Source organism: Talpa occidentalis, unplaced genomic scaffold (assembly GCF_014898055.3).
Source record: "Talpa occidentalis isolate TD23 unplaced genomic scaffold, MPIMG_talOcc4v2.1 talOcc4.15, whole genome shotgun sequence".
In the NCBI taxonomy this organism is placed as follows: Eukaryota; Metazoa; Chordata; class Mammalia; order Eulipotyphla; family Talpidae; genus Talpa; species Talpa occidentalis.
This window is the reverse complement of record NW_023601543.1, coordinates 11,771,406-11,833,875: the sequence shown is the minus strand read 5'-3', so window position 1 is coordinate 11,833,875 and position 62,470 is coordinate 11,771,406. Positions and strand designations below refer to the sequence as shown.

Here is a 62,470-nt window from a genome sequence, read left to right as displayed (position 1 = left end):
TAATATCTGTGAAAACCAGTTCCATTTCATAAGCTCTATTTTCTTAACTGTGCTCCCTGTTTATTCTGACATATGAACTTCAGAATAATAGTGAAGTTTGGAAACCATCCCTTCAAAATATTGGTCAGAATTGTATTAAAATTATTTATGTCTTTGTAGGAGAAAGCTGCCTCTACCTCTGTCTTGCTTCAATTCTTCATCTCTCACCTGTAAAGTAGCCTCCTAGAAGGCTTCAGGGCCAGCACTTACCAAGCCAGCCTCAACATTGCTGTGGGAGTAACCTTATCAAATGGGCCAATTTGGGTTATATCAGTTCTCTGTTTAAAACTCTGAAGTGGGCCTCCCTAGTGGCGCAGGGGGTTCCGTCGCAGCACTATGAAGCTATCTGCAGCCACTGCAGCACTGAGTGTAGCCCCTGTAGCACTGAGTTCGATCCCAGGCCAGGGAGGTGACCCACATGGCACAGCAGACCTCTCCTGACTCTCCCGCTGCTCCCTTCAGAAGTGTATCTCTGCCTGTTCTGCCCCCTCCACTCTGTCTCTGGTGAATCCTCTCACCGCCCTTCCCCCGCACCTGTACCCCAGTTCTTGTATGTAAAAATAAAGAAATATTTAAACAAAATAAAACTCTGAAGGGCCTTCCCTTTCCATTGGGGACAAGGTTCCCTGACTGGCCCTAACAACTTAGCCCCTCTCACACATCAGACACTTTTGAACACCAGACATTTTTGAACAGTGCAGTGCTTTGCAAAAACCTTGATCTTATTTTCTTCCTACCCTCACTTTTTGCACAAACAGCTCTCTGCCTAAAAAGACCCTTCATTGGTCAGCTTTGCCTGCCTTGACTCCCTCAGGGATCCCCCCCCTGAACCCAGCAACACCCCATTCCCAGTCTGGGTCACTGTCCTCTTCTCTGCCTGCAAACTGCTATGACTTACAGTCATCCTATTGGCCCCTAAATGTTTATTTGCCAAAATTTCTAGCAAGTCACTGCTTCTTCCTGGACTTCAGTTTCCACAGCTTCTGGACTAGAATCTACAGGATTCTTCCAGCTGATACTATACATAGGTAGCTTCACTCATTTTGCTATTTGCCCGTTGTTCCAAAGCTAATATAACTGAAGACTGTCAAAAAAGCAACTTCCAAGTCAACATCTGCTTGGTCTAATTAACACCTATGCCACATTGACTGCTCTGTCTAGGGAAGATTAATGCCCATCCGGATGGCCTTGAAAACCCATGTGCTGTTAAACTACCTTCTGAATTGAAGGCAGAAAATAGACCTGGTTGTGCTTCTACTGAACTTACTGTAATTCTTCAGAAGTGAGTAAGCTAGGGGCCTCCCTGGTGGTACAAGGAGCTAAGACTCAGCACTATGAAGCTATCTACAGCCACTGCAGCACGAGTTTGATCCCTGGCCAGGGAGGTGACCCACATGGGTAGCAGACCTCTCCTATCTCACTCACTGCTCCCCTCAGCAGTGTATTTCAGTAGATCTGCCTGTTCTGCTCCCCACTCTGTCTGGTGAATCTTCTCACCCCTGCCCCCCACACCTCCCACCTCTGGCCTGCACCCCAGCTCTTATATGCATAAATCTTTAAAAAAAAAAAAGAGTAAGCTATGCATGGTGTACATATGTATTACTAATGTTGCCCATAAGTAATGATTTAACTTACACGCTCCCCCATCCAAATTCTAAACAAATGACTTAACTGCAAAGCACTTTTAGAATTATGATACATCTAACCTTAACCAGGAAAGATGAGAATTTCTGAAGCTAGAAGAGGCCCTAGGATCATGTAGGTCAGCCCTGATTTTAGATAAATTGAGACTCTCAGGGGCAGAGTGGCCTGCCTTCGGGAACACAGCCCCTCCACACATGCCCATTAAAAGTGGAAACTGCAATAACTGTCTGCATACTAGCCACCTTGAGTAAAGCACTAGTGAACCACTAGAGACAATAAACTTGTATTATTAAAGCGGAGGTTTGGTGGTGTTAAGGATTATAACAAATAAGCTTTAATCCCCTTTTACTGAGCTACTTTATTAGAGGGGAGGGAGACCTTTGCTTTGCTGCCACATCAAACTTAACTATGATTAGGCACCAACAAAGTAGTAAGCATTAGACAGCACAGGAAATATCTGTAGAGTTCTTTATGCTTGTATAATTGCCTCAAGCAATAGTCACTTTAAAAAAATCACACACACATACTTAATTCTGGAAGACAGAATTTACTACCGAAAGTCTCTTTTCATTAAGATTTCACTTCATCACTAAGAATTAAAATCCATCCCCCAACCACTACCACCAAAGAGAAAGTACTTAACCCACATATCCTTGAGGTAGACCAACATCATCACAGTTCCCCCTAATGAGGAAACACAAGCTTTAGGCAACCAGCTCAAGGCTAAAGTGCAATTCACTAAGCGTTCCTCTGATTAAATTGGACTGATGTTAGAAGGGAAAATTAAAAGGGCTTGAAAATTGAAAAGTCCATGGCAGCGGGAAATAAGGGTGGCACATGTGTGTAACATCTTGTTTGCCAGCATCGTGTTTTGCTGAGAACCGAATGGTCATGTTGGCAGACAGTTAACACTACCACACACCCAGTCTTCTTATTTGCCAAAGACCAATCAAGTTAGTCTTCAAGAATAACCTGAAAACATGAACCATCAAACTGGAAAGCAAACCAGTTGTGCCTAGTCTTTTCAATTTTACAAATTTGAATATTTAACTAACTTCTTTTGTGACCCTCCTTTGTCCCAGACACCAAGGTCTTTCTGAGCAGTGGTCAGTGTGGCCTGGGGACCAGCAACTTGAGCATCACTTAGGAACAGGGGATATAGGCAAATCTTCAGTGCCCACCCCTCTGCTGAATCACTCTCTAGAGGCTGGGTTGCCTGTTTTTAACAAGAAAACAACCCCGCCGTCTGGGTGGTAGCTGGCTGAAAAACCCACTTTTATTGAGTTATTGGCCAATATTCAACTTTTCTACCTTGTGATGGCTCAAACATTAATTTCTGCTCAAGGTTAGTCAACCTACCAAGTCCCCAAGGTCCAAATCCTAACAATAAACCCCCATCCAGGTTTCCAAAACTTATTACCTTCCCATGCAAAGCAGTAACTCTCCATCTCGGTGACCCTGATCCTAGAACTCCCAAATCAAGTGTGATGGACAGGGTTACTCTTTCTTCATGTCTAATCTCAAGTGTGCCCAGTTCCTCAAGGGCAAGCATCCCTTTGGTTTACAACTTGGCATCCATCCATAGGGATGAGCACATGTACTTAAAACCAAATGAGTAGTCTGCCCCGCAACTAGGCATTATGCTGTTTCAAGTACTTGAGAACCTGAAAAGCGGCTATGCCCAATTTTTTCTTTAGGATGCCCCCCTCCTTGAGACTTTCCAAACACCCTCTAATATTGGTAATCTTTCAAGAAAGAAAAAGCAGTCCATCTTTTTCAGATCTATACAGTTCATTTATTTTGTAAATTTGAGGTCCATTTACATTCAACAGCAATCTGGCCATTCACCAAACTGCCAAAACACATTTTATCATTTCAAATATTTTATTCTGAAGATCTTTAACATTAAAAAAATCCAAATACATTTCAAAACTTTTTTAATAGTTACTAGAGAAAGGATTCTACCATCCTACTTTAGTACTGACAAAGACTGTCGTCCACAAAGGTCCTGCGGTTTACAGATGGATACCGTGCAATTTTTCTCCTATTATACTAATCAAAATTGCATCGTGATCCACCCGACAACAGCAAAACAGGTCATTTTTACAATTACCAAACAGCAAAAGTTACAATTTCTAAATCACTAAAATAAGCAGACGGTAAAATCCTCTTTTCTTCCACAGGCCGGGACAAGTGCAATACTTTTATATGAAACAAGTAATGCAACCAATCCCCACCCACGGATGAATGGGTCTGAAGGCTGGATATGGGCATGAAGAGATACACAGCTGTAGACAGCACACTTTATCACAATCAGTTTTGCATGGATTTGCACAGCCATATACACATACATACGCTGAAATGCAAACCTGCAAAACTAACCGTGAGTAGCAGTGTCTTGGAACATTCTTTCCATCAACAAGAGATTTGTTATCCAAGAGTACTGGAAGTGCCCACACTACAGTAGAGTAATGCCAGAACTACCTGCACTATGAGCACTTTGGTACTACCAGGACCGGCTCTTGTCCTTGGTACACAACTGTCCCCTGCACCATCCCCACCAGTTGCTCCCAACACACAATAAAAACAAAATAAACCTTCAGAACTTGTCCTGTTCAGAGCATTACTCCAGGCAGACTGTTTAATGCTGTCTATTAGGCAACCTGTGCCAGAAGGGGCATTTAGGGCAGTAGATTCTAAGCTGCTTCACTAACTGCACTAGATGCACCTTAACACAAGAGACACATTATAGGGAACAGCTCAAAAGCATCAACAACTTCATTACACAACTCCAGTCCTCAGTCGCCATTGATTAAATCACCATGGTAATGTAAGAAGTGCTTGCATTGCAGTAGATCGCAAAAAACTACCTGCACTGTAAGCACTTTTACATGGCCAAGGCCTGTTCCTTGTAGCAAAGTAGCTTCCACCAGCTCTTCTTTTCCATCCTCACAGATCTATTCAGACTCACCTGCTTAAATAAAAAAAAAAAAAAAAAAACACTGAGCAAGAAACTGCTAGTTAATATTCATGAAAGAAGTTTTGCTATGGCTGCAAGAGTCCAAGTTCAGTTATGGCTTTTCCAACAAAATCCTGAGAAATAGTAATGATCTGAAATATTTAGAGTTAAACACAAAATAACACTGGCAATTTCAGAAGTCCAATTCTTAAGTATAAGGGGATTTTGGATTCCACCTCTCTATGTAGGAAAATGTGATAGCTGCATCCTTATAAGTTTTCAAGGCTGTTGCATGCATGGTGATTTTATGAGGCTTATTCAGAAAAATATGCTGTGCAGAAATCCGGGTGAGTTGGGGGTCCTATACAAAGTGTTGGGTTACTGTCTGTCTGATGGTGCACGAGTTAAAGTCTCAGTGCTGTCAGGCTATAATCAACCTTGCAGCATGAGGTTGCATCCCAGGTCAGGGAGGCAGGCCACATGGTGCAGCAGACCTCTCCTGTCTGAGGTGTTGCTCACCTCAGTAGTGTATCACAGTAGATCTGCCTGTTCTGCTGCCTGTTCTGTGTCTGGTGAATCCTTTCACTGCCACCCCTGTGGCCTAGATCCCAATTCTTGTATGTATAAACAAATAAATATTTAAAAAAAAAAAACAAGTGTTGGATTAAATGAGTAGTCCCTGCCCCCACCCCATTAATAGAAAATGAGAGAAATTTTAGAGCTCGTTTAAAAAACACAGCCTCTCTGCACTCTTCCCATAATGCACAGATGGCCTAGAGATGTCACATTTTGATCTATTTCAAAGGGCTCTTATTCTGTTTAAACATTTATGGACCCATTTTCTCCATTAAACCCAAAGAAGGCAGATTAGCTCTTCTTTCCTTCATGACATTATGGTACATAAGAGAACCTTCTCCCATTTTCAAGTCTTATTTTACTTAAGAACATGCAGCTGGGGAGTGAGCCGCTATTTGCAAAGGGCTCAAAAGGTTCCTTCACATCTTTCCATGATGGGCTACATTTTGTCAAAGAGAAAGAAAAAGAAAAGGAAAGAAAAGGAAAAAGGAAGATCCTGAGACAGAATTTGCATTCCGTTTAGCCAATGGGAATTTTGAATGCTAGGCTTCCTCCGTGGTACCCCATACTAGTAATCCAGTGTTCAAAGGAAAACACTTGAAACTGATCCCTAAAAGTTACGCTAATATGTGAAATCAATTTGCAATAGAGGAAGAGTAGCGTTCGTCTAGAAGAGTAGATTTTTCCTCTCGGGTTTCTATGCCTGGAAAGGTTTTTTTTTTGCCCCCTCTACTGGAAAAAAAGGACAGTCGAAAGTTCAGGGCAAATGCATTGTACCTGCGGATTCCACCTGGCAAAAGCGAGCCCTGCGGCAGCCGGCGAGCGCGTCTCCAGTTATTACCTTTCTTTAATGACGCGTGCATCTGGGACACCCTGCGAGCTGGGCAGCCACTGGAAAACCCTTGAAATTGTAAAAAGAAAACAATCAAAGCTTGTGCTTGCGCCAGGGCGAACGCCCTTGGCCCCTTCCCGCGCCGCGCGCAGCCTTACCTGGGCTGGCGGAGCGCCGGGGAGCGGCGCGCGGGGTGTGCTCCAGCTGCTGCACCAGGCGCTCCGGTCCTCGTGCCGCCGCCGCCGCCGCCGCGATTAAAGAGAAAGAAACAAAGCATCATGGGAAACAGAGTTCTCCATTCAAAGCGCCAAAAACGCGCCAAGCCCACGCCTCCCTCCCCCTCCATTCCCCGGTTGGTGGGAGAAAAGCCAAGAGGGAGGAGAGTCCTTTTCTCCCCTCCACGTGCACCCCGTCACTGCGCACCCCACCCTCGCCGAAGGGCTCCGGGAACCTAAAGGTCAGCGCTGGAACAGAAAAGGGGCCCGTGGCCCGCGCGCCTCCCGCTCCCCTTCAACTGCACTCGGGTCCTGGGCTTTTCCCAAGTCCCGCCCGCTCCGTCCCCTCCCACCCGGCCAGTCAACTGTCTCCATCGCTGCTGCCCCAACCCGGGTCCCCGCTCCTGTCGCGGAGCACGCGCGGGACCTGGCCGGGGGCCCGCGCCCACCCTTCGCAGGTGTCGCGCGCGGTGAGCCCGCACCGGCCAGCCCTCGGCCCCGACCCCCTTGCCACAGACACCCCCGGTCGCGCAGCCCTAGCGCTCGGGGACCAGGCGCGGGCGCAGCCTCCCACGGAGCGCAAGGAGGAAGAGACACCACAGAAAGCGTCCAGGAAATTAATCGGGGCCGCGAGAGCACGCCTACCCCCAGGCGCCCCGGTCCAGAAGACGCGGGGGCGGGCCACCAGCCTTGCAGCCTCCACTTGAGGAGCGCTCGCTCCCCTCGCCCTCGGTCCGCAGCTATATCCCTGGGAAAAGCCCGCCCCTCCGCCTTTAATAGCCCAGGGAAAAAGCCCGCCCCCGCCCACCCGGCCGGCGCAGGAATTAGGAAACGGAACCCCCACCCGGCCCAACCGCAAAGCCCACCAACCCCAGTTACCCACGGGCGAGCGCAGTTGGCATTTCTCCGGGCCCCAGGCTGGACTCCGTGAAAGCGCGCCGGGACGCTGGCCCGCGCGGCGGCGGGGCCGGAGCCGCTGGCCCTGGCACCCAGCCCGGGACGGCGCGCTCGCTCCCACCCTGTCCGGTCCGGCTCCCGCGGCGCTCGCCCCATCCCCCCCGCCGGAGAGAGACCAGGCCCACGGAGCCGCGGACCCGGGTGGCCCCGCCGGCGCGCGCATGCGCGCCCCCTCGCCGCTCCAGGGAAAGTGTCCCTGAGGCCGGAGGACGAAAGAAACACACACACAGCACGTTCACTGCGCACATGTGAAAGTTTTCACCTCTGCCACCTTGTGCTACTGTTATGAGGCTTTCTCCTTTGCCAGGCGCCTCCCTCACCCACTAAATCAGTTTCTTGGCAGGCGTGCTGAACGGTAGCAGCCACCGAAGACACGCACACAAATGCAAGGAAGCTCTGGTGCAATTATCTTGCTTTCTCTTCTCCTTCTGCAGCTAATGAGACCCAATTGAAGGCAGGCGGCTTAAGGGCCAAAGCCCAAGTACTCTGTGTGAAGACATGACGTCTTGGGCTTAAGATACAAGTTCAAAATGCAAATAAGGATACCAGACTGTGAACACTGGGCAAAAGGCGATCATCGGACACATCTGCTCCACGTCCCTGCGGACACGGTCACCGGAGGGAGTCGGGGGGCGGCGGTGGGGGGCGACGACGGGAGGAAGGGAGGTGCGAGAGAGGAGGTTACTAATCAGAAGGCACTGAGCACGCAGACTCCGGGGAAGGAAAGAACGGGAAGACAAACGGAGGTAATGAGGGAGAGATGGGGTCGCACAATGCAGTCAGACTCCCCCATATTGTTCCCGCGGGTGATTGTGCCAGCCCAAAGCCCAGAAGAGGACAGGAGCGCCATGTGATTCTCAACCTAGTGCATAAGTAGTAGCTCACGCAAGCCGATGACAAAAGACTGGCCTGCGATGGAGTCCAACCTGAACCGCCAGCGCCCCTCAGGAGTCAGCGGTGCGCGCCGCGAAAGCCGCTCGCCTTTCTTCCACGGCAGTCGCTCCTACAGGTGGGCTCTCCCCCCTTTTCATAAAAAAGCGCAAACGGACCTTACAGCCCACCCAGGTGCATCTGCCTGATACTTTCTGGAAACTAGGCAGCCAAAGTTTTAGTACCCAACCAGATCCCTCCTGGAGATTGCACCGACTGCAATGCAACTGTCCACCTTTCATGGTAACCACTAGCCTTGGAAAGAAGAGGAGGTGGAGGGAAGGGATATTAAACCCCACTTGGGAAACATGGTTTTAAAGCCAGATAAGAACAGTACCTTTGAGCTTGAGCAAAACCTGGAGTAAAAAAAGGGTTTTTGCGAAAGTGGCGCGAAGATAATATCATGTGATTCGACCCCAGGGCGTCTCCTTCCCCTTTTGCCAAACTCCCCTCCCCCCTCCCGAAAAAAGGGGGGTAGGGGAGTTACATCCGCTCCTCACAAACTATTAGCATAATTAATTGTGTCCTGCAGCTGCAGCGAGAGCTCCCAGTCAATGAGTAAACATTCTCATCCTCTTCATTATCTGAACAAAAAGACCCATTACCCTGATTTTGGAAAATGTTCCCCAATATCGCTCATTATCATCCAAACTCTTAATTTGGCATTCCGACTCTATGTGTCTGCCTTTGAGAGAAAAGAGTTGGGAAAGATGAAATCATCCTATCAAAACGGAGCCAGCAGAAGTAGCTCCCCAAAAGTGAAATACTGAAGTAGAGACTTGCACATGGAAATGCCATGTTGAGAGACTTCACTAACTTTAAATTTTCCAAAAGTCTTAGACAGTTCATTAAACAAGATATCCTTCCAGAGTCTTCCTACTACCCCCCCCCACTCCCACCCCTCCTCCCTCTCCTCCTTCCCTTTAAGGACAGAACAATACCCGGAATAAGGTATTTTGAGATTACTTTACCAGGATATTTTCTTGTCTTAATTTTTTTAAGGCTTGCAACATATAGAATGTCTAGATCAAGTTCCCAACTGGCGAAAAGAATTTATTCCATCTCAGTACTTGTCCAGTACAAGGCAAAACTAAGTATAAGATATACGTTCTAGGAAACTAGGACATTTCGATACACCGAAGTAATTTATTTTTGTCTTTTTCTTTTGCAAAAATGTAATCATCAGCCAAAATACCTAGAGACACACACACAAAAAGCTAAAGAACAAAGCATTTCACACACACACTCCCCAAAAGTCAGAATAACTAACAGCTCAAAGAAAAGCACGTGATCCCTTCATGCTTTAAAACTTGTGGTCATGCTGAGGCTAAAAGCTAAGAGCTTGTGACCCCGCAACCCCGTCCCCTCCCCCAGACCACAGCCCAGGGCTTAAGGCTCCAGGCTCCCACCAGGCTCCAGCCTGCTCCCAGTATTGTGAGACAAACAATACTTAGGCCTACAGCAAAATAAAGGAGCCCCAATTCCTCGTCCCCTGTCCCATCATTTACGCCCAGATTGGCCTGTGTATGTGTGTGTGTGTATGTGTGTGTGTGATATGTATATTATATACACATATCACACACACACACACACACATACATATCCTACAGAGGCCAGATGTTCTATGAGCATGTGTAGTGAGGCATGGAAACTGGCCAAGGGGAGGAAGAACTTATCTTTGTGAACCCAAGAATTTTCATCACCCTTTAAAATCTGGCCCCTCTTTTGAGTTTCCAGTGAACTGAAAAGGCAGACATCCTGCCAAGTATTCCCCCCCAAATAGAGATTCTCTGAGCTTTTATCTGCCTGAAAGGGGCGAGGAGGGGTTCCTCTATATTGACCTCTAGATTTAATTGTGCCACATAAAAGCTGCGATCTCAAGTAGTTTGGATTTTAGCACCTTTAAAAATACCAGTAATTGACATTTTACCCAGTTGAGAAATCATTTCATTTGATTTAGAAATAATATTAAGTGGCTCTGTTAAACCTAATGATTGGTATCTTAGAACAAAAAGGTCCCCATGGAAACCAGAAAGTAATTTAAGAGTATTATGTTCCTCACACAACTAGAATAGAGCTTTTGTTCTATCTGTATTTACTACTTTAATTTTTTTGGACTACACTTGCAGTTAAGGTCTCTCAAACTCTAGTTTTGCCTAGAAAATTCAATGTACTGCTTCAGCGTAAATTCAGTGCACTGCTGCAATATGGATTTTGCTACATTTTGGTGCTTGTGTGCTGGGGGTGGGTATGATGACCCTCAGGCCTAAAACAAAGCCTTCAGATCATAGCTCACTGAAAATGGGAGGGGGGACAGGAGGAAGGTCCCAAGGAGAAAATATTTCAAATGCTATTTTGCTATTTGATCTTATGGCAGAAACTGTGACTTCATTATAATCAGATGAAACTGGTCTCCACTAACATTTTTTAAAATAAGTATTCTTTTATTTATAAAACATTTCATACTTCAAAAAAGGAATTCATCTTGGTTGAATGGCAAAAATATCCAGATAAATCATCCTAAAGAAAAAGAAATTTGAATTGTTTTTTGCTCCCAAGCTTTAATGTGTTTATGTCAGCAAAACAAAGGAAATAATTAAAATTAATACTGAGCTTCTGAATGTTTTTGTAGTTTCAATAGCCTATACCAACATAAATCATGTAAACAGGATAAACAATACATCTTCAACTAAGCAGTGTCAATGTGAATTAAATATCAATTCCAAAAGATTTACCCCTTGGTAAAAAGCAGAAAATTTTACTGATTGAGCACACACCCAATGTAATATAATTTGTTTTTAAAATGTTGAAAGTAAAAATATATACATCCCGAAGGGTTCTGCAAAGATGAACTGGCAGCAAGAGGTAGACTGACTTTCAGAAATGGCAAAGAGTTTAAAATACACATTTTATTCAGTTCCCTCTGTTAGTAAACTTTATTTTTATAAACTTGTCTTTGCTCACTTTGCTTTTTTTAAATGTGTATCATGATTTACAAACATTCCTTATCTTTATTAATGAGTTCATCTTGGCTTGAATGGCAAGAATAATTAAATTACAATAGAATGAAATTACATCTTGCGTCATTTGGATGAAGTGTGTCGGTACCAGCACTTCCAACATGGAACTAATTTCATTACTATGTGATGCTTTCAAACGACAGTGTTTTCTGGATCTTTGCTTCTCTCAGTTGTATGTTAAAACAGTTTCCTCTCACTAACAACTACAATTTTTACTGGTCCAATATTTTAATTCAAAATATTGATGCAAATATTGAAAACGTATCAGAATAATCTGTCTTCCATCAGTAGAAAAATTGTTCCTTTAATTAATTCTTCTACCTTAAAAATAGACTCAGTAGACATTAAAGTGATTCAGTATTAAGATTAAATAGTGTTAAAGGTATTTTTACACTCTGCTTGAAACACTTTGATTTTCCTGTTTATGTGATCTGAGAAGTGGAACTTCTGGTATTACCAACCATAAAATTGCTAGCAGACTGTAATACTATAATCAAAGAAAAAGCTATAAAACAGAAATGTTTTACCCACATCCCTTTTTTCAATCTTTTCTGATTAAATGTGTCCATCTTTGCGCCATAATAATTGTTTTAAGTGAAAAATAGTCGTGGTATGGAACACAATCGCCAAAAACCAATCACCATAACATTTTCTCCCTAAGCAAGCAGATCAAGGGGTTAAAGATTATCCAATTATAGGCTAATTTTCACTAGTGAGTCTATTATTTGAAAATGCCATGATTAAGAAGTAAAAGCCCTAGATCACAAATATTCCTTTAAAGTGAACAAAAATTGTGGTTATTTAGCAGACTCTCTGCTATAACTGAAATAAAGCATATTCTGCCACCTGGGTGGAGGAGAACACAGAAGTATTTTCAGAGCTTCTCTCTCTTTTCTCTTTTCTCCTCAAAGATAACGTTTATCCTCCACTTAGTAGTTCTCTGCTAAGCTTAGAGATTCTCTTTAACTGTCTCCTGACTTGTGATTGCTGAAGGAAGTAGAACTATTGTCTGGCCTTTTTCATGCTGAGGAGGAAGGCGCAGTGAAATGTGTTGAATTATCCAGATGCCTGAAAGGACTGCAATGAAAGCTCCGAACAACCTAAATAACAGGGCTAACACTCACTGTAAAAGGGAATCTTTCAACAGATACAGCCTGCAGAGGACACGTACTTTGAAAATAAAAGAGAGATTTTTATTTTCTCAAAACAAATGTCGTCTAACTCACTTTTGAAATTTTTGAAAAGATGTCTAAATCAACAGGAAGACTGATGATTTAAAAATCAAACATGGAAGGACATAGTTTTGGTTCTTTTAATCACGTAATTTATAACCCTCCTTGGAGAGTTGCTTGTCTTTATTCTTACAGAAAAGAGGGAACTGTCCATCCCATCCCATACTTTTTCAAGTCCTAATGAATTTAACTGCTTGAAACTTTACTCCCTAAATTTTAAAATTATGAACATCACTAAGACAAACGACTGCTTTATAGTTGTTTGGGATCCCATTTCTACTGCTGCTACTTATTAAAACATCTTTAAGAATGTAAATGGTTTATGTGAGAGAAGATTAAAGCGATAAGAAAATGTGGAGGTTATGATTCAAGTATGGTTTGCATATTTGTGAAAATGTTTAGTTATCAAATTGATAAACTTGCTGAACTAAACATTATTATAGGATGTTTTAAGTATCCAAGAACTCAAGGTTAAAGGAGCAAACATGAGATGTTGGTATGTATTACCAAAAAATACTGCACTACAGCATGTTCAACCTTTTTATGTTTTTTATAATTAATTAACTGGACCAAAGTTCAGTGTTTCCTTGGAGGATATCAAGGCTAATAAACAAAGCCATTTCAAATATAGAGTCTGCTTGTTGATCTTGGAGAAACAGCAAGACAAATAATCCTAGTGAATATCTAGGGTTAAATTATATTTTTAGAATGGAATACTTGTCCAGTCTGTAAATCCTTTCATATTTATTTCATTCGTAATTTTGCTTGCAAGACCATTTAAACAAAAGCAGGGAAACCACTAGATGTTGATGCACAGCAGGTAAATAATTTCTTGCGAGTAAGAAATACACCTTGCACATGATCATGGTCTTCAGATTCAATCATACTGCTTAAGGCTTTCTTTAATTTGATCAGAAGGAAAATTTGTTGTCTTCCTTTGCGTATTTTTATCTTGCTTATTCAGTTGTTTCAAATATAATTCTTCTTAGTGTATCTGGATGTTATATCTATTAGTTACTGCATATAATTATAGCCTTATATTTATTACTCAGTCCAAATTATTTTCAAAAATGTAATGAGTCGAAGGATAATCAGCACACTAGAAGTTGAACGGACCCCATCGGTTTGGTTAATCACCTAACAAAAGTAAGACCAATTTTTATTTGCTGTATTAATCCCAGTCAACTGATTACCCCTTTTCATTAAGCTTCAAAAGGCTCGTCGTCTCTAAATAGTAGTTTAGAACATCTTTAAAATCTTCTGGGGGCTGGGGGGGGGCCGGGGAGGGATTAGGTATTTACTTGATTTTTACTTTTGTGTCAGAAATTTAAATATAAAAGTTAAGATAATTTGTTTTCTATTTTGGTTCCTAAGCAAAGTGCCCTGTTTATGCATGCCTTGGTCTCTAGTTCCATGGTTTTCTGCAATGCCAATTATTTCATTTACAATTCAAACCCACCATTCTTAAACTAATCTCTATACTTGAGATGAATCCTTCTACTCCCACTGCTTCTTTCTTAAACTCCTATAGCAAAGTTAGGAAGTCTACATAAAAGTCTTGATAGTTAAAACTCTAAAGCTCTTAGCAAAGTCATTCTAAAATTGTTTTGCTGGCTTTTAACCCTACCACATATTTGCAGCTATAGAAAGTAACCCTAGTATTTGACAGATTAGCACAATTTGTGGGGGAAACATTTCCCATTTCTTTCATTTTGCCTGTCTCCTAGTCAAGGTCTTAAGTTCTTTTAGCACTAAGTTTATGATGAAAACTTGTACATAACAACATTAAATCTTGAAATGACAAAGCAGGGTGTCATTTAAAGGATAGTTGGAGCCAATATTCTAGGTCGGCAAGGTCCTTAGTGGGTGTGTAACCTAATCGTTTAACAGATAAGGAAGCTGAGCTGCACACGTCCCCCCCCCCAAACAACTTGCCTGAGATGCCTGCACTAATTGTCACTTAGCCAGAACAAAGGAAACTACTATTTGGGCCAATTTTGAAAGAAACTACCTAGTCCTTGACTCGTTTCCAAGCTCAGTTTTCCTGTAAGGCTGTTGTAAAGATTAAATGAGATATGATGAGCCCTAAGTGATCACAATGGGTGGCCATCAGAGTGCTCAGGAAGTGTTCCCTTTCCACCTCTCCTCTTTCTGCTGCTGCCCTTACCTATTGGCAAGATTTTGGCAAGATTATGGCAAGATTATGGCTTCTGACTGCCCAGATTTTGGGAGCCAGATTTGCACAGAAGTAACTGAAAAGTTTTGGGGAGATGCATGCTCTCAAGAATGTAACCATCTCCTCATCCTTGAAATGTAACTACAATCTGATTACACCAGCTAAAAAGACCCATACACTGACATCCGCCTGCTCCAGTGCTCCACGGAACCTGGTTTCTCGCAGGGAAATGGGGGCATGCTTTCTTTCTCACCCCTCACACGCTTACTCCAGATTGGGATCCCAAATAACCAATATTTGACTATCAAAATGCAACTTTATGTTCAACTCTGTAATCTCGAAATTGAAATTTTCTTCATACGTCAATTGCTATATAGTTAAAAAGGAGAAACACAGTTCACTCTCTAATGTCTTGATATGCACTGAGTTGACATTAAAAGAGCTGCTAATATTGTATAAACTGTTATATCATCTGTGTTACAATTCTGCCTCATCAGGTTTTATGGAATGCCCCCTTCCATTTCCTTCATTCCACCAGACATGTCATCAAAGGAGAATAAATTAAGTATTGTGCCAGAAAATGTGGTCTACTTTCTAAAAGGCATCTATCTCTAGCTTTCACAAATGCCTTTTGGAATGAGCAATGTGGAAACAGTGTCCCCATTGTTGTTTAGGAATGTCATGAATTGGATCCCCACCCCAGCCTTTTATAGAGAAAAAGAATAAAAAGCGTTCATCGGAGTTTAAAATTATCATATTTTATAGCATATGCTAACATGTTAATGAGATGAAGCATTATCACATCTTTGCCGAGGCCCTTATGGATAATTGAGCTTTGTCCGTCTGCCCAAGTAGATTGTAAACTCTGTGACGGTGGAGAAAACTTCAACTTTGTAGTTTTATGAGACCCCTTTCAGAGCGTGTTGACACTTCCATTGTTGGTCTAGTGACTAGGTTGAATATTTGTATTGGGGGATATCAGAAATCCCAGCTCCTTTTCCACTTTGTAAATTCTATTTCAACATGAAGTGTTTACTAGTGACCCCAAACTGAATGTGAAGTACCAGATAACATGAGCCATTCTTTAACTCTGTCTAAAAATATATAACTGAGAGATCAAGCAGTGTTCTCCTAGTAAATAAAGATAACTCTGGGGAATTTCTCTGTAAAGATTTAGACAGCTCACAGAGAAGTTCCTTTTGGTGGTTGGAATAGAAAGGGCAGGAGAGGATGAAGGAAAGCCAGTTCAAAGTGTGTGTGTGTGTGTGTGTGAGAGAGAGAGAGAGAGAGAGAGAGAGAGAGAGAGAGAGAGAAAGAGAGAGAGAGAGAGAGAGGCTTTTGCATCTCAAAGAGGGGGAGGGTTTGGGACTCTAAGAAGACTAGACGGGGAATTTGGGTCTTTCTCTTCCCACTCTTTGCTTTAACCTCCCTCTCCCAAAACCATGTGGTGATAAGGGGCTTGGACTGAGAATCAGAAGATCTCTGCTTTAGTCTGGGCTCTGTCACTTAGTAGCTGAATGACATTTAAGCAAATCACTTACTAGATTACCTCTGAGGTCTCTTCCCACTCCATAAATCTTCACTCTTTATCTCATCCCCCCTCCTTTTGTTCTTCCCTTCCCCCACCCCCCGCCCCTTCTTCCAGGTCTTCCTTTTAACTGCAGTAATAATAATAATGAATTAGTTACCTCTGGAGAGAAAGCTGAGATGGTATGTGGTGAATTAATGGAGAGTTTGGCTTTTTGTCTCTGCCATGAACTCTTTTCTTTGTTTCTGTGTGTTTTCTTTATCGATTAAATCACAATTTTCCATAAACTTAAGCTGCTTATTGCATTTAAGTATTCAATAATTTCCCCCAAATATTCCTCTTTTGTGGATATAAATGTTAACACAAAACTTTTCGTCACAAGTTATGCAGTAAATCAGGGGATTCACATGGAGTTAGTCCACATAGACATACCACAAAGTAAAACACTCCCCCAAAGTGAGCATTGTTTAGGTTGCCTTTTACCTCATCTTTTAAGCTATAAACACCCATGCTCCCATTCTTATAAGTTGGTAGAAAGATTCTAGGAACCCCTTTGACCATGTCTATGTTCAAAGTGGATTACTATTTCATCTCTCGTGACAAGAACAAGTAATTGGCAGAGATGTGGGCAGATAAGTTGTCTGTAGTTCTCTGCCCTATTCTTTAAGAGCCATTTCTTTTTTGTTTTGTTTAATATTTTTGTCTCTCTTTAATTGTATTATTTTTAACTGCGGTAGCATGGATTGATATACAACACTATATATAGCATGGGAGTCTAGGTTCACACCTCGTCAGTTGTGTGTTCCTATACCACATCATCAAAAAACACCCACAATCCTCCGCCATACTCCATTGGGCCCTCCTTCGGCCTTTGCTCTCCACCCCCACTTTAGGGACATTGTGAGCAACACCTGCTGTAGGAGGAAGCTTTCCTTATTAAAGCTAGCACACAGTGATTTCTGCCATCTGAACAACCAGGACATTGGAGCTCTGTTTTGTTAAAGTCATGTACTGGGTATCTAGAAAGAGAAGAATGCTTTGTGACCCCAGTTTAAGAGCTCAATAATTTTCAAAGCACATAAATCGATATATTGTTTTGTTTTATAAATTTTCAAAGCAGGGCCTCCCTGGTGGTGCAGCGGTTGAGCGCTGCGCTGCGAAGCTGCCCGCAGCCTCTGCAGTGCCAGTTCGATCCCCGACTGCCAAGCGAGGGTCCCACATGGCACACAGACCTCTCCCTCTGTACCCACTGATCCCCTCAGCAGTGTACTTCATCAGTCTGCCTGTTCTGCTCCCCGCTCTGGCTCTGGTGAATTCTCTTACCCTTCCGTGCTTCTGACTGTACCCAGTGCTTGTATAAATAAATAAATAAATAAATCTTAAAAAAATTTTTTTTCAAAGCATATCAATGCCCTGGTATTCACCAGTGTGAATTCACTAGAGTTCTCCAGAAGCCTGTGAGGTAGATGGCTGAGATTATCCCTCTTTCCATTGGCAGCAGAGAGGATGTGAACACAGGTCTCCACTTACCTTACTTGACTCTCCCTTCTTGGCAAACTCCAGTGCCACAACTATACTCAATCTGTACCCCTTTCTTGGCTTCAAATTCACAAAGCCTGCTCCTCACTCCTACCTAACCCCTTAAAACTTATTTGAGCTTCTCTCTCTACTCCATCAGCTCCCCAAAGCTGACTATGTGCCAGGCACTGCTCTTAATACATTCTACACATATCTTACTCTGTGATTCCATTGGGTAGGTAATCATCCATTCTAGAAGATAAAGTGAGGGTAAGTCATTTGACATGACCTGAAGCCAGGTTGTCCGGAATCAGTACCATTTCTGAAATCTTTATTGTCATCACCAAGGAAATATGGCAAAGCCATGATGGGAGCATTTGGATTAATCCTTTGGATGAAAGCCTATCAACGTCTTCCTTAAGATCTTCGGAGAGGGAGGGAAATAGAACTTTCTAGGACACAGTCACTTGGCTTCCCATGACCAACTTCGTGGGGAGACTTTGTAAGAACAAGGCCAGGTGGCCCCTTTAACACTTTAGAACAGCGCTATCCAATAGAAAGTTAGTACAAGTCGCACATGTAATTTAAAAAGTTTTGTAGCTATATTGAAGAAATAGGTGAAAATAAGTTCAACAATATGTTTATCTAACCCACTGTATCCCAAATGCACTCATGTGCACATGTAATTAATATTAAAATTATTGGCGACCTCTTTTACCTTTCGTTTGGTATCAGGGTCTTTCAAACATGGTGTGCATTTTCTATGTACAGAATACCCTGTTTCAGACTAAACACATTTCAAGTGCCCAATAGCACAGGTCCTGAGTGGCCACCAGACAAGACAAGTCGGATTTAGGGGGATTTTGCTGTCTTTTGGCACCAACCACTCTTTTGATGGTGCCAGCTACGATGCCTCCCTCTTTCTTATTTGTCACCCACAGTGTGGCTGTCAGCTGTTTCTATCCCTTTGTCAGTGTGTCCAGGTTATCAAGCCATCTTTGTTAATAAAGGACTCACTCCATATTTATCTCATAATAACAGTGTTTATTGACTATATATGATGACAGGGTATGCTGCTCAGAGCCTTAGCTTTATAAACACAAAGTCACAAAATCCTCACAACAACCCCACAAATTTATCTTTTACCTTCTCTCCATTTTACGATGGAGGAAACTGAAGTTCTTTAACTGCCTTAAGTGGGGCATGATTCCAGGCCCCCAAGCTTAACCACCTCTCCACTCCACCCCAGCCCTACCTACCATGCTCTAGACCCAGGGCAATCATTTGAGTCACTGGTAGAGGCACAACTCAGTTTCAGTTCCTCCCCGGTCAGCTAGACCTAGGAGGGATTCAGCCCATAGCAACTGATACATAGCACATGTTTAGGGTTTGCATCTCTCTGTGTGGGTCTGTACCTACACCTACACACACACACACACAGAGAGAGAGAGAGAGAGAGAGAGAGGAATAAGATCAAACACCTACTCTAAGAGTGTTCATAAAAACCATAGAATTGTAGAGCCGGAAATGACCCTTATAGGTCATCTGGTCAAGAAAGTGCAGCTTGTTGAACAGACTAACTTAAAGATACAAGTGAACAAGCTGAAACAGATAATCTGACTTCAAGTAATTTAGTATCTATTATTACACCCTTGTTGTTCTAACACTTCCCTACTAGAAATGTAGGAGGGGCAACAGTGTAACAAGTCTATTCTCACTAATAAGTACTTTATCAAAGGTTTGTCTTTCCTGCTAAAATGTTGTTTACAAAATTGTATCAGCATTTGCAAAACAAAACAAAACATTTCTGCCTTTGAGAACACACAGTTATAGTGGATTCCTCTTTCCTTACCTTGGTTCATGCTTTTAGTTAAGCATTTAATTGTTTTCAAAATGCTTCACCAGGCCAACAACATATTAAGTTCTTTAAGGATTAAGACACTATCATGCCCTTACTTCAATTCCCTACTGCCCTAATTCTGAGCCCTTAACAAATGTGTCATCAACAAAATCGAAATTGTACAATCATCAGTATGAGGAGGTTGGGTTTAGCCCTTTTATTTTATAGATGTGTTTGTTTTTTTAATGATGGTAAAATACACTACTCCGAAGCATTGTTACCAGCTTGACCTTTGGGATTAGTACTGGTGGCCATTTCAGCATCAGCGACAGCAGTAAGATCTCACAAAGATTCTTTCAGCAACAAACTAGCCACAGCTCTTTCCTCCGATTCTTCTATTTCAAAGTGAGGGCTTGACCATAGTTTAAATGTTGAAATGTTTCCCACTTAAGCACAAAACACACTTGATTTCTTATTTAAAAAAAAAAAACACGGCTTTTCTATATTATGTTTCAAAGTGGAGATGGCTGTGCAACTTGAGCCTTGTCACACAACCTCAACCTGACTTTTTAAAAGTGCTTGGAATACTGTTCTTTTAAAAAGCATGACGACAGCCTGCTATATAATGCTTTCCTTTTGCCAGCCTATGTAATTTATTATAAATTGTTAAAAAATCCAAACAGTTTACATTCAATAAATACTCAAGGACCAAAGAGTATGGTCTCAAACCATTGTTGGATAAGAAACTGGGAAGGCTACTAAGCTAGTCCCAGTGAAGAGTAGTGACTCAAGGGTGACAGATTAATTCTTCGGAGGTGTGACCTCACAGAATTTTAAAAAGAAACATTACATATTCTTGGCTTATTTATAAAATGACGGGAAAAAACACTTTAGGGGCCACAGGAAATTAGTTGTGTGCTGGCTTTTAACATGTTCAGAGCCTACCTATCTGAGTGAACAAAATGCTAAGTATAAAAACAAATGAATTACTATTTAGGTGGTTGAGCAAGACTTCTGGTTTTTGTTTATTGCACTGAGTTGTTGCTTTTTATTTTAAGTAGTCCATCCTAAAATCCCTGGGGCACACCTTCTGAAGACATGAATAATGTCAATAAATAACTACTAGAGACTGCAATGGAAAATACTCTGTTTTTCAACCACAAGTTAGTTCCTGGAAGTCAGCTGGTCCGAGAAAGGATGTGGTATAGCAGCGAGTTGAAATGGCTCTTACAACAAAGGAAAGAAAGGTCTCTTGACTTCTCCCTCCTAGAGGGTTGAACTCAGAGAGGACCAGACTTAAACACTGTTCATTGAGAAAAGCATTGTGGATGCAGAATTCCTCACATTTTAGAGAATGTCATAATCATTCTGGAAAAGCAGGTGAGAAAGGAATTCATGCATCCAGATAATGACAAGATGCAAACAAGTATTGGCTTGCCATTCAGCAAATTAGCCTGGTTCATTTTGCTTATTCCATGGAATGCGTTGGCATCACTTTTGAAATTAACCCCCAAATCTCACTTCTCGCTGTTGTGAACTGGGTCATAGTAAGTCACCTGGCTTTAAAATGTCTGTGCAGTTGTGGAACTCTGTCGCCAAATACGTGCCACAAAATAAACTCATCGCAAGCCAGGAAAAGCAGTTCTTTTGAAAATACCTTGTGATCAGGCTCTAGGTCACGACCTGGGTCTTGAGAAACTTGAGTTAGTAGATGTTAGTTTTTCTTAGCTCTTTGTTTACCCTGGACTTAGACATTTTGTATTATTAAAAACCTGCGGCTTTTAAGGACATTCTATTTATCTTTCCAGGCTTTTTTGATGGAAATGCCTGGATTTTCTTGGAAACTGGGATTTTATTGTGGATTCCTGGTGCCCCTTGGAGAGGCTTTTTTTTTCCTGGACAATAGTTTTCCTTAGTGTCACTACTCTTTTCATCTCGCAGTGGTCACAAGCTCCCGAGGTCGAGAAAAGTGCATCCTTTTGTTCTAATGAATCTGAAATTCCACTTTAAAAAGTCTGCAAAAGGAAGCCTGGTTAGTAACTCCAGGCCTACTTCCACCGTGTGAAGCAGCCAGAGGAGTCAGGCTTCAGGATATTTGGAGAAAAAGAAAATCCAACTCAGTTAAAGTCAAAGAATTTAGCAGTGCTGTTCCTGCTTTGACTATTGTCTCTCGGGAGTTTCGGTCTTTTCCTTAGCTGTACTTTGAAGCGTATTGTGCCACATGAGCAAGTTTGCCTTTGCCAGAGACCAGGACCTCTTCCACTTTGCGTAAAGAAGTAAATTATCATTGTCGCTGACTCTAAGTGGAATGCTCATGGTGTGGAAAGTTCTCTGGCACCTCGTCCTCAGGAGAGCATGAATAGTAAAATGCTTCATGAGTTCATGTTGGAGTGCGATGTTATTTTTAGCAATGGCTCGATCTTTCAGGGAAAAGTAAAGAACCATTTTTAGTTAAAAGCAGCACCATTAGACAATAGCCACATGTGGCTACTTTGTGCTTAATGTTTAATTCAAGAAAATGAACACCAAAATTGCAGTTCCTCAGTCTTGCTAGCCACACTTCCTGAACTCAATAGCCACTGTTTTGGACAGGGAAGACCAAGAACATTTCCAGCATTGCAGCTGTGCTTCAAGACTGCTCTTTGAGGGCCTCCCCGGTGGCGCAGCAGTTGAGCGCTGGGTTGTGAAGCTGCCCGCAGCCTCCGCAGCGCCGGTTCCATCCCCGGCTGCTCCCCGGCCACCTGAGGAGGGTCCCACATGGCGCGCAGGCCTCTCCTGCCGCCCGCTGCTCCCCTCAGCAGTGTACTTCGGTCCTTCTGCCTGCTCTGCTCCCTGCTCTGGCTCTGGTGAATTCTCTCACCCTCCCGCGCTTCTGACTGTGCCTAGTGCTTATATAAATAAAATAAATAAATCTTAAAAAAAAAAAAAGAAAAGCACATTATTTAAAAAAAAAAAAAAAAAGACTGCTCTTTGACATGAATCTTGTAACTGGCAGTTAAAAAACCCACTGATTGTTGTAGCTTGCCATCCAACAGAATCCTGGCTTTCTGAAAGATAAATGGTATCTCTTCTCCCCAACCACAAATGGGGAGAAAGCCACAGAGACTGGTAATTCGTTATGATTATTAAGAATTCTATAAATTTCCCTTGAGTTGTCTGTTACTCTAAACTATAATAAAAACAAACAACCCCCCTCTGTGTCATCTAGCTTTGATTAAACAAGGATTGTAGCTTATTCTATTTTTCTTCCTAACCAGGCTATGCAGAACACTATAGAAACTATTTGGCTGGCCTACCAATTTTCTGAGTATACACATATTTCTTTAAACTGCACCTCCACTGACCAACCAAAGGCAGCCGCACTGCACACAAGACTTTACATTGTGTTGACCAATATTTGACCCGTTCATTTTGCCCAATTTCCTTTGACTTGTGCACATAACTACTAATGTTACCACCACGATAGATACATTAACCTGCAATATTGTATTTATATGAGCTAACGAAACAAGGAAATAGGGCTGCAGCAATTTGAAATCTGGTTCTAGTCAAATCTAGATCTTATTAACACTTGACAAGATGACATTTTTCACATATCAGATTAGCTAAGACTGTGCAAAGAGTTTGATAAAACAGTACTGATATGGGGAAGTAGTTATTTCAGGTGGGAATGTAAGATGGTATGGCTTCAGTGGAAGGCAATTTGGTAATTTGGCAAGAGCTGTTAAAATAAAAAATGGAACAAGTAATTTCACTTAGAGGAATTGATCCTACAGTCACACTCCCACTTATATATAAGAATGCTTGTCCCCTGAGAGAAGTATACTTCTCTCAGATAACAATGATATCTAGCTAGCTAGGAAGTGTTCTTGCCTAAGCATTAAACCTGATGCTGATGGGGTCTCTTCTGATCAAACTGCCAGATTGCAGGAAATAGAAGGACGTGAGGGGCCATGTTAAACAACGCCGTGCAGTTCAGTCAGCAAAACCCATAATGTGGGAAACTATAGGAGAAACAAGTCCATTTTGTCAATAAATAAATTGTAAGGAAAAAAGGGAGAGGAGATTTATAAATTAAAGAGACACGAGACGCATGTCACATGCAATATGGAGACTTTGTTTGGATTCTGATTTCAACAAATTAGCAGCAAACAATTGTCCATAAGGGAAATTTGAACTTTGACAACCTGTTATTCATATCAAGAAAAATTGCTATTTTGGGGGCCTCCGTGGTGGTGCAAGGGGTTAAGACACAGCACCGTGAAGCTGTCCACAGCCACTGCAGTGCGAGTTCGGTCCCTGGCCAGGGAGCTGACCCACATGGTGCAGCAGACCTCTCCTGTCTTGCCAGCTGCTCCCCTTAGTAGTGTATTTCAGTCTGCCTGTTGTTCTGTTCCCCACTCTGTCTCTGGTGACTCCTCTCCCCCACACACACACCTGTAGCCTACACCTCAGCTCTTGTATGCATAAATAAATAAATTGTTTAAAAACAATCATTATTTAAATGTATGATAATGGTATATGGTCATTTTTAAAGAGTCCTTATCTTTTATAGATAATAATGGAATACCTATGGAGGAAAGTTGTCTCATCAAAATAACCTTGTGGGGTTATTTTCATGAAACAACTTTGCCCATGAGGTTAGTTATTGTTGAAGTTGGTTGTTTGGTATATAGGAGATAATTTTGCTTTTTGTTCTGCTTTGGTTTATCTTTTACATTTTCCCTTTTAAAGGAAGGAGGTGTCATGTTTTGTTTTGTTTTTTAAGATTTATTTTATTTATACAAGAACTGGGGTACAGGCCAGAGGCGCAGGAGAGTGAGAGAATTCACCAGAGACAGAGTGGGGAGCAGAACAGGTGGATCGACTGAAATACACTGCTGAGGGGAGCAGCGGGTGAGACAGGAGAGGTCTGCTTCACCATGTGGGTCTCTTCCTGGCCAGCCGGGAATCGAACCCATGCTTCAGAGGCTGCGGACAGCTTCACAGCGCTGTGCTCAACCCGCTGTGCCACCGGGGAGGCCAGGAGGTATCTGTTTTATGGCAGTTTTGTTTATAACAGGGAAGAAACTAGGAAAAAAACCTATATAATATATAGATCTTTTTTAACAAAGATCTAGCTAGCTATCGTTATAATCTCTTGACATGGAACAATCTCAAAGACGCAGGAAATGAAAAATAATGTAAGACAATATGAATAATATGCACCCATCTGTGTGAAAAAGGAAGGGATCAGTGCACACATATGTATATGTGTTTGTATGTGTTATTCCAAAAAGTATTCTCAAGAAATTGCTTATAGCTGCAGTTCCTGGAGAAGGGGCTGGATTTTACAGCAGAATAGGAGGAGAAAGCAGCCTTACTTACTTTGCTAATTTAAACATATTTTGTTGGGCCTCCCTCGTGGCACAAGGGGTTAAGCACCACACTATGGAGCAATCCACAGCCTCTGCAGCACGAATTCTACCCCCAGTTTGCCAGGGAGAAAACCACATGGCGCAGCAGACCTCTCCTGTCTTGCCCGCTGCTCCCCTCAGCAGTGTATTTCGTCAGTCTGCCTGTTCTGCTCCCCATTCTGTCTCTGGTGAATCCTCTCACCCCCCGCATCTCTGGCCTTTACCCCAGCTGTTGTATGCATAAATAAATAAATCTTTAAAAAATTAAAAAATAAAAATATTTGTCATTTGATTAACACTTTACAATATGTCCCAGGCCAGTAGTTAAGAATTGAACTTCTTGGGCCTCCCCTGGTGGCGCAGTGGTTGAGCGCTGGGCTGCGAAGCTGCCCGCAGCCTCTGCAGCCCCGGTTCGATCCCCAGCCACCAGCGAGGGTCCCACATGGCACGCAGACCTCTCCTGCCGCCCACTGCTCCCCTCAGCAGTGTATTTCGTCAGTCTGTCTGCTCTGCTCTCCCCTCTGGCTCTGGTGAATTCTCTCACCCTCCCGCGCTTCTGACTGTACCCAGTGCTTGTATAAATAAATAAATAAATCTTTAAAAAATAATAACAATTAAAAAAAAAGAATTGAACTTCTTGAGTCGATGCATGCTCATTGCCAAATATGCTAGAAAATTTTTTTTTTGCTGACTAGAGAAAGTTTTGGGGGTTAGGGCACATTTTGAAATTGTCTGCAAATTGGCAAGCATTAATGCTTTCCTTTGTGTCAAAGGTAATACATGCATTTCTCACTCACACATGAGAGAAACATTCCCATTTGGAGATTCCCCAGAGGGATTTATGTTTATAACTAAACACATGTTTTTAAGGGTTATGAAGCTGCAGAGGAAACTTGACCCTCTAGAGCAGTGGCAGAAATAATCCGAAACAGCAGATAATCCAAACCTCATAATATTTTGTTTTGAAATGCACAATATTATTTTTAGAAACAGTTCATTTATGTTTTTAATTATGTTTCGCTGAGGACAATCAACATAGTAAGGCGAATTTGTAGTCGCTGAGCACACACCAACAGAAGGTGGTAGGAGACATGGGCCAGAAATATGCTTTGTGGCAGAAGAGATACTGATAACCTATAACTAGGTCAGGAGGTGGTGACTGTAGAGTTTTATTTCACTTCCCACCACCATTTAGACATTCTGCCTTTACCTCCATATGACCTCCCCTCAAAAAATCTTTTTGCCAACATTCCATCTAATTTTCCTTCCAAAGTTGACAATAACAATACTGATCTGTAAGAAGAGAAGAAATCATTAGCATCCTTTATATTTCTAAAGTAAAAAGATTAGGGTATTTTTCAATTCATATGTTCCACATGGACAACTCCATTATTCCTGCCCAGTGAAAGGTGAGTGTCCTGTGCACCAAGTCCTCCAGGTTTAGAGTTTAACAGGTAGGGCAGAAGCCTAGGGCGACAGTGTAGAGAACTCTGGGTCACTGGCAAGAGAGCACTTCTTTAAAAAATGTTATTTTGTGGGGGTGGTTGTTGTAGCTGATGATACTGGGGTGGAGCTGATGGTTAGAGCAAAAGCTGTGAGAGGCTAAAAGAATGAAATCGCTTTTCCTGACCACCATCTACCTGGAATTGTGCTGAGCACTTCTAGATATGGCACCTTGTTTCCTTCTCACAAAGGCCCCCCCAAAAGAGGTGAGGATGGGGAGCAGTTGCATGATGATGCCCCAGATTTCTAGCTTGGTCAAAAGGATAGATGTGATGCCTTTGGCAGAGATGGGAGCACAGCAGGAGCTGCAGATTTAGGTGAAAGTTAGGAAGAGTTAGTACCATTTTCCACAGGATAATTGGTGGGTCAGTAGGTCCTGACAGGTCACATGGTGCATGGTAGGTCATAACCTTTTAGCCAATGAAAGAAACAAGCCATCCTTTCTATCCCTCTGAAAACCTTAATTCCCACCATATGTTTTACTGCCATGGCACATTACAGACCATTGGTCTATTTTTTAAAAGGCCAGAAAACTGTATTTCTATTGTTCTTGACTTCATATGTTTAACACTTAGACTAGCAATAGAGAAGTTTTATTTTTTATGTGTAAATAACATGGAAATGTATTTCAGCTACTCTAACAGCTGTGCTCCTCCAAAGTAGCATATATACCTGTTCATTTTTTTAAAATGTACAGACATCATTATCTTATTTATGCGATCTTTAATTTTTTTTTTTTTTTAAGATTTATTTATTTATTTATTTATACAAGCACTGGGTACAGTCAGAAGCATGGGAGGGTGAGAGAATTCACCAGAGCTAGAGCAGGGAATAGAACAGGCAGACTGATGAAGCACACTGCTGAGGGAAGCAGCGGGTGGCAGGAGAAGTCTGCGTGCCATGTGGGACCCTCGCCTGGTGGCTGGGGATCGAACTGCTGCTGCAGAGGCTGCGGGCAGCTTCGCAACCCAGTGCTCAACCGCTGTGCCACCGGGGAGGCCCTATGCCCATTCATTTTCAACTCATTTTAGCAAAGTGTTTCTTTAAACAAATACAAATATCCAAATATAAGAAAATGCCCAAACCAGTCATAGTAAAATGTGAATGTTAAAACAGCATTATTCACCTTACATTGGGTCCCTGTGCTCAACCACTCTATACCACACTGCTATCCAACTTGTATGACTTTCTGCTACAAATACATGCCCAGAAACAGCAAATATTGCCTGACCATTGCAATGTTGAAATAGCAAACAACTAGAAAGAGCTTACATCTCCATGAGTGAATGGGTAGTTAAATAAATTAAGGTACAAAAGGCAAGGGAATAACATGCAGCTGTTAAAAAGAATAGGGGTAACTATTTGTATGAAACACTGTGTTTAGTGTGATTCCACTGCTCTTTAAACAAACACAAATTAAACAACTTTTTTTCTCTGTATATTGTAGACACTATGGGGAGGAATTCACAGGAACTATTAATAATGGCAATATTCAGGGACAAGATTAGGGTGGGACAAAGACAGAGGAAAATTTCATTTTTTTTAAAAAAAAGATTTATTTATTTATACAAGAACTGGGGTACAGGTCAGAGGAGCTGGAGGGTGAGAGAATTCACCAGAGACAGAGCGGAGAGTAGAACAGGCAGACTGACTGAAATATACTGCTGAGGGGAGCAGCGGGCATGACAGGAGAGGTCTGCTGCGCCTTGTGGGGATCACCCTGGCCTGCTGGGAATGGAACCCTCGCTGCAGAGGCTAAGGACAGCTTCACAGCGCAGCGCTCAACCCACTGTGCCACTGGGGAGGCCCGAAAACCTCATTTTTTACTCATCTCTATTGAATAACTTAAACAAACCTCACACTTATATCTAAAACAATAGAAAAAAAGATACTGAAAAATTACTTTGAAATAAGATATTTTAATTTTATAACTTTTCTTTTAAAGATTTATTTATTCATAGAAGAACTGGGGTACAGGCCAGAGGTGTGAATGGTGACAGAATTCACCAGAGACAGAGCGGGGAACAGAACAGGCAGATTGACTGAAATACACTGCTGAGGGGAGCAGCGGACGAGTCAGGAGAGGTCTGATGTGTCATGTGGTTTGCTTCCTGGCCAGCTGGGGGATGGAACTCGTGCTGCAGAGGCTGTGGATTGCCTCAGAGGTTGTGTCTCAACCCCCTGCACCACCAGGGAGGCCCCAATTTTATATCCTTTTAACCCACATCTCTCTTGATATATTTTAAAAATGGCAAGTCCTCCTTTAGTGCTATTTGAAATTTAAAAATAAATGAAATGTTGTGATTGCAAACAAATCATGACAATGCAGCAAAATGCTTTGCTTTCCAAACTCACACATGCTCTTCTCTAGACATCCTAACATTATCTTATGCTACAACTTCCCTTCAGGAAGTAGGCTTTCCAGAATGCTCAGTGTCCCTATTCCTTATTTGTTTTTCTTTTTTTTTTTTTTCATTTTCTTGAGATATAATTGACATAGAATATGGTGCAAGTTTAAGGCATACAATATGTTGGTTTGATAAATTTATATATTGCCATATGATTGACTCCATAGGGTTAGCTAACACCTGCATCACATTACATAATTTCCATTTCTATTTTGTGGTAAGAACTTTAAAGATCTAGTCTTTTAGCAACTTTGAAGCATAAATGCACTATTGTTGACTACACAGGTTTCCCCTTATCCAAAAGTAGAATGTTCCTATTTGGTAGGTTATTTTTTGAGCCTAGGAATGCTATTATTATTAATTTATGTGGAAAATTTTCAAGCATTTTAACAATTGAGTTGTTTTCAATTTTTGGCTTTCATAAATAAAGTTGCTATAAATATCCACATATAAGTCTTTCAATGGGCATATGCTTTCATGTCTCTTGGTTAAATACTTAGGTGTAGAATGACTGGGTCACATAGTACGTATATATTAAACTTTTAAAAGCAATTACCCAATTTTTTCCAAAGTGATCGTACCATTTTATATTCCCACCACCCATGTACAGAAGTTCTAGTTCTTCTACATCTTAGTCAACATTTGATATAATCAATCTTTTTAAAAAATTTCTTTTATTTTATTCTACTTATGTATTTATGTACATAAGTAGGTGTGCAGAAGTATCTTGTGGTTTTACTTTGCATTTCATTAATGACTAATGACACAGCATTTTCCATGTGCTTATTTGCCATATGTAAGTTTTCTTTTTTAAAAAAGATTTATTTATTTAAGCATACAAGAACTGGGGTATAGGCCAGAGGTACAGGGGCTGAGAGGATTTACCAGAGACAGAGCGGGGAACAGAACAGGCAGATTGACGGAAATACACTAGTGAGGGGAGTAGCGGACAAAACAGGAAAGGTCTGCTGTGCCATGTGGGTTAGCTTCCTGGCCTGGGGGATTGAATTCAGTGCTGCAGTGGCTGCGGACAGCTTCATAATGTTGTGACTTCACCCCTTGCACCACCAGGGAGGCCCCATGACTCGCTTTCTTGATATTTGCTTTATTGTGCTGGTCTGGAACCAAATCTGCACTATCTCTGAGGTGTGCCTATATTTATCTTCTCAAAAGTAAGTTTTCAATTCCATTCATTTTCTCTATTGTTTTTATAATTTTCTATTTTCCTGATTCTTACGTTGACCTTTCTTATTTCCTTTCTTCTGTTTTCTTTGCATTTCATTTCATCTTCTAGATTTTTAAACTGAAAGTTGAAGTTGTTGATTTGAGAACTTTTTTCTAACATATGCACTCAGCATTCTAAATTTTCCTCTAAGCTCTGCTTTAGCTGCCTGTCATGAAGTTTGCTACGTTCAGCTCAAAATACTTTATTTTTAAATTTTTGTATTCAGCTTAAAATATTCTAAAATCCTTTTGAGCTCTGTGTCATTCAGAAGTATGTTAGCTTCCAAATATTTGATAATTTCCCAGGTTCAATAATCTTTCTGTTGATTTCTAATTGAACTTCATTGTTATCAGAGAACACTCTGTTCAAATCCTCTTCAATTCACTGAGACTTACTATATGCACCAGAAAAAAAAACGAATGAACACACTGGGAAGGCAGTAACAAGGTGCAACACCCCTGCCAGTGTGGGGGTCAGAGAAATTCAAGTGAGGAGCTAGTACTTTCATGTCTGCTGACTCATATGTTTCCTCTCTCCTTCTCCCCCCAATCAGGTATCAGTGGAGACCACATGGAGGGTTTGGACTGGCCACTCTGACAGTAATGAGAAGTGCCTTCCCCTCCTCACTGGAGTAGTGTCAGTGGTAATACTAGTTTCATTAAATTAATTGAGAAATGGTTTCCCCCCCCCCTTCTATTTTCTGGATGGGATTGTGGAAAATTGAGTGAAAAAGTCAAACATTTGGTAAAATTCTCCAGTGAAACTATTTGGGCCTGGAGAGTTCTTTTTTTATTATTAAATGGAGAGTTCTTATTTTGATCATTTTAAATTTATGAATGCATCTTATGTGTAGAAAATCCTAAATAATTCACAAAAAAAAAAAAAAACTGTTAGAGCTAATAAGCCAGTACAAGGAAGCAGGATAAATGATCAATATACAAAAATAATTGTACTTCTTTTTTTTAAAATAATTTGTACTTCTATATACTAGCAATGATCACTCCAGAAATGAAATTAAGAACATAATCCCATTTGTAATAACATCAGAAGAATAAAATACTTGGGAATAAATTTAACACAAAAGAAGCACAAGCGACCTCCCTGGTGGTGCAAGGGGTTAAGCATCACACTATGAAGCAATCTGAAGCCTGTGCAGCATGAGTTTGAGCCCCGGCCCGCCAGGGAGCAACTCATATGGCGAAGCAGACCTCTCCTGTCTCACCTGCTACTCCCCTCAGCAGTGTATTTCAGTCAGTCTGCCTGTTCTGTTCCCCACTCTGTCTCTGGTGAGTCTTCTCACCCCCCACATGGCTGACCTGTACCCCAGCTCTTGTATGCATAAATAAATAAATCTTTTTTCAAAAAAAAAGAAGCACAGGGGCCTCCCTGGTGGAGCAGCGGTTGAGCGCCGGGTTGCAAAGCTGCCCGCAGCCTCTCAGCGCCGGTTCAATCCCCGGCCACAGGGCGAGGGTCCCATGTGGTGCACAGACCTCTCCTGCCACCGGCTGCTTCCCTCATCAGTGTGCTTCGGTCCTTCTGCCTGTTCTGCTTCCTGCTCTGGCTCTGGTGAATTCTCTCACCCTCCCGCGCTTCTGACTGTACCCGGTGCTTGTATAAATAAACAAATCTTTAAAAAAAAAAAAAAGAAAGAAGCACAAGACTGAAAATTACAAAATATTATCAAAAGAAATTAAAGACCCAAATAAATAGAAAGACACACACACACACCACTGCTGTACTCATGAATTGGAAGACTTTAATATCGTTAAGATGGCAATACTCTCCAAATTGATCTACAGAGTCAATGCAATACCTGTCAAAATTCCAGCAGCCTTTTTAACAGAAATGGGCAATCTGATACTACAAATTCATATGGTTGCGAGAGAGCCAGAATAGTTGACACAATCTTGAAAAAAAACAAAGAGAAAGGACTGACACTTTCTGATTCCAAAACTTATCATAAAGCTACAGCAATTAACACAGTGTGTTGCTGGCATAAGAATAAACATAGCGGGGCCTCCCCGGTGGCGCAGCGGTAGAGCGCTGGGTTGCGAAGCTGCCCACGGCCTCTGCGGCGCCGGTTCAATCCCCGGCTGCTCCCCGGCCACCGGAGGAGGGTCCCACACGGCGCGCAGACCTCTCCTGCCACCCGCTGCTCCCCTCAGCAGTGTACTTCGGTCCTTCTGCCTGCTCTGCTCCCCGCTCTGGCTCTGGTGAATTCTCTCACCCTCCCGCGCTTCTGACTGTACCCAGTGCATGTATAAACAAAACAAACAAACAAGCAAACAAATAAATAAAGAAAAACATGCCTCTATAAAAAAAAAAAAGAATAAACATAGCATTGAGAGTTCAGAAATAAGTTCATAAACCAATGATCATGAATGATCTTTTCAATAATTTGTACTGGGACAACTAAATATTCATATGCAAATAATGAAGTCGTAACCCTACCTCACATCACAAACAAAAATTAGCTCAGGGTTTGGGGCAGGCTCTGAGGTCAGTGGTACCAATAAGGACTTATTGGTGAGCCACTACAAGTGGTTGCCAGGTGAAAACAGAAGCTGAGTTCAGTTCTCCAAAAGTTATAAAAGCAGGAAAACTCAGAAATCCACAGGCTAGTAATTTTAGTGATATAGCAAATTGGAAAATATCAAAAGAATTGATAAATAGCACATCCACATGTCATCAGTCAAGGAAATAGAAGCCACAAAATAGGAAAGAAAAAGAAAAGATGACTATAATAGAAGCAAGTGAGAACAAAGAAAACTAGGAAACAAAACTAGATGATCCTGGTGAAAAAGTCATTAAAGATGAAGATTAGTCAAGCACTTAAGGAAAGAGTTAATAAGCCCATGTGTACCACTTCACCTAGATGTTATAAGACATCTAAGGAAGAATAGGGTGCTGGATGAGTTCAAGATGTGAATTTGAAGCAAGTTCAGTAAAATGATACACAAAGTTAGGGGCAACATACAGAAAAGGGAAGGAATATGATTAAAATGAAGTTTCCCATGTCCAAAGTCACTTTTTTTTATTTTTTAATATTCTTTTTTTCAGAGATTTATTTATTTATGCATACAAGAGCTGGGGTACAGGCCAGAGGTGCAGGGGGGTGAGAGGATTCGCCAGGGACAGAGTGGGGAACAGAACAGACAGACTGACTGAAATACACTGCTGAGGGGAGCAGCGGGAGAGTCAGGAGAGGTCTGCTGCGCCATGTGGGTTTCTCTCTGGCCGGCTGGGGATCGAACTTGTGCTGCAGAAGCTGCGGATTGCTTCATAGTGTGGTGCTTAACCCCTTGAGCCACCAGGGAAGCCCCCAAAGTCACTTAAGAGGCCATACTGAGGACAAGGAAGAAAAGGAGACAGAGGACATCTTTAAATAAACTTGGGTTATTCATATGGTTATCAAGAACATGGGGAAAGTATTGATCAACTATTTAGTTCAGAACTTTATACCAGGACTACATACTATTATGATGATGGCACAGGTATACACGTACATCCTATGAGAGACACATTACTGAGTATATTAAGCACCAAACTGAATATCACTTCAGTATAGAAAATTTGGGGTGGGAGTTTTTTCTTCTTTCTTTTTTTAATTTATTTTTGCATAAAAGGACTGCAGTGTAGGCCAAAGGTGTGGGGGGGTTGAGAGGATTCAGCAGAGACAGAGTGTGGAGCAGAACAGGTGGATTTACTGAAATGTACTGCTAAGGGGAGCACCTGGGGAGAGAGGAAAGGTGTGCTGGTGATCAAACTCAGGCCATAGTGCTGATAGCACTGAGACTTAACCCTTAGGCCACCAGGGAAGCCCTGGGAGTTTTTTCTTAGGAGAAAAACGGATGAACATGGTTTCCACCAGATTCAGGCTATTACTACAAAACTTAATTCAATACTGGTTTCCACCAGATTCGAGCTCTTACTACAAAACTTAATCTCATTTTAGAGGCCCTTGAAGACTTGGATAGAATTTAAAAAGACACATCATCCCCCACCCCATCTAGTGAAATTGAAAGAATGTATGTCTGTGCCTATCGGACATCAAGTCAATTACAACCTCCAGAAGAAGAACATGTAGAACTAGAATTTTTTATTCAATGATGAAGTGAAACAAATAGAAAGATTAAAAAATACATTTCTTGATTGATCTGATTATGATTCAGATTAGGAAATTGAAGAATTGGATTTAAACAAGATTTTCTTTTTTTTTTAAGATTTATAATAAATAAATACAAGATCTGGGGTACAGGCCAGAAATGCAGGGGGGTGAGAGGATTCACCAGAGACAGAGTGGGGAACAGAACATGCAGACTGAAATACACTCCTGAGGGGAGCAGCGGGCGAGACAGAAGAGGTCTGCTGCACCATGTGGGTTGCTCCCTGGCTGCTTGGGGATCGAACTTGTACTGCAGAAGCTGTGGATTGCTTCATAGTGTGGTGCTTAACCCCTTGCGCCACCAGGGAGGCCCCCAACTTAAGACTTTCTTCTATGAATTTTGCATACAAATAAAGTTAAATTAGAAAAAATCCCTCAAATATTCCATCTGATAATCATAACCTGAGCCTTAGAAGTAATCAATTTTATTATTTTTTTAAAGATTTATTTATTTATGCATACAAGAGCTGGGGTACAGGCCAGAGGTGTGGGGGGTGAGAGGATTCTCCAGAGACAGAGTGGGGTACATTAGGCAGACTGAGTGAAACACACTACTAAGGGGAGCAGCGGGCGAAGCAGGAGGGGTCTGCTGCACCATGTGGGTTGCTCCTCGGCTGTCTGGGGATCGAACTCGTGCTGTAGAGGCTGCGTTTGCTTCATAGTGCAATGCTTAACCCCTTGTGCCACCAGGGAGGCCCCTTAGAAGTAATCAATTTTAAATAAATAAATTTAAATAAATTTTTAAAATGTAAAAGAAGTAATTTAATTTTATTTCAATGACAGTGTAATGAATTGCTTCAAATACAAAAAAAAAAAAAAAACATTAGCACTTGTTCATTAAAACCCTTGCAGTTTTCAGGAGAAATTTATAAAGTCATCAAAATAAGGAGGCTCTTGCTCATAAGAAAAGGGATAAAAAGTTCTCATAAGAAAGAAACTATTATAGACAGGCTCAGCTCATATGCTCACTCCTTAACCTGGACATAAGGATCTCAGTCATATGAATCCATGGCTTTAGAATTATTTTGGTTGCCCAGACCCATCCTGCTTACCTTCATCTACAATATGTTCTATGTTCTGTGTTAACAACTGTCCCTCCTGGTTTAATCATTACTATGGTGCTAGGGATGCTTTTTGAAATCTTGCATCGATTTTATGATCTTGCTTTTTCACGCCCAGTCTTAAAAAAGGTCCAAAATGCAATATTTGTTTGGGGGATAGAATAAGAATCAAAATTATGCAAATTAGTCACTACCTTACATGGGAGAATATTCTGGATGATATGGCACAAGCAATTACATGTCTTGGTAAAAATTACATCTAAACTTGCTAAGTGGAACAATAGTATTACAATATGTCAAATACACAAGAGATAGCTGTCAGAAGTAATTATATCTGGGGAGAGAAAAGACCACCGAGTGACAATTGAAAAGTGGGGACTGTGTGTCCACACACGCTTTCATATCATCAGCAAGAAGTGTGTGTTCCTTCTTGCCTCATTTCTTTCTTCCTGGAATTTCCATTGTTACTTTCAGTCTCTTATCCTCTCTAGCCATTGCCTTCTGGAGACCTTGCCCTAGATTGTGATAGCTTGTCAGTGACTTAAAGCCAGAGCAGTTCTCTGCTTGTCTTAAGGCCCTAGGGGAGGAGGTATGTTTTTTTTTTTTTTTTAAAGTTTCCCAGATGAAGCTTTATCAGTGTTATTATTTTATTTGTGATAATTAAGTTCTATAAACAATATCTACCTTAAATCCTTTCTGAAAAATGTGAGAGATAAAGCATGCTTGTAATGGGCTAAGATTGCAGCCCCCCGCTCCCCATCCCTGTACTGTGCTGTCTTCCATCATTTTATATATTTTTCCTTTTGTTTGATCACATAGATATAAGATCCATGGGGAGAAGGATTTGATCCATTTTATTATTGTAGCCTCGGTGCTAAAATAGTTGCTGGCACCTAGTAGTGTTCGATTAATAGTATTAAATTGGTAAATGAGTTATGGATTAAACATCATGAACAGACCAAAGGAAAGTAACCACCATGGATAATGTTGGGTCTATTGGAAAATATTTTCAGAGATCTAGCAGAGGAACTTCTAAGTCAACACAACAAATACATGCTATTTGTAGGTGGTTGTCTATTTCATTTAACTAAAGTGTAGATAACAATAATTAAAGTCATGTATTAAGTTATTGAGGAAGGTTTTACTCATTAAATATTAATCAGGGGAAAGTAATTGAGGTTATATGGCGATAAGCATTGTGGGCCCATTCACAAATATGTCTTAATTTGGCCTTGTCTTTATGAATATTACTGTTATCTCATACTCTTGGTTCTAAGCCTTCTCTTTGTAATTGTACTTCTCACCTGGGCCTGCTTCAAGGAAGAGAAGTCAATTATTTAGCATATGCTTCTTGAACTCCTGCTATGTGCCAAACACCATTCTAAGTCCTGTGCATGGAGAGGGAAGATAGCAAATAAAACCTCCACAGTCCTGATAATTAGAGCTAATTGGGGGAACAGATCTTAAATAAATAAACCTAGAATAAATATTGAATCATAAATTATGATCTGTTTTCTAAAGGAAATAGCATTTGACTAGGTGGTCAGGAACAACTCTGAGAAAGTAACTGTTAAGTTGAGATATGAAGTTTGCTAGGAGTTAACTATGCAGAAAACATGGAAACAATATATCAGGAAGAGGGTCCAGGACATGAAGTGGAAAGAATTGGCCAAGTGTGAGGAACTAAAAAAACATCAATATGTCTATAGTATTATATGAGAGGACTATTATGGATATATAGGTTTTGTGGACTATTATGGACTATTATAGGCAATGTTAAATAGCTTAGAATTTATTTTATTTTATTTTGTGGGTGGATTCTCTAGAAAATCTATAATTTAATTTTTTTAAAATTTCATATATTTTTACATCATTTTTCATTTTTACACAATCTATGCATTTTCATCTTGGTTATATTCTCCATATAATTCCCACCCCCCTTATTTTGACCCTAATCTCTCTTCCTCACCCCCACCCCCATAGTGTGTCTCTGGTTTATCATTGCTTGTTGATTTTGATTTTTGCTTTATTATAATTAGTCTTTTTCCTGGTCCTTTATTTAGGTTTTCTAAATTCCTGCTATGAATGAGACCATCCGGTATTTTTCTTTTTCTTTCTGGCTTATTTCGCTGAGCATGATCCCTTCCAGCTCCATCCATGTTGCTGCAAATTGCATGAGATTAACTTTTTTTTTTTTAAACATTTACTTATTTCTGCATACAAGAACTGGGGTCTAGGCCAGAGGTACGGAGGGCGGGGTTGAGAGGGTTCACCAGAGACAGAATGAGGAGCAGAATAGGCATATCCACTGAAATACACTGCAGAGGAGAGCAGCGTGTGAGACAGGAGAGGTCTGCTGCACCATGTGGGTAGCTCCCTGGCCGGGGATCAAACTTGTGCTGCAGTGGCTGTAGTTAGCTTCATAGATTGCATCTTAACCCCTTGCGCCACCAGGGAGGCCCACAGTTGATTATCTTAAAGAAATCTAAATAAGAGAAGTCTATACCTTCCCAAATATTTACTATTGCTAGTGCTCTGTATTCTTTTGTGTAGATATAGATTTTCATCCTGCATCAAGACTGAAGGACCTCTTTTAAAATTTCTTAGAGTACAGGTCTTGTGATGATCAATTTTTTAAATTTTTTAAAGATTTATTTATTTATGCATACAAGAGCTGGGGTACAGGCCAGAGGTGTGGGGGGTGAGAGGATTCACCAGAGACAGAGTGAGGAAAAGAACAGGCAGACTGACTGAAATACACTGCTGAGGGGAGCAGTGGGAGACTCAGGAGAGGTCTGCTGTGCCCTGTGGGTAGCTCCCTGGCCAGGGATCGAACTCGTGCTGCAGAGGCTGCGGACAGATTCATAGGTTGCGTCTTAACCCCTTGCACCACCAGGGAGGCCCATTTTTAAAATTTTTTTATTGAAGTACCATTGGTTTACATCCTTGCTAGTGTTTTTGGAAGTATAGGATCTCCCCCTTCAGGCATAGTGACAAAAGCACACCCACTACCAAAGCACCCAGATTCCTCTACCATTGTCACTATCTCCCAACTCTGTTCTCACTCCTGCTCCCCCACCCCTCAGGATGCCTCAATTCTATGGTCAGCTTTCAAGGCTTGGTCTTAAAATTCGTCTTTGTCTGACCCTTTGTTTGGTTTCTCTATATTCTTGTGGTGATGAATTCTTTCAGTTTTTGTATGTCTGAGGAAAGCCTTTATTTTGCCTTTGTCTTGAATTTACTGGGTAAAGAAATATAGGTTGCCATCTTTTACTTTCCCTTCTTTATAGATATTCAACTGTGCAAAAAAAAAAAATGCCTTGTATTTTTTTTTTCCTAAGGAGAAAACTCCTGTCCCCATGTCCTTTTGTTCTGACTACTCTTAACATTTTCTTTATCAATGGTTTTAAGCAATTTGATTATCATGTGCTTTGGTGTAGTTTTCTTCATATTTCCTGTGCTTGGGTTCATTGATCTTACTAATTTTTGAGTGTCAAGTACTTAAACACTGCTCAGCATGTTGAAATAAATCAATAAATATTTTCAGAATCAAACTGAAAGTTTTGTAAGGTGAATCAGCTAGATGAATGCAAATATTTAGAATTTCAAGTATTTTAATTTGTTAAACCAAAATCACTTTCAGCTACATGTAGTACTGTTTTCTGTAGGCTTTTACTCTCACTCCAGCTCCTTTTACTGCCTTGCTCTTTAAGCTGTAGTAAACTTGATTTTTTTAAGGTTTCCCACCCTATCATGCTATTGCATGTTTTTGTGCCTTTACACATGCTATTCCCTGTGCTTCACCTCCTGGAACTACTATTCATCTTTCAAGACCCAGGTGGTTCAATTTCCAAGGAGCTTAAAACTTCCTTTCCTATTGGATTGACCACTCCTTCCTCTGAGCCCATCCTTCATTTGTAAATCTTTCATTGTTGTATTTATCACATTTGTCTACCTGAATTCTTCTAGCTTTTAGCCTAATTCCAGGCATATTGAACTGCTCAGCAATCATTACTTGAACATATGGGAGTTGGGGGAGATTTAAGAAAAGGAACAGAGATATTAAGAGGAAGTAAAAGAAGGCTAAATTAAATTGTTTTAAAATACAATTTTATTATGTATGTTAATAGTTTAAAAACTATTACTGTTCATTGCCAGCTGTTGGAATACATGAATGTCAGAAAATGAGAGAGATGGATATAAGATCTCCCAGGCACACCTATGTTAGGCACAATTAATATTACCATTGTACAAAAAAGAAAACAGAGACAGAGAGCAAGGAAGAGGCTTATATTAATAAGGGACCTTATATCAAACAAAATGAAACCTTTTCAAAATAATTAAAACAAAGCACACATACAAAGCAACAATAAATGCAAAGAAGCTTTGTCACAATCCCACCATTCCATACAAAGACAGACATTGACATTAGTCCTCTTCTTGCCTGCAATTCTTGTTGACATGGGTTCTCTAAGGAGGAAAAAGGAGACTTGAGAAGTAGGCCTTCAGGTTCTTGAATGCAGCCTTGCCAGCTCTCTAACACCTGTTAGATCTGGTTCCCAAGCCATTTTGAATTGTTGACATATGCCTTGGTATTGTTTCTAAGTCACTCCCCTGCCAGGTTGTTATCAATTAGACTGTCACTTCTTAAATGTGCTGAAACCTACTGTCACTTGAGATCCCAGGAACAATGTTTCCTTTCACCCTTATGTTTCCTAGAAAGTACTACCTTTCCTAAAAGTCATTAGTACTGTTTGGGAAAACAGTCCCTCTCTACTTCAGGCCCCACCGAGTGTGCCCAGCTCTTCTTTCCCTCTGCCCCACACTGGGTTACTGGGTTTACATGGCTGGGATCAGACCACAGCCAGGGGGTGTGAATGATTTGGTGATAGAGGAACCATCTTTGGGCAACCGGGTTGGTCCAAGAACTGAACCAAGTTCAGCAAATACCATGAGCAACTTAGGACACAATGAAGAACCTGGGCTTGTGTCACCAAACAAATCCTGTATCTAGTGAGTAACCTTTGAAACTGGGAGAACTGCGGAGGTGGGGGGGGGCAATATATGTGGCAAGAGGGGGGCTGATAAGAGGAAACCAGGCGACACAACCACTAGTGTCGCCAAAAGATTTTCAACTCAACCACATTGAAGAGCCACATGAGTGGTTTAGAGAAGTTACAGGGGGGTAAATGAGGAAACCATAGGCTACTGAGACACAAGCCCAGTCTCTCCTAAGGACCAGGGGAGCACCGCACTTCTGACACAGGTCTTAGAACTTTGGTCTCACGCAGAAATTCCAGGCAGACCACGGTGCTGAGCGGCAGGGGGGGGGGGGTGGGGCTGGGGACGTGGAGAGTGTGTAGGGCAGGATACAATTCCCGCTTTGGTAGGGACTCTCAACTAAACCCAGGCGACCTTCCAGGGCTAACCCTCCTGGACATCATGTTACTAAAGGGCGGGCCCCGCGATTCACCCCGGCCACTCCCTCCCACCGTCACAGTCGCGCCGTCCAGGTGGCTTTGTGAGTCACCGCGACCCTCCGGCATAAGGGGCCGCGAGGTGGGCTGCCTCGCAGTTTCTCGCCCCTTCCCACTCGGACTCCAGCTCCGCTCTCCCGCGATTTGAGCACCGGTTTCTCACAAACACCGGGCGCCGCGGCGCCCTCCGGACAAGGCATGCTCAGTGCCCCGGCGGCTTTGGACCGCCGGCGGGCAACGCCTGGCCGCAGCGCGGGGCTCCCGCGCCCCGGTCCCTTTAAATCGGCCGGCCGGTTGCTAGGCGACGGCGCGGCCAGCACCGGGCTGCACTGCAGAGGCTCTGCCCGCCGCCGGTCGGGCCGGGGTGCCCCGGCCAGCGCGAAGCCCAGCGTTGCCACCCGCCGTTCATCGCCGGCTACTGGGACGAAAGTACCACGCCCAGCTGATCACACCTGCTCGGCCAGGTTGGTCTGCTGCGGGGAAAGCCCGGGCTCCCGGGGTGGCGTGTTGGGGGGCGGGGGGGGGGGGCTAGCCCCTCTTCTTTCCTGGCTTGAGGAGTGACCCGGGTGGACCCCCCAATCCCTACCTCCATCTCGATCCCCACTGCGGCTTGCTTTCTTCTCTTTGGGGACCCCTGAGCTGAGAGCGTTGAGGAGGGCAGGAAATAGGGCGTGAAAGTGGGAGTGTAGAAGGAGTGGGGTTTGGCCCTCCACTCAGAGGGTAGGGAACCGGGAGGTGGCAGGTGCTACTTGGGGTCGGGGTGGTGCAGATCCTGGACCAGGCCACCTTCTCTCCACCGGAGGAAGTGATGGCTGGAGTTTGGGTTAACCATTAACAGAAAAAGCAAACAAACAAACAAACAAACAAACAAAACAAAACAAAAATGACCAAACTAGGCTCACTGACACAGATTTATAGTAAGAATGTGACTCCCCAATTAACAAAGTACTCAGCCTTTGGAATTAAGGAGACTCCTTTTTTTTTTTTTTTTTCTTTTTCTAGAGGAATCATTCCTCACTAATAACAAAGATTTAGGGGAAGTAAACGGGTCACCCGGCCCAGTTTTCAATGGTACCTGGCTTGACTCTCAGTATCTGTCAAACAATAGAGAGGACAATTTGTCCCATGAAGTAGACTCTAGCCCTTATGTTGGGACCCTGAATGATTAAGGCAAAAATCTGGGTCACTTCCCCTTCACAATTTTTCCTGTTAACTGTACTCTGGGGGGGGGGGGAAGGCAAGGCCTAGGCTTCAGCTCTTTGCTAACGTGGCTCTTGCTATCTTATTAATTACAAGCATGCTGATGGGCCATCGTGTCTCATTTTTTCAATAGGTACTAAAGGTGAGGAGATATGGCCTTAAATAATTTCATCCTGATTCTTGTCCCATTGGATATTTACACTGCTCAAGGAAGGAAGACTTAGTGATACCTGCATCATTAGTGGCATAATAGTTCGGAAAATAGGTTGACAAACCCCAAAGCAAACTTGCCTCCAAGTGCCTGGTATCACATTTCAGATAGAGCCAACGCATTCTAAGTATATCTCTTGTAATTTTCAGCTACATTCCAGATATAAGCAGGACTTTGGGCATTCTGGTTAATTATATTCTCTAATTGTGCTGGGGGTGGGGTGGGGATTTTATTTTTCAGTTCAAATAGGAAGAGGAGAATGAGAGCTTCCAAAAGAACACCTTGGACTACAGAACATGTAAGTACAGTTGTGCTGACTGACAGCTTGCTATGGGTGTTAAGAAGCAAAGAGATTTGGCCACCATAAATCTTCAACATTGTAACTAGATCATTAATCTGGATAGTCAGTAGCCTCATCAAAAGACAAAAGAAGTGTCCTGCAGACTATAGCTAAGCCGACTAAACTTTGAAGAACAAATACAAGTCCTTTCCCTAATAGGTCATCCCCCAAGTCTTCATAAGCCAAAAGAGAAATCATAAGTATTTACAAAACTCATCATAGAATTTTAAGGATCATTTATTCAACAAATATTTATTGAGGGTGTTGGGGAGGGAAATTAATATTCCCTCTACTTGTCTAGATTCTTGTCTGAGACTCCCCCTCCCCATAATAAAAAAAAAAAAAAACAGACTTACAGGAGAAAAACAAGTGTGATAACATGTTAACCTTGAAATGAGCAAAGCTATCACCTTAAATGCCATCTTCGGTTGAAGACAAAACAAGATGTTGAGGGTGGGGACCAAGTTCTGGGAGGTTATTAGGCAAAGCACAGTTAACCTCTGACAAGAATTTCTAGAGATTTGATCAGTCGCTTTATTGTACTGAAAGGAAGACACCCTTACAAATAGAGAGTCCCGTCATAAATGTAAATGTCTCTTACAGGAAGGTAGCTTCTACTTAGTCTTCTGAGCTTTCCCTCTGTCTGCTATTTCTGAAAAATAACCAGCTCTAAGTAATTGTTATGCCAAAGAAGCATATTTTGGGGGTGTATGTTCTGCTCCCCTTCAAGGGCTACTGTGGGTCAGGTAACAGCTAGGGATACAAAGATGAGTATGATGTGTATTGGTAAAATAAAGGGATGGATAAATGTAGAGGAAAAACACAGAGTGCAAAGTCATCCTTGCTAATCTTTAAACTGATACTCCTATTGTAATAATTGTTTTAAGAAGTATTGCTGGCTCTGAAAAGCACTCGGACATTTGGAAAATTGGCATAGCAATTGGTGAGGAAATGTAAATATCATCAGTTGGAGAAAAGGCTACCACTTTTCTGCTTAGATAGAATACATTATGCGCCAGAAATTTGGGGACATAATTTACAGGATTTCAGGCCAATTCTTTCCTGCGGGTACAGATTAAATTAATGGGAGATTCAAGTTTGAGTTGCCCTCTGCTTTTCATAGTACCAACATTTTATGTACAAATAGCTTTTTCTGAGCTCTGAGACATCAGGTGGGCAACTTTGGCCATGGATCTTTGGAGAAAGTCTTTGATTGGTTGCTTTCTGTTCCAAGGGAGGATAAGGAACACCTGAAAAAAGAATAAAACCCATTGTTTGCAAGTATGCTTTAAGTGGCTTCTATTTCCATTGTTAATTTTGTAACAGGCATCTCCATAAAAGGGGGAGGTACCATATTCCTGGCCCACTCAGCTATGGGTGGAACTGAGCTGCCAGGTGAAGCTAAAAATACAGAAGGCAGGTGGGCTGGTGGGGGACACACGGGAGAGACACTCGAGAAGAAGGGTTCGCTTGCTTCTCTGCTTTGGACCTGCACCAGGGATTTGGGACTTGGGGGACATGGAAGGAGACCACGTGGAGAAGGGACAAGTAGAGACACATGGGTGAGAGATCCATGGGGAGGCAGTCATTATCTTGATTTCCACTTTGATTTTGCTCCTTCTGTCCCAGACCTGCCTGGCCCCTTCTGCCCCTTTCCTATGGGTTCCCACCGGAAGGTGCCTTGGAATTGTGGCGAGCTTTTAGGCTTCAGTGGCCTGGCTTCAGGCCTATCCTATTTGATTGGGCATTTAGCCCCCGAGGGGATGGGTAACTTTGGGTGTTTTATTTGGAATATTCTTTCTCCTCTCCCTATGCACACTAATGCCACTTAGAGTTTCCTTTGCCTTTGTGCCCACGGATGGCCAGACCCCTCTAAGTGTGCAGGTTTGGGGGTCCCAGGGTACCCCTCAGTTTGCCCGCTAACAATTTCTCTTAACCACCTGTGAAATAGGTATATTGTCCCTATTTTACACCTGAAGAAACTGAGGCTCACAGAAGGTAAGTTTGCATGTACTTCTAAGTGCGGGAGCCCAGATACCTGACTCCTTCCCTCTTTATTTCCCCAGAGTCCACACACAATTTTTTTCTCAGGAAAATACTCCCCCTTGTCCCCCACAGCTTTGCACAGTGAAACACATGTTCATCCACCTTCGCTTCAGACAGTTCATTTGGGTCCTCATTTTGGTATTTAATGGTTTTCTACAAGTCCATCATCCTCCGGAGGGTGGGGAAGGGGTAAGCTCCCTTAGAGAGGCAGGTCAGAATGTTCTCAAACAAGGAAAGAGGGTAATGAAGGCAATGTTTGTGCCTGGGAACGGAGAAGCAGAAAAAAAAAAAAAAGAGTTTGAGAACCACTGCTTTTAAGTGAGAACAAATCGAACAATTGAGCAAAGAATCATGGCCTGTGACTTTCTTTGTAGCCAGTTGTTTTTTATTTTTTCCTATTTTGGCCAAGCAATAGGAGGGTTGAGAGAACTGAAACCATCCAAGAATAATGGGAAACAAGTTCCCTGGGCTAATAAGGGCCCTTTGTCTTCCTTGCTACTGCCTCTGTGCTGTGGCTGAAAACCACACCTCTGGTTGAGGGTGACTGAGGGGCTAAGGGTGAAGACAGAAGGTTGCCTATCACAGGTGGGGGATGACCCTTCCAGCAATCCTTTCCAGTTCCTAGTTGCACGGTTTGGAATGAAGCATTCTTGTGAGGCGGGGAAAAGCCTCTGGAGGTTTTCCAGAGCAGTTTCCCAGGCCCTGCTTGGAAGAGTAATCGCCTTTTTCAGACAGATCTTGATTTATGCAAAAGAGATGGTCCTGAAAATTTGAAATCAAACCCTAATGTAAATGAGATAAGGCGACAGAGAAATGGTCTTTGATTTTTACATCATCCATCATTCCCTAAAATCTGAGGTTTAAAATATGAATATTTTAGAAAGCAAATAATTGGATTTCACACATTCAATCACTTATCCATCTTTAATATGAGTATATTTCTAGGGATCCCACACCTTGAAAATGAAAGTGACCTGGCTTTATGGGTTTCTCCTTTCGTGATAAACTTCAGAGTTTTATTTTCTAGAGCTGTCTAAGGATAGATATACATTCACCTAAGGTTTTTATGGAAGAATTTACTTTGCAATGCATACTAAATGATCTCTCTCTGCTTAGCTTTCAACAATTATGTTACATCACATTATATTATAAATTCATATTCAATTTATTTTACCAGTGATTCCCAAACTCTTGAGATGAATATAACCACTTCCATGAGTCAAGACTTCCGCTACCAAAATTCCTACTACTTTGCCACTGCAAAAAGAAGGAAGTCACCAGAGAATGAACAGTAGTGATGTTTTCAGGGACACACTAACTATAGCCATCAGGAGACCATTATTAATTCATGTCAGACACAAATGAATAGATGTAGCCACATTATGGATGCCATGCTTTAACTGTGCAGTCCCAAGAACTTCTGGAGGATCACTGACCATATTTTCCTGGGTTCCAGTTCATTTTTTGTTTTTTATTTTTCATTTCTCTTAGATCTTCTCTGCTACTCTTCAGTCTCTGTATTCAGTGCAGACTTGGGTAGGCACTTGTAATAATAAATGTTCACAGTTGGCCCACTGAAAAGTGTGCTTATACCTTCAATAATGGCTTCTTGTTTGATAAGCCTTTTGCTGCAACAAATAACCTAATCAAGTTTATTGAGAGCAAAATAGCTGCCAGGGCAGGGCAGAAGCATGTCTTTGCTTCAAAGCAAGCCCGTTCCTTGTCCTTGCCAGGGACTCCCAGTGTCATATTTGTTCTACATTAAAACACACACACACACACACACACACCACAACAACAACAACAAAAACCCAAAAAACACAGTGCAATTTGTGAAGAGAAAATGAGACTGGCAGCTTTTACCCCCAATCTGGACCTTGCCATACTTTGTGACTAGATTTGGGAACAAGTCCTTAAAAAGGGTATCTTGCCAATGAAAGAGGAAAAGAGAAGGGGAGAAAAAGAAAGAAGAAGCAGCTCAGAGACCCTTTGACCCCGCCCTGTAAGCCACGGGAGGGAAATTCCAAAAGGCTTTTCAATCCTTTCTCTTTCTGTCCTTTGATATGTGACAAGCAATTCTCCTTACTCCCCACCCCCCTTCATTTTTCTTCTATCCTTTGTGGCCCTTTCAAAGATACCTAAGCTCTGAAAATAGTGGGTTGTTTTCTTTCAGTTTGTGGAATGAAACCTAGTAGAAGAATAAAGAGGAATTTTAGAACAAGCACTGACCTGGGAGATAAGGTCTCAGCTTTATCACTACAGGCTGTGTGGCCTTGGTCATGACACTTAACTTCTCTGAGCCTCAGTTATAAGATAAGTGGACCCTTCCCAGACTATGAAAAGCATTGTCTGTATAAGGAAACTCTTCAGAGGTTCAGGGAAAAAAGGTGATGTTAAATCGAGGAAAGTTGTTATTGTTGTTTTTTTATTTTGCCAGGGATTTAATGGAGGGTTGAAAATAGAATTGACTTTTTCAAGGAACAAAATTATTAATGAAAAGAGTTTTTTCCTATTTTAGCCTTTACACGCAGCTCTTTCTCACATTTGTCGTGATTGCTATCTCCAGGTGTAAAGTGGCCTCGCTGACTCACCCCCTGCACACCTCCTTCCTAATCAATCTCGCAAACACCTTCTATCCAGAATTAGGTTGGAGTAGTCATCACTCTCATTGCTACCTGATTCTAAGCCTTGTTATCTTTTACAGAATTGTCTGATAAAAATTTGTCTGCTAAGATGTGTGACTGGCAAGTAGCATCCTCAGCTCTTCTCGTTCCTCTCTTCCTTTCCTTTATGATGGCTGTAATAATTCCCAGTCACTTGCATTCATATTTCTAGGGAGGAAAGAAACCAGGATTAGGATCCTCTCCCTCTTTAAGAATGAATAGATTCTGGGTGCTTCTGGAGATGATGCTCCAATGGCAAACACTTGGCATGAATGTCAAGTCTCAGCTCATTTCTGTGGTCTCATTGACAAACTTTTAATAAAACTTGGCTTATGGCTTTTGAACCATTCTTTGTCCTTTGAATATCTTCATTGAATATATCGTCCCTTTGCCTCAATGCCCAGCCGTTGCCACTAGGGATATACTCTTGGTGACAGTGAGTCCCTTCCCTCTCTCTCTCTCTTTGTGTGTGTGTGTGTGTGTGTGTGTGTGTGTATGGGGGGGGCTGTCAGGCATATTCAGTACTAGTAGATATCAAGATTATTTTATCATTGTCAGCAACGAAAAATCTATTAAAACTTAAACTACTGTTATTAAAAAGAAAATGCTGAAGAGGAAACGTACCCTCAAGTGGTTTTCTCAGGGCTGTGGATTATGAGGAAAAGTCCTTTGTTTTTTATGCTTTTCTGTATTTTCCAAAACTCTGCAAATAACATGTACTGCTGTCATCATCTATGTGCTATGAAACAGTATAAGTACAAGTAATATACTAGTATAGCACTTATAGTTTCTAATAACATTACAGAAAATAATAATTAAAAACAATAAATACAATTGTCACTCTCATTACCAAGATAAAATTACATTTGTGTGCATAGGAAAGTTAGGTGCAGGTATATTTTTATTTTTCCCAGTGGTGATGCTGCAAATGAAGGCATAAAATGAATCAAGTCATCTCTCCTCCTTCTTCCCCACCCTTTAGAGGTAACTTCAGTTGCCTGCTTGGGGGTTTCAGATGCCAGGGGCCTTTCAGCGTGTTGCTTGGGTCCTTCCTTCTCCCTTCTCTCAGAAATAGTTAATGAGCAAATAGTGTTGTGCTTTAGAAAAGCTGTGTGTTAAGGACTCCTTTCAAATAAGGAAGACTTTTGAAACCAAATATCCTCTAATTTTTCTAAATTTAGAAAGTTGGTTATGTTTTAGTATGCTAAGTTTTTAAACTACACTTAGAGTTAATATCTTGAGAAAAACCCATTTGGTAGCATTAATTTCAGTTCACATTTGGTTCTCATCACGAAATTGCTGTCAAAGGGGAGAGAATCCCGTACACTTGGCAGTCTTGCCTAAAAGCAAAACCCAAGACTGGAATAGCAGGAATTTACAGGTCAAGAGAGAAGGGCATTTGGCAGAGTTAGTCATCAGGAAGTCTGCATGGTATACGTTACCAAAAAGCAGCTCATGTTGCATTAAACCCTAATGTTTTAGTCACTTTCAAGAATGAATAAATAGTAGTCCAGCCGAAAAGAACTAGGAAAAAAATCAGACACATTGGAAACATAAGCATTAACCTCATATTAATACGAACCTATTCATCTGAAATCACTTTCACTGTTAGAAAGCAGTCTATTTACATAGGTATGGTTGCTTTCTCATAGGATTATTTCCCCCTTCTGCAGTAAATAACCCAACCGGTCAATTTATCGGTTGTATTTCATAGGATCATAGAATTGTGAAGCTGAAGGATCTGTAGAGTTAGCTAGTTTAGCTCCCTCAATTTATAGACAAGGGAGCTGAGGCCCAAGTAAGTCCCTTGGTGAACTAGAGGGAGGCCAAGACTCAGGAATTTAGGTCCCTTTGCCCAGGAGCCAGCATTCTTTCTTAGTGCTTTCCACTCACCTACTGGCAGTGAAAATAATGGGCCTTGATTTAAAATTCTGTTTTTCAGGGGGTGGAAGAGGTCCTTGAAGAAATGGATACTGGAAGAAAACACTGGAAAGAGAATTTTTTTGTTCCCTTTTTAAGTCCACAGGCTATTCTAGGTGAAGCTTCTTCTCACCTTCAATCTTCTGAACGAAATGCTTCACGTAAGGGCAAGAAAATGGATGGAATTTATCATTCACCTAGTAGAAAGTTTCAAGAAAATAAATTTAAGCGAAAGGAATTTATTTCCCAACAAAATGAAAAAGAACCAAATTTAAGAGCAAGAAAGATACGCATGTCAAAGAACGCAACAAACAAACGTGCTGCCTCCCATGGATCTGCAAGTTTAGATGTTTCAGGTGAAGAAAGGTGTGACATCAAAGAAGATTGTGTTACATGGATCAGAAAGAAATCACCAACTCCACCAATTCAGGAATCAAAGAAGAAAATCACCGAAGGAATGTCTACAAAAGTTCGCATGAATATTTTGAATGAAGAACTAGAAAAACTTAATATAAAATGCAGAAAAATAGAAGAAGAATTTCAAATTGCTGAGAAAGAACTTATGAGCTCCAAAAAAGATGTCTCTCCCAAACCCCTGTATTTTCAAGAGTCAGACATGAGAACATCAAAAAAAGACTGGGAACTTCGAACTTTGAGAAATGACCTATCTGAAAAAACAACTGATGTCAAGAACTTAACTGAAGAGCTGCAGCAAGCCAAAGAAATGATCCACAAGCTGAGCCTAGAGAACAGTGATTTAAAGGAAACTGTTAGGAAGTTGAAGCGTCAGACTGAGGTCGGAAATGCGCTGGTCAAAGAAGAACTGAAATTGAAATATGAATTGGAAGTGGATAAGATCCGTGAAGAGGTCGATACCATCAAGAATGAACTGAGAACAGAGAAGACTCTGCAAGCGCGAAACAACAGGGCCCTGGAGCTGCTTCGGAAACAATTTGCTAATGCATCGTTAGATGCCCCTGACAGGTTTCCACTGGATTTTTTTTAAAACATTAAAAAAAACCCAAGCCTTTCATTAGGCAGGTCATTGAGCTCAATCAGTGTTTCTTGTGCTTTCTTTGTGTGTTGCTTAAAATGTGTGTCGTGAGATGTCATTTTCATTTGGGGTGAACCAGAATATCTATATGATGTATAGATATTCACTTCAAAGCTTCTGCATTCTTTTTCTAATGTAGTTATTGCGAGAGTCCAAAGGGAAATGAGGCTTCTGAAATCTCTTTACACACACACACACACACACACACACACACACACACACAGAGTTGCGCGCGCACACACAATTTATATAGATTTCACTCAGAGACATATAGTGAGTCACCACATCATTTATGAATACAAATCAACAGCCATTTCATGATCATGTGAGCCGCAGGAGCAGTATGTCCTTTATTCTTCCATCTGTGTTCGTTGCTGTTAACAATAAAAATCTTGTTTATGTCTTTAAGTATAACATGTGTCTATGGGTCTTATAGCTGTTCAGTCTCAGCGGGATACTAAAAATGTATCTGCTTTCTTTGGGATCTAACCTTAATTAGGCACAATATAAACATCCCCCAAAAAATGCAGTTTTCCCTCCTGCTGTTTTCCCCATGCCTTCTTCCTTGACCTGGCCACAGTTCCCATAGACTAGAAGATGACTTGAGAGACATGCTGGTGACCTTTACTAGAGCCCTGATTTTGCCAAAAAGGCTTTTGCATTTTCTTGTGTTGACCAGCAAGGGGCGTTGTTGACACGGTTCTTCCAAAATTCAACCCCTGGGAAAATAGAAGCTTCCTGCCCCATTTAAGTCACCAACTGGCCAGGAATGGGATGAAAGGTGCTAGAAATCATCTCCCTGAGCTGTTAGTGAACTATCTGGATTTGTACAGGAATCCAGTCCTGTCCAGGGCACAGGCAATGATTATTTTATACTTAGAAAGAATAAAAAGATAAAATCCTTTGGTGGAAAAGATGAGCCAGCCGATTCTTTGCATTTGTATCAGACATCAAGATTTCGAATCGGAGTTCTATTTGTGTCGTATTTTTAAGTTCAATGAACTAGATGTAATAATGAACTCTGAGGATGGGCTACCAGTGTAAGAGCTTAGTTATCTTTCGTCATGGCAAATCCCCAGACTGGAAGTGAAGACGCCTGGCTTGGAGTATCTGCATTGCCATTAACTAGTTATTTAACTTAGGTCTAAAAGGCCTCATCTAATAAAATGAGGGAGTAGCTCTATCAGCCAGATTCTGTTCAGTTCCAATGTTCTGTGGTTTCATCTCGGTGATTTCCATCATAAGTGTAGCTACCTGTGACATAGTGAAACTCCTATGGTGTTGGATGCATGCAGTTCTAATACTTGGGGAATTTATTTTACAGGATCACTTGCCCCCTTTCAAAGGAAATATACACAGGCTGTTTTTGTTTTGTTTTGTTTTGTTTTATGGTTTGAGTATCTCCAAGTACTGTGTCAATAACTCAGGAGAGGGGGTAAATAAGGTTATTTTTTTCGCTACCTTTTTGCTGATTAAGGTCTGGGGAGGCACTGAATAGAGACAAAGTTGGCCTGGGGGCCAAGCAGGGTTGGCCTGGCCTGGGAAGATTGGACTAAATTGGGAGATAAAAATCTTTGGAGCTTTTAACTTAGTCCTGATCACTTAGTCCAGGCACTGGCAGCCTGCTCAGAGGGGAAGCTGGTGTCCAGGCTTGTAGTGGTCACTGGCTTCCCACCGGTACTAAGTAGAAAAACAAACTGGGTGCTCTTTGCCCTATATGACGCTCTACCTCTCACCCCCTTAAAAAATTATCCCCTAGGCAGCTCTCCTCTTTGTCTGCCCATGACTCTGCAAGTGTTTCTCTTTTATCCTTTCTCCTTTTCCTAATAAACTTGTCCTTTTAAAATGTAAAGACAAGGGACCAGGAAAAAGGCTAATTATAATAAAGCAAAAATCAAAATCAACAAGCAACTATAAACCAGAGACATACTACGGGGGTGGGAGAGGGAGTAGGATCAAAACAAGGGGGGTGGGAATTGTATGGGGACTATAACCAAGATGAAAACGCATACATTGTGCAAAAAATGAAAAATGATGTAAAAATATATAAAATAAAATTAAAAAATAAAATGTAAAGAACAAAAACCAAAACAATTACCCCATAAAAATTCCCAATCCTTGGCTGCCTATGTGCAGAGCTTGTTTACATTTTGAAAACATTTCACAAAATGTATTAATTAAGCTATTAGGCTCAATCCTGTTAGAATATTTCAGGAGAATTTCTATCAACCAACTGCACATCTAAGGTCTACAGTGACTAGTGTTTATGTGCTTATGAGGCTTGGGCAGTTGCAGAGGGGTGGGTGGAGGGAGGTCCAGAAGAGGTAACTGCTTGTCTTAGCCCAGCTCTGGGCAGGGGGAGGGAGCCGTATTTCTAGGCTGGAACTGAAGCACAGATTCCTGCTGAGACAGCCTGGGACACAGCCCCTGCAAGGTCTGCCTTATACCTTCTGTACATTGAGTGATGATGAAGAGTTGTAGTTGCTGTTTTTCAAAAGGAACAGCCCATCAGGTCACTTACCCCTTTACTAATCTGTTGGATAAAATATTTGAAATCAGCAATGTAACCGCACACCATTCCCCACCAATTCCCATTCCCGTATTTATTAAGAAGAATGGGCTGTCACAGGGCTCTAGGAATATCTGCCCACCCTGAGTTTACAATCGATTTCTAGAAACATTTGCTGAGCAGTTATCATAGTTCATTATTGCTATGACATCTTTTTTTATATTTTGACATACCTGAATTTTGAACACATCTTCAAATCAATGGGATGCCATACTATAGTTGTTACGTATTTCAAACCCTTCTTCGTAGTTCGTAAAATAACGGTGTGTCTACTAATCAATAGGGTTTTTGATTTGATGAAATATGGTATTGCTAAGCTGGGGACTTGGGGCAAAAAGGATTTTTGAAGAAGACAGTTGCCAGACTTCTAGTACCTTACTTATGCAACTAACTAAAACAACATGGCAATAATTATGGTTATAATTAGCAGCACTAATATCAAGTGCAATGGGACAACAGAAGAGGATCAATTCATTCTGCTTGTGGGACTGGGAAGGCTTTTATAAAGGAAGGAACATCTGAGCTGGGCCTTCAAGGATGAGAAGGATATTTCCAGGCAAAGCATGGAAACAGGCAGGTGCCTTGCTGGAATGTGAATGTGAAAGGTCTATTTGACTTCCAAGAAGACACCAACAATGAATTAGAATGCTGGGATATTACACATTAGTGGTTTTTGCTATCCCATTTGAGTTTTTAATCTGAAAACCACTATGATTTCAACTTTTTTGCTTCTCTACCGATAGACAGAATGAAGGTCTTATGACATAAAGACCAGGTGCCAGGTAACAAACCACAGGAAAAAAAGGTTGCTGGTGCCACTGTACCTTTGTCTGCCTTCACTTTTGTTTTGGAAACAAAACACCTGGGAGATTTTGGTCATAATATCCCGCTAACTTCACTGTGAGTGGTCTGGTTTCAAAGAGATCTATGAAAGAGAAACCTCACATTTATAGAGCATAGACACCAAGTGCACAAACTTTGGTTACCTGCTTACTAGCCAAGCAACCTTGGGCAAATTGCAAAATTCCCTGGAGCTCAGTTTCCTCCTTTTGCAAGATGGGGTTAATAAATAAAGCTGTTAGATAAGATCACATATGGTCAATAAATGTCACCGTTGTTGTTACACAACTGACAAGAAGAGAATGCCCAAAGCCATTGAACTCCTCCAGCTTTTATTCTCACCAAACTCTTTACACTTACTGTCCCTTAAATTGTGTTCTCTGGAGAGGATACGATAAATTCATTCATAATGTGTATCAATGATGTGTGTGATACATCTGAGACAGTGGGACAAGTTGCAGGAAGGCTATTTTGACTATTAGTATGTGTAACCTCAGCCAAAGCAATGAATCAGTCAAGATGGACTTTCTGGACTTTCTGTAAAGGGAATTCGCTTGAGTCCCAACCTCCCCAGTCCCCCTCTAGTCAGGTTGGTCTAAGGTTGGCCCTTGACCCTGGCAGGCAGAATACCAGCAGAGAGAAAGCCCTGCTCTACTGCTCCAGTGGGAAAAAGCTCATTTAGGAACAGGGAATGGAGACAAGAGAAGCTATTATAGTGCTTTGCATTTCCCCTTGGCACAGGGCGCCATGCAGCTGGGGACCCACTGCTACAGCTGCTCAGATAAGAATAAGCCATTGTCTTGGTCTTTGTACTCACAAGACACTGAAACTGCAGTTCCCCGAGTATTGAAGGTGTGCCCTCCTTCCCACACTGAGTATCAAGGTGCTGTCTCCTCTGTCTAGTGGCCAGAGCTACTTAATGTTGAGTTTCTCCCCCACCCCTCTCTCTCACCACTGAGCACACCCAGCCTTTTGATGAGTGCTACCTTTCCGTGGCTCAGGTTGCCATTTCCCGGGAGACTGGGTTTGTACCTGGTTCTCTATGTGCCTGCAGTATCCTTAAAGCATTTCTTATGCTTTTCAGCCTGTGCCTGTGTCCAGATAATGCCAGGAGATGTACCTGAGAGGGCCTGCTTATGTTGCTTGTCTCCCAGCTGCATTTGGACTGTTTTTTGGAGCCTAGTGACAAAACTAGTATGTATCACATACTTACTTGAATGTTATCTTGTGTAATTTGCACAAAAATCCTGCATCGTCAGATCGCAAATGGAGGCTTAGAGATACAAAATGACTTATTTAAAAATCACACAGTGAATGGTGAATCTGGGATTCAATCCCAATCTGCCCAGCTCCATCAAGTTTCATTACATTAGGCCACCTTTTGTTCTAAACTTAATGAGTTGAAAGTTCAGTCACTGTAGAGGTTATTTAAGGTTCTCAAAGAGATTGGTTTACTACTGCAATCTGGACTATCTTGAATCATCCATGTCATAAATGACTGAGATGAGTCCTGAAGATGCGTCCTATTATTGGAAAGACCACTCAGTACACGTGTCTTCTGATGGTGGGTCATTAGGGCTACATGAAGGACACAGCATTCCCGTAGTAATGACATAAGTTTTAACAATAACTTAAGCAAAGACCACTGAAATATGAAGTCACACTGACAGCGCTCTAAAGCAAGCTCCAGCGTGGACAGAAGCATATCGATAAAGAACCAGGACTCTGGTAAACACTCAAAGGTTTGGGATTCGATATTTAAATTTTTATAATTCAAAATGATGTATTACATTTCATCTACCATTGTCGCCTTGGAATCTTTACCTCCTCAGGTGTTTTCATGGAACGCTAACTACTTTTGGGGGAAACAAATGCTGTGAGCCCTCTTGCTACTTAAAAATTGTTAATATGCTTGCTGATTTACATATTTCCCTCTTTTTCTTTCCTTCATGCCTTTGTAATTTTCTGAAAGTCACAATAAAGGAATCATTCTGTTCCCTCATTATTGGAACAATTTTTGGAAAAAAAATGATATCACGATCTTATTAAAATATCTTCAATAACAAGACAAAATGCTTTCTTTAAAATCTACAAATACAGTCAAGATTTTACAAAACAACGTCTCCCCTTCATATCATGAAATAGAAGAGAATCTGGAGAGCTGCTTTTGGCATTCATGAATGTGGGTTGTATCAGCAGAAAGCCTGGAGGGTATTTCTGGTTTTGAGGTAATCAACCTTTTAAAATGCACAATGTACTTTTATGTGGCTTTAATGAGTACAAAAATATATTTGCCTGTAGTATGAGGACTTTTGCCCTATAAAACATGCATTATCTGAAACCATTCCCTTTGGGCATATATTAAGGCACATTTATGAATAAAGCACTGAGAGCAGAGGGCTCTAGTTCCTATGTGTACAGGGCAGGGTGGTGTACTAGAAAAAGCCTGAGATGCAGAGGGTGCCCACTTAGAATCCCTGGTAGAGGAGACTGAGCTGGAGTTTTGGGGTGCCTGAAGTTTATTAGAGTTCAGCACCTATGAAGGAAAAGCAAAGGAAGGAGGCTCAACAGAGAAATCGAGTTGCTATGCAAACTTGACAATGTCTTGGCGAGCTGGGCAGGGAACTCTGGAGTATTGTCTGGCAGAGTAACCCGCTTCAGGTAAAAATAACTGGGCCGTTCTACCCCTGCCTCCCTCAGTCATGTAACTCAGGCTGCATCTGAAGGGGTCTAGCCAGGGACAGAGAGAGTCTCTGAAGATAAGGCAGACCCTGAAGGAACTGACAGTTGGAGACAGTCCGCTGACCTCATTCCCCTCATTCACCTCAAGAAGGGTGGAGTCCCTTCTTGAGGGAGACCTGGGGGTGCATCTTCATGTCTACCACAGTCCACCCTGTCCCTCTCTTTTCGGATGCCTTCGGACCACTCTTCCAGAGGGAAACTTGGGAAAATGATGATAGTACAACTAACTACAGCCCCCAAGGCCGCAGTTGATCTTGGGGCTGCAATGGCTACTCAGCACCTCCCTTCTGGGCTATCCCTTCTAGGTCATTCTCACCCTTAGCTGCTGCCCTCTGGTGGCCTCAGTAGCTTAGTGGTTGCTTTGACCCAGAAACCCTTATTTCTGAGAGGACTGAACACCTGGTCATTATGCCCTTCTCAGGCTGGGGTTGCTGTGCCTGTCCATTTACATTCACAATTGTGCAAGAAGTACGCACATTAGAGCCAAGTGGCAACATATTTCCATGCTTATTTCTCCATATCCCATTGTGAATGTGGAGATAATCAGGGTCAATTGCCCCTGCCTAGTCAGTGATCCCTCTTCAGTAACTTCTGGATGACCGGTGGTTCCATGGTCCTGGGTGCACTCTTGACCTCCCCCCTTTGCAGTGAAGTTGTTTTTTTGGATCCAACATGATCTTATATGGGATTCAATGCTGGTGCATCAAACACTGCCTAACTTCTGAGAAGGAGGTGCCAGCTGAGATTGTGTAGGCAGGAAAGCTAAACTCATGCTTGAAATAAGTATCTAGTCCTATGAGAATGAACCAGTGACCCTTTCAGGATAAAAAGGGTCATAATGTTGTAAACTTTCCACCAAGTGGCCAAGTCTCCTCGAGGAATGGTGCCCTACCGGGGGCTCTGTGATGGTTGCAGGTTGGACATTCTGTAATAGAAATAGCTAGATTGACCTTGATAAGTGACAGTCCATGCTGTGGAGTCTGTGCATAGCTTCCATCTAAGCCGCTGTGGGAACCGTGTTCTGGTGCCCATCATGCCATCACTGGGGTGGCTGATGACAAAGACTGATTGCTGTCAACTATCCAGGACATTTTGTCTGTGTGATTGTTCAGTGCCTTCTCTGCAATACGTGCTCTCTGGTGGATGTTAACGTGATACAAATATCTTCACACCTAAAGTGCACTCTGGCATGTGCAGCCACATGCCTCCACCTGAGATCTCCTAGCCCCCTGATCTTACAGTCCTTTTCCTTCCTAAGCCCTTAACCAGTTAGCCGGACCATTCACCATTGACCCTGAATTCAGAAATGTTTTAACCTCAGACGATTTATCTTTCCATTCAAGGTGAGTGATTGAGCACATCACCCAAAGCTCTGCCCACCGAGAGGATTTCCATCTGCATCCTCTCAGTTCTTCCAACCCCCAAATGAGGCTACACTTCAGCCACTGTCCATTTTTTTTTTAATTTATTTATTTATTTATGCAAGCACTGGGTACAGTTCGAAGCACCAGAGGGTGAGAGAATTCTCCAGAGCCAGAGCAGGGAATAGAACAGGCAGACTGACGAAATACACTGCTGAGCGGGCACAGCAGGAGAGGTCTGCGTGCCACGTGAGACCCTTGCCGGCGGCCAGGGATCCAACCGGCGCTGCAGAGGCTGCAGGCAGCTTTGCAGCTCAGTGCTCAACCGCTGCACCACCAGAGGATGCTCAGCCACTGTCTATTTTTTGACTGATAGCCATACATTGACTCAACCCATCTGTAAAGTAAGCTTTTTCCACCTCCTTCACTTGACTGGATGGGGTCTCCCTAGAGCTGCAGGCATGAACCAAGGGAGGTGTACTAATACAGCTGGGATGCAGGCCACGGTATCTGAGCTACCAGATAGCTATCTGAGCTATCTGCTTGTACTCTTTAGTTCTGCTCATGATCACTCCTGGATATTCCCCTTTCATTTTTTTAAAAAAGATTTATTTATTTATGTATTTATTTATACAAGAACGGGGGTACAGGCCAGATGCACAGGAGGGTGAGAGGACCCACCAGAGACAGAGTGGGAAACTGATCAGGCACACTGATGAAATACACTGCTGAGGGGAGCAGCGGGCGAGATGGGAGATGTCTGACGCGCCATGTGTGACCCTCGCCGGCTGGCCGGAATAGAACCGGTGCTGCAGAGGCTGCGGACAACTTCATAGCGTGGCGCTCAACCGCCTGGGCCACCAGGGGAGGCCCCCCCCCCTTTCATCTTTTGATAGGTTATGCCTGGATCTGCCTGATCCTAAAAGTTAGTGGGTCTCATAAGACCCAGTTCATGATAGATAGTTCTAGTTGCATGGTTACTTGGTGTCATATAGTCAGATGTGTCATCTGTTTCCAGGGCCTCGTCTTCCACCAGAAGTTTTCTTTTTAAAAAAAAGATTTATTTTATTTATTTATGCATACAAGAGCTGGGGTGCAGGCCAGAGGTGCAGGGGTGAGAGGATTCACCAGAGACAGAGTGGGGAGCAGAACAGGTGGATCTACTAAAATACTCTGCTGGGGGGAGCAGCAGGCAAGACAGGAGAGGTCTGCTGCGCCATGTAGGTCAGCTCCCTGGCTGGGGATAGACCTCGTGTTGCATTGGCTGCCTATAGCTTCATAGTGTTGAGACTTAACCCCTTGTGCCACCGGGGAGGCCCAAGAAGTTGTTTTCTAAAGGTATGTGATTTTCTTCTGCAAATGGCATGGCCTTGCTCCAGAACTCCGTGGGGTTCTGCATTGTGATTCTCCCACAGGAGTTTGCCAGATTCCAAACTGCATCTTTCCCCATCACGGACACCTCCGTCACTACATGATCTGCCAGATTCTATGGCCCAAGTGACAGGGCAGCTCGCATGGCAGCCCAGGCCCACTGCACAGCCCTTGACTGCTCTGGAGTCCAGCCATTGCTGGCAGCCTTCCTTGTCACCTGGTTTAAGGGATAGAGTAGAATCCTTGATTGTGAGATACACTGCCCAAAGAGTTGCATTTGGTGTTGTTATTCCCTCTTTGTGGAAAGAGGTGCGATGTACAATAAGTTTCCTCTTACTTTGAAGGGAATGTCCCAGCATAGCCCTGACCACTGGGCCTCTAAATAGTTTCTGGATTTGAAATTCTGTGGGGCTTGTCTGACACCCTCAGGAGTACATGTGCCTTCCCAAGAGGTGGCACAATAGCTATTGTTTGCTCTTCTGGTCTGAGCAACAAAACGTTATTAAGTAATAAGCTAATATGATGTTCTGCAGGATGTCCAGATGGTTGATATCTTTAGATAAATTATGACAGAGTACAGGAGAGCTAATATAGCCCTAGGATAAAACTACAAATGGATACCATTTCTTATTCCATTTGAATGCCAACTCTTTCTGATTCTTTTTTCTGATTGAGACAGAAAATAAACTATTTGCTGACATGTTGCAGCATGGCCATGCAACATGTATTTGAGGTTATATCAATCTGCCCTCACAAATACACCACATCTAACACTATTAGCTTTTAATAGCAGAAAAAGTAATCTGTGACTGGAGCTACTACTTGATTGAGTTTGTGGTAGTCTATAGTCCATTCCTCTCTGATTCCCGCAGGCACGAGACTGGCAACTTAAATGGAGATATGATGAGAATCACCACTCTGCAACATTAAATCCTTAAGGGTCGTAATAATCTCCACAACCACTCCCTCTCCACCATGGGATGATTAACCATCCTGGCCAGCCTTGGTAATATTGGTGGTGGTGGTTTAGTATCAGTGGTTTCTACCTGGCCTTCCCCACTATGATAGCTCTTATCTCCCTGGCCAAATACACAACCAACCGGTGGTTGCCCAACCCCCCAATTGCACACTTGGCGATTGGGGTGATGCACCCAACAGATGTCCTATGAGCTTCATTTGGCCAGAGTTCCATTTATCACCTGGTTCTCATCTGATCGTACTTTTTTTTTTTAAAGATTTATTTATTTATACAAGAACCGGGGTATAGGCCAGATGTGTGGGAGGGTGAGAGGATTTACCAGAGACAGAGTGGGGAACAGAACAGGCAGACTGAAACACACTGCTGAGGGGAGCAGCAGGCGAGACAGGAGAGGTCTGTCCTGCCATGTGGGTTGCTCCGCGGCCGGTGGGGATGGGACTGGCACTTCACAGCGCTGCACTCAACCGCCTGTGCCACCAAGGAGGCCCTGATGGCACTTTTTAAAAAAGATTTATTTGTTTATGCATACAAGAACTGGGATACAGGCAGATCTACTGAAATACACTACTGAGGGGAACAGTGGGCAAGACAAGAGAGGTCTGCTGTGCCATGTGGGTAAGCTCCTTGGCCGGCCAGAGGTCGAATTTGTGCTGTACTACAGTGGCTGTGGATGGCTTCATAGTGCTGCCACTTAAACCCTTGTGCCACTAGGGAGGCCCCGATGGTACTCTTATAGGGGGCCATGATGATGTTTTGTCCCCAAGTATCTATGTCAGCTCAGACTCAGGATATCCGCAATCCTCAGGATGTTTAAGTGGAGTTACCCAAATAGCCAGACATCCTTTGCAGAAGGAAAAGGCGGAACCACTACTGTGTGTGGTTGCTGTGATGTTGCGGGGTCCTTTGTCCTGGGGACCTCAGCCTCCCAATTTTTTTCTGCTATTACAAGCTCACCCCCAGTACCTCTGGCCTATACCTCAGTTCTTGTATGCATAAATAAATAAATCTTTAAAAAAGAGAAGGTGGGGCCTCCCTGGTGGTGCAAGGGTTAAGATGCAACCTATGAAACAATCTGCAGCCACTGCAGCACATGTTCGATCCCCAGCCAGGGAGCAACACACATGGCGCAGCAGACCTCTCCTGACATGTCCGCTGCTCCCCTCAGCAATGTATTTCAGTCACTCTGCCTGTTCTGCTCCCCACTCTGTCTCTGGTGAATCCTCTCACCATCCACACCTCTGGCCTATACCCCAGTTTTTGTATGCATAAATAAATAAATCCTTAAAAAAAAGAAAAAAAAAGAAGGTGCTGGTCAATATTTTCAAAAAGATTTATTTATTTATGCATATGAGAACAGGCATGCATGTGTGAGAGAGGATTCACCAGAGACAGAGTGGAGAGCAGAACAGGTGGCTCTACTGAAGTATACTGCTGAAGGGAGCAGCGTGTGAGACAAGAGAGGTCTGCTGCACCATATGGGTTAGCTCCCTGCCCGGGGAAGGAACTCGTGCTGCAGTGGCTGGCAGTGCCTTGATAACACTGTCTTTAACCCCTGCTCCACCAGAAAGACCCCTGGTCAACATTTAAAAAAAAAAGTAGGTCTCATGCTTATGGAAATTATTATTAAAAGACTTGAGTTGCTAAAAACATCTTTGTAATTTTGTTGTGGTTGAGACAACTGTAAAGATGGGGGAAATAAGAAAATCTAGAAATATTCTGCTCTCAGATTTCTTTGCCTGTGTCCCTATGTCCTTTATCCATTTTAAGTAAACAGAAAATAGAAATCAGGTAAGCATGAATGTACTGTTTAAACAAGAAGGGCAAGGATTAAAAACCTATCAGCATATTCACACTTGGAAGAAAAAAGCCTTGGCCTGCAATCAATAGATTGGTGAGTAAGTGTTCAGGTTTTAAGGTCAAATAAAATATCTATGTAAGATACATATACTGTGTAGTAAACCAATGTTCCTTCAATAAAAAAAAAAGTTACAGAAATAAAGAATCTAAGAAAAGGAAAAGAAAATCGCCTTATGAGCTTTAGTAGTATATGTTTATGTGCCTTTTTCCTCTTTTAAAAAGAATTTTATAGTTAACATTTATTGATCCCCTGTATCAGAACTGGCTATTAACAATCTCCTTGTTGACCCTGTGGGCATCCCAGGTAAGAGCTGGCTCCTCACCTACCCTGCCTGGCCTTTCTTCCAGATAGTACCACTCCTACTTGACACAGTGACTTTGGTTATTCCAGGTGCCAGTGATTGGTGTTCCCTGCTAGATAGCTGACTTCACCCACCCATGGGTCTAGTGGGTCTAGGTGCCTGGGGAGTCAGCTGATTGACATGCAGACTTAGCACTTTGTTTCTCCCACCTCAAGATGTTTCTCTAGGCCTGTGATAGACGGAAACTACTGGAGTCATTCCGGTCCTTGGCAAACCATAGCTGTGGATCCTCCAAAAACCCCAGGATCTGAGAA

At 42.2% G+C, this 62,470-nt stretch overlaps 1 protein-coding gene across 1 annotated transcript; it reads left to right on the top strand.

Moving 5' to 3' along the window:
• The first annotated feature begins 41,051 nt into the window (after window positions 1-41,051).
• On the top strand, window positions 41,052-50,197 carry CCDC160 (coiled-coil domain containing 160). Its single transcript, XM_054695924.1, has 3 exons — window positions 41,052-41,165; window positions 42,353-42,410; window positions 49,104-50,197. The coding sequence occupies exons 2-3, from the start codon at window positions 42,372-42,374 to the stop codon at window positions 50,085-50,087; spliced, it is 1,023 nt and encodes a 340-aa protein (XP_054551899.1). The 5' UTR covers window positions 41,052-41,165; window positions 42,353-42,371; the 3' UTR covers window positions 50,088-50,197.
• Window positions 50,198-62,470: the final 12,273 nt, after the last annotated feature.

What these genes read in the sequence shown, in the direction of transcription:
- CCDC160 (XM_054695924.1), top strand. Translation starts at nt 42,372, where the DNA reads ATGAGAGCTTCCAAAAGAACACCTTGGACTACAGAACAT. An exon ending in CACCTTGGACTACAGAACAT is followed by an intron (nt 42,411 to 49,103) that starts GTAAGTACAGTT and finishes TCTGTTTTTCAG; the next exon opens with GGGGTGGAAGAGGTCCTTGA.